The 72,089-nt window shown below is 35.1% G+C and overlaps 3 protein-coding genes, 1 long non-coding RNA gene and 1 other non-coding gene across 6 annotated transcripts; 2 read left to right on the forward strand and 3 right to left on the reverse strand.

Annotated features, from left to right (window-relative positions):
- The first annotated feature begins 2,940 nt into the window (after positions 1–2,940).
- Positions 2,941–3,047, forward strand: LOC145949440 (small nucleolar RNA R71). Its single transcript, XR_014427647.1, has one exon. It is a non-coding gene; the product is annotated as a small nucleolar RNA R71 (small nucleolar RNA).
- Positions 3,048–6,119: 3,072 nt separating this feature from the next.
- LOC109791584 (uncharacterized) lies at positions 6,120–7,805 on the reverse strand. Its single transcript, XM_020350892.2, has one exon. It carries the CDS (start codon positions 7,803–7,805, stop codon positions 6,120–6,122), a length of 1,686 nt encoding a protein of 561 aa, XP_020206481.2.
- Positions 7,806–23,253: 15,448 nt separating this feature from the next.
- On the reverse strand, positions 23,254–24,510 carry LOC145959031 (uncharacterized). The gene is made up of 3 exons (XM_083076930.1): positions 24,465–24,510; positions 23,320–23,646; positions 23,254–23,273 (listed from the first exon to the last, which is right to left on the reverse strand). Exons 1-3 carry the CDS (start codon positions 24,508–24,510, stop codon positions 23,254–23,256), a joined length of 393 nt encoding a protein of 130 aa, XP_082933056.1.
- Positions 24,511–30,673: 6,163 nt separating this feature from the next.
- Positions 30,674–37,076, reverse strand: LOC114915404 (uncharacterized). Of its 2 annotated transcripts, none has more exons than XR_014434372.1 (4): positions 36,246–37,076; positions 34,958–35,027; positions 33,049–33,155; positions 30,674–32,583 (listed from the first exon to the last, which is right to left on the reverse strand). It is a non-coding gene; the product is annotated as an uncharacterized LOC114915404 (long non-coding RNA). The 2 variants fall into 2 exon arrangements; XR_014434371.1 differs by having other exon boundaries at positions 33,049–33,158.
- An 18,408-nt stretch (positions 37,077–55,484) lies between these two features.
- LOC109797961 (early nodulin-like protein 8) lies at positions 55,485–56,306 on the forward strand. Its single transcript, XM_020358143.3, has 2 exons — positions 55,485–55,757; positions 55,833–56,306. Exons 1-2 carry the CDS (start codon positions 55,556–55,558, stop codon positions 56,195–56,197), a joined length of 567 nt encoding a protein of 188 aa, XP_020213732.1. The 5' UTR covers positions 55,485–55,555; the 3' UTR covers positions 56,198–56,306.
- The last annotated feature ends 15,783 nt before the right edge of the window (positions 56,307–72,089 follow it).

The raw sequence follows: 72,089 nt of genomic DNA on the forward strand, positions 1-72,089 counted from the left end.
TTAAAAGGTACCTCTTTCACAAGTAGATTAGATAATGGTTTAGAGATTTTTGAAAAATCTTTAATAAACCTTCGGTAGAAACCGGCATGCCCTAAGAAACTTCTAACACCTTTAACATCAATTGGAAGAGGCAATTTATCAATTACTTCTATTTTTGCTCTATCTACCTCAATTCCTCTCCCAGATATTAGGTGTCCTAAGACAATTCCTTCTTGTACCATAAAATGACATTTTTCCCAATTTAAGACTAAATTCACTTCAGAGCAACGCTGCAATACTTTAGTTAGATTTAATAGACAGTCATCAAAGGAAATACCATAAACTGAAAAGTCATCCATGAAAACTTCCATCTCTTTTTCTAATAAATCACTAAAGATTGCAGTCATACATCTTTGAAAGGTAGCAGGTGCATTACATAGGCCAAAAGGCATTCTCCTATAAGCAAAAGTACCATAGGGACATGTAAAAGTAGTTTTCTCTTGGTCTAATGGATGAATAGGGATTTGATGAAAACCGGAGTATCCGTCCAAATAACAAAAGTATGAATGCATTGCTAACCTTTCAAGCATTTGATCAATAAAAGGTAAGGGAAAGTGATCCTTTCTAGTGGCATTATTTAATTTTCTATAATCAACACACATACGCCACCCAGTCACAGTTCTTGTGGGAATTAATTCATTATTATCATTTTTAACTACTGTCATCCCACCTTTCTTAGGAACCACATGAACTGGACTTACCCAAGGACTATCAGATATAGCATAAATTACCTTAGCATCCAATAATTTCAAAATTTCTTTCTTTACCTCTTCTTTCATCTTGGGATTTAGTCTTCTTTGAGCTTCAACAGAAGGTTTGGATCCTTCCTCCAAGAAGATGCGATGCATACAAAATGAAGAACTAATTCCCTTTATATCAGCCATAGTATATCCAATAACTTTTCTAAATTTTCTCAACTCATTGAGAAGTTTTTCAGTTTCTTTTTCATTTAAAGCTGAATTTACTATGACTGGATAAGTGGAATTAGCCCCCAAAAACTCATACCTTAAAGATGAAGGAAGTGGTTTAAGTTCTAACTTTGGAGAGTTTTCTTCTTGCCAATCTGTTGAAGACTCAAGAAGACTTTCTACTAGAGGATCTTTTTCTTTACACGGGGGACTTGAATCGATCAAGCAAGCATAATTAGGTTGAATCCCCTCAAGATCTATGTGCTTTCCTCCAACTAGAAAATTCTCCAAGGGATCCCTCAAAATAGATCTCATGACTTCTTCCTCCATGTCTTTAGGCAATATATCAACCCTGCAGCAAATATTTTCAAGAGAAGGTTGTCTAACAGATTTAGCAATATTAAATTCCATTGTTTCATCATTAATGGATAAGGACAATTTTCCATGTTTGACATCTACTATCACGCCTGCTGTAGCCAAAAATGGTCTACCTAGTATGATTGGTATTTGTTTGTCCTCTTCCATTTCTAAAACAACAAAATCTCCCGGAATTAAAAATTTACCTATCTTAACTGGAACATCTTCTAAAATTCCTATGGGATATTTTATAGATCTATCTGCTAACTGGATTGACATTGCTGTAGGCTTTAATTCTCCCATATCTAATTTCTTGCAAATTGATAAAGGCATTAAACTGATACTTGCCCCAAGGTCACATAAGGCTTTTTCAAACCTTAGATTTCCAATGAGACAAGGTATAGAGAAACTACCAGGATCCTTAAGTTTTTTGGGCAAATTATGATGGATCAATGTAACAGTCTCTCTATCATCCAATTTCCTTCGGTTAGCTAAAAGATCCTTAAGAAATTTAGCATATGTAGGCATCTGTTGTAGAGCTTCTACAAATGGAATGTTTACATACACTTGTTTGATCATATTTAAAATTTTTTCAAATTGTCTATCAAGTTTAGTCCTTGCTAACCTTTGAGGAAAAGGAATTGGAGGGTGATAAACAGTTTGAGGCTTTGATGAAGATACTTTTTCTTTTTCTAATCTCTCTTTTTCAGGTTTTTCAACCATAGGAGAAGCGTCTTCATCAATCTCAATATTATCATTTTGATTAGACACAGGTCTGTCTAATTTCTTCCCACTCCTTAAAGTAACAGCATTAATATTTTCAGCTGGGTTTGCAACTGTTTTACCTGGGAACTTACCTGGAGAATTGTTTGAACTAGGCATCAACTGTGCAATTTGATTTTCCAGCATCTTGTTGTGGAGAGTAATATTCTCAACCTTGACAGCAAGGTTTTGAATAGAATTTGCCATTGAATCATTGGTCTGTTTTTGATTAGTGACAAAATTCTCCATAAGGTTTTCTAATCTTGAAACACTTTGTTGAATTGAGGGTGTCTGTACTGGATTTCCTTCCCCATTAATGAAGTGATTGGACGGACGGAAATTAGGTTGCTGATTGCTAGTTCCTTGAACTGGGTTATTCTTCCAAGAAAAGTTAGGATGATTCTTCCAACCAGGGTTGTATGTGTTGGAATATGGATTACTCTTCTCTCTTCGAGGAGTGTCATAGAAATTATGAGAAGCTGCCACCTGTTCAGTAGTATCTTCTTTTTCTCCAGTAAAAATTGAGGTACAATCTACTGCAGTGTGCCCTTGTTCCCTACAAAGGTCACATACTTGATTTGTAGCCACTGAATTAACCTTAGCTTTTTCCATCTTGTCTAATCTTTGATTAAGAGTATCAAATTTTGCTAAGAGTAACTCAATATTGTTCACTTCATATCGCCCCGGAGTTCCTTTCCTTGCTGTGACTTCTCTTTCACTGTATTGGCTGTGATTTGAGGCTACATTTTCCAAAATAATCATGCAGTCATTAATAGGTTTCCCCATGAAAGATCCTCCAGCTGCTGAGTCTAATATCATGGTGCTTTGTTGGTCCAATCCTTCAAAGAAAAATTGGATGGTAAGCCAACGGTTGAAGCCATGTTGTGGGCATGCTTGAAGATATCCTTTGAACCGCTCCCATGCTTCATAAATAGTCTCTCCAGTGCCTTGTTGGAAATTAGTGATTTTCTTCCTCAATTCTTTAGTTTTAAAAGGAGGAAAGAATTTCTCTAGAAAAGCTCTTTCACATAATTCCCAAGTTGCTATCTTTTCTCTAGGCACTGTTCTTAGCCACACCTTTGCCTTATCTCTCAAGGTGAGTGAGAATAAGCGGAGTCGCATTCCATCAGAAACTTCATCATCAAATTGCTGGGTCTCACAGATTTCCAAGAACCCCTCTAAGTGGTCATTAGGATCTTCTGATGGTAGTCCTCCAAAGGTGTTCTGTTTGAGCATATTCACCAGAGAAGCTGGTACAGTAGCTCCAGTTTGCATCTCCCCTCCAGGTATCCCACGAGCTACGGGTGCAGAGTAATCCCGAAGCGGTAAATTATCTCGTTGTGCAGTCATGTCAAATTCTCTAGAAAGGTTTCTATTCCTTCTCAGGAGAGTTCTTTCAATCTCAGGATCAAGTGGTGTTGGTTTCCCAAGACGTACAGATCTCTTTTGCATTAACCCTAAGGCACTTGCAAAAAAAAAAAAAAAAAAGAAAGTGACCCGTGAAATCTGAATTGGAGAAGTAAACACTAAAAAAAAAAATTATTTATTTATTTAATTTTTTATTTTTTATTTTTTTTTAAATTCGAATTAAAATAATTGTAATTTAAATCAAGAGACGTAGTCCCCGGCAACGGCGCCAAAAACTTGATGTATGGAAAACCGCAAGTGTACGGTTGTCGTCAAGTAATAAATATCGAATCACAGGGACTACGTGTTTGACCTAGAATTACTAGTATTTTAATTTGAATTTTAAAACAGATTGAATTTTTGTTTTGAGATGATAAGATCAGATTTGATGGTAAAAGAGATAGTAATGCAATTAATGAATAAGATAAAACTTTAAGATAAGATAAGGAGATTTCCGGGAATCTAGGGTTCGCACAAAGAGTTCCAACAATATTGAATTATTATTTTCATTAATTAATTCTATTCCATCTTGAAGGTAGTCTTAACCTAATTTAATCCTTGCACCTTCTCAGGCTACGAGGACGTGTTTAATTAAAATTAATCTCTACTCTTGTGGTAATTACGTTCAATTAAACCCATTAAGATCTTTGTTAATCTATTGCTCCTCGAAAGCTTAAATCAACTCTCGTGATTTAACACTCAAGTCTGTTCCTTTAGGTTCCGATAATTAGGTTCTCCTCTCAGTTCATCCCTAATTATCTATGATTATGAAAATTAAGATTAATTGTTTATCATAATTATAATCAAGTTCTCCTCTCAGTTCATCCTTAATTAATGTTATTATGAAAACAATAATATTAAAGTTCATATATAAAATATAAAAGAACAGATCAAGAATTGGAATAAAATTAAGAAACTGAATAATGCATTAATAAAGAGGTTCTCAGAGGCTAAGCCCTGGTCCCAGAAAAAGGGAAACTACTCACAGGAGTTCATAGTAGTTCTCCAAGAAAAGAAGAATAAAAGAAAAGCAAACCTTAGAGTCGATGGCACAGGCGCCCAACCTTCTCCAAGTGTCAAAAACTAAAAAAAACTGTCTCCGAAACAAAAATCCCCGTTCTAGGCTAACCTCATCTAATTTATAACCTAAAAGGGTAAAAAGGTAAAACTACCAAGATAAAAATTACAAAGATAAAATAAAAATAAAACATAAAACTTAAAAAGCTGGGACGCGAAGTGAATCACGGCCGTGACTGAGAATCACGACCGTGATCTTCTCTGGAGCACATCTATGAAGGGTCAGTGGCGTTCACGGGTGTGATTGGGAGTCACGGCCGTGATTTTCTCTGGTGAATCACGGGCGTGATTTAGAATCACGGCCGTGATTTTCCCTGTAGCTCAGCATTTCCTCTTTAATTCTTAAATCTTGATCCTGCTCAGAGAAAACACAACACATACCAAGAAAAGCATAAAATAGGAAAATGATATAAAAATTTATTAAAAACATGAAAGATATGCATGATTATGCTATGAATTCTTGTGAATTAAAGTGCTAAAATACGAGTAAAATACACAACATCACATAGATCCGAGGCACATCCTTGGCCGAGTGGGGTCACTCGGGAGGGAAGCCTTTTTAGCTTAGATCCGAGGCACATCCTTGGCCGAGTGAGGTCACTCGGGAGGGAAGCCTTTTGCGTGTTTTGCCGAGGCACATCCTTGGCCGAGTTGATCAACTCGGGAGGGAAGCCTTTTTGCGTGTTTTGCCAAGGCACATCCTTGGCCGAGTTGATCAACTCGGGAGGGAAGCCTTTTGTGTGAATTCAAGTAAAAAGTAGGAATGAGAGGGAGGAACTGAACTGCATTTCATTTATGGGTGCCTCATTAAAAACCTTATCGGCCAAAACCCCTTTTCACTTTCTTATAAGGGGAAAAAGACCGATCAAGGAAAAGAGTGCACCATGCATGTACATTGATGATAATTTCCTTCGGTTACAAGCATGTCTAGCTAAAATACATCTTTAAATGAGTTGAGTTCCAGGTCCGAGGAATGGTTTTTCCTGAGAGTTCTTCTAATTTGTACGCTCCGTTCTGAAGGTTGTGTCGTATTCTGAAGGGGCCATCCCAATTGGCTGCTAGCTTCCCTTCGCGGGGGTTGCGTCTCGCCAATCCTTATGCTCTCCATACCAAGTCCCTTTCCTTAAAATCACGCCGTGTGAGGTTGAAATTATACCTCCGGGTCATTCTTTGTTTGCACGCTTCGGCTACAAGGTGAGCCCGATCGCGCATCTCATCAACCATATCACCTTCGACCCGAAGCGATGTGTCATTAGAAGCCTCGTCAAAATGTGTTCGGCGGAATGACGGTTCCCCAACTTCAACTGGGATCATCGCTTTCGTGCCGTATGTTAACCTGAATGGGGTTTCTTGTGTCGTGGATTGAGGGGTGCAACGATAGGCCCATAGTACCTCCGGAAGCTCCTCTGCCCAGACCCCTTTGGCATCCCCTAAGCGTTTCTTTAACTTCGAAAGAATTACTTTGTTGGCCGCCTCGGCTTGACCATTCGCTTGGGGGTGTTCGACTGATGTGAATCAGTGTTTGATTCCCAGATCTTTGAGGAATTTATTGAACTTGTGATCGGCAAATTAGAGTCCATTATCAGTTATTATAGCATAGGGGATTCCGAAACGCGTAACAATACTCTTCCAAAGGAATTTTTGAACATTACTGGCTGTGATAGTGGCGAGTGGTTCGGCCTCGATCCACTTGGTAAAGTAATCAACTGCAACTAGCAAGAACTTGCATTGTCCTTTGGCAAGAGGAAAAGGCCCTAGTATATCCATGCCCCAAAGGGCGAATGGCCAAGGCGAACTGATGGAGTGTAGTTGCTCGGCTGATGCATGTATTAAGTTGCCATGCTTTTGGCACTGGATGCATTTTTTGACATAATCCATGCAATCAGTTTTGAGTGTTGGCCAATAGTAACCGGCCCGAAGAACTTTTGCTGCCAACATTCTGCTCCCCGAGTGAGACTCGCAGATCCCCTCATGAATTTCCCTTAATACGTAGTTGGCCTGTTCGGGGTCGAGACATTTAAGTAGCGGAGATGAAAAGCCTCTTCGATAAAGCTCTCCCCCTACGACTGAAAATCTTGCAGCTTGAGTTCTCAACTTTTTGGCTGCCGAAGGGCATGATGGTTGAATGCCTTCGGTAATAAAGCGCACGATATCGGTCATCCATGTCATAGGTGGTTCGGAAATTGCCAAACAAGCAGTAATGTCCACGCTTGGTGATGAAAGCTCAAGATGAAGGGTAGTTCGAAGTTGCCCCGGCTTGCAGTTGCTAGTTGCCAACCGAGCCAGCTGATCGGCTCTTTCATTGTTTTCACGGGGGCAGTGTTTCACAACAACCTCCTCGAAATGTTGGGACATGTTTCGGAAGGTATGATAGTATTTTAACAAATGGGCGTCCTTAACCTGAAAATTATCATTTACCTGCTCTGACACAACTTTTGAATCAGTCCAACAGATAAGTTTTCGAACTCCTACCTCCCGAGCTAGTTGTAATCCAGCCAAGAGTGCCTCATATTCGGCTTGGTTATTGGAGGCTTTAAAGGCGAAACGAAGTGACTTCTCAAGTGTTAAGCTTGTCGGTCCTTCCAGAATTATCCCCGCTCCACTGCCATGATTGTTAGACGAATCGTCTACATGAATCGTCCACTGATCATTCTCGAAACGTCCGGTTGGCTGTAACTCATTGATGAAGTCAACCAAACATTGTGATTTGATCGGACCTCTTGGTTCGAATGATATGTCAAATTCTGACAATTCGATAGACCATGCCATCATCCGTCCCGCTAACTCTGGTTTCCTCAGAACCTTAGCAATTGGACAATCAATGCGTACAACGATCTTATGCCCCTGAAAGTACTGCCGAAGCCTGCGTGCCGTATGAACGAGGCCAAGTGCTACTTTTTCAAGTAATTGATATCTTGTTTCCGAATCCTGCAGCATTCGACTGACAAAATAGATAGGCCTTTGAGTTTCACTTTCTTGTATTAACACCGCACTGATGGCTTCATGTGAAACGCATAAGTAGACAATGAGGTCTGAATGAGGGTTAGGTTTTGAAAGGATTGGAGGTGTTCCAAGACGTTGCTTCAATACTTGGAAAGCCGCTTCACACTCTTCCGCCCATGCGAACTTGTGTGCCTTTTTCAGTAAACTTAAGATTGGTTTGACTGTTTCGGTGAGACATAGGAGAAATCTCGACAATGCCGTAAACCGACCTGCCAACCGTTGTACTTCTTTCAGATTTTGAGGACTTCTCATGCTGATAATTGCTTGGCACTTATCAGGGTTGGCTTCGATACCCCTAGGCGAAAGCATGAAACCAAGGAACTTGCCACCTCCAATGCCGAACGTGCATTTTCGGGATTGAGTCTCATATCATATTGCTGAAGCTGCCAGAATATCTCTATTAAATTCGTGAAATGGATATGGAGGTCCTTTGACTTGACGACCATATCGTCCACATAGACTTCCATGTTTCTGCCGATTTGATATTTGAACACTTTGTTCATGAGTCTTTGATATGTGGCTTCTGCATTCTTCAGGCCGAATGGCATTACCCGATAACAATAGTTGGCCGAGTCGGTGATAAAAGCAGTTTTTTCTTCGTCCTGGGGATGCATCTGTATCTGATTATACCCTGAATAGGCATCAAGAAAGGTCAATATATTGTGTCCGGAGGCCCCATCAACCAAACGGTCAATGCTGGGCAACGGGTAGGCGTCCTTCGGATAATCCTTGTTCAGATTTGTGTAATCGGTGCACATCCGCCATTTCCCATTAGCCTTCTTGACCATAACTACGTTTTCTAACCATGTTGAGTATTGGACTTCCCGAATGAATTTTGCCTCGAGGAGCTTGGTGACCTCCTTCTCAACAGCCATTTTTCTTTTAGTTCCCATCTTCCTTTTCCGTTGAGCTACCGGCCTGGCCTCTCGGCAAACAGATAATTTGTGACACATCACTTTTGGGTCAATGCCTGGCATATCAGAGGGTACCCATGCAAAAAGATCTTTGTTTTGCCGAATGATCTTGCCCAATGCTTATTGATCTGATTGAGGCAATCCGGTCCCGAGATATGTGACTTGAGACGCTTCTGAACCGATTTGAAAAGCGACCTTCTCCTCGGTTGACTCCATTCTTTCGTCTTCATTCATTCTAGGATCCAAATCCCAGGTTGGGGGTGTATCTGCTGCTGAAGGGTGTACCACATGAATTCTCTTTGATTTTGCTTGCTTTTCTTCAACAGGGGTTACTCGCAAACTAGCAAAGTAACATTCTCGGGCCGCCTTCTGATCGGCATGAATTGTGAGGTTTTTCCCCTTATCAGATGGGAATTTCATTGCCAAATGTGGTGTGGAAACTATAGCTCCCAACCTATTTAACGATGGCCGACCCAGGAGAATGTTGTAAGACGTATTAGCATGCACTACTATATACTTGACCTGGATATCTTTATACTCTTGTTCGTCAAAACAAAAACGAGTGAACAGTTTAATGTACCCCCTTGTACTTACTTTTTCTCCTAAGAAGCCGACTAGTGGCTCATCATATGGGATGAGTTCATTGTCGGAGATACCCTGATCTAACAATACAAGATATCTGCTGAACTACCCTGATCTACCAATGTCTTTTTGACTATGCAATTGTGGATTTCAACACTAATTACCATTGGATCATCCTGCACGGGATCGATTCCTTGGAAATCGGTATCAGTGAAAGTTATAGCTGGTAACCTCCGAATGGGTTGTCTGTCGACCGCGCTGACCGATCAGACGGCGCGCAAATGCCTCTTCTGGGCTGAAGAAGTTGGGCCTCTGCCAGCAAATCCCCCTGCGATAGTGTTGATGACTCGCCTATGAGAAGCTATAGGCTCATCTTTCCTATCACGTGATCGGCTTCGCTCGCGACGAGGTCTATCTGAACGGTCTTGCCGAGGCTGATCATGTTTTGGCTGATATTGGCGGGACCGAGATGAGTCGACCCGATCAACAAAGTTATGAAGTCGACCTTGTTTGATTAAATCCTCAATTTTGTCTCTGAGAGTCGCGCACTCCTCGGTAGAATGTCCACGATTGCGGTGATACCGACAAGATTTGCTGGTATCATCGCGTGGAGGAGTGGAAGCCCTTTTCGGAATGGCCAGTACTTCCGATTCCAACGCGTGTTGAAGCACCGCGGATCGACTTGTGTTGAGAGGGGTATAGTGTGTATACTTCGGTCCTCGCATGGGTCGGTCCCGAAGGGTTATCTCCTTGCCTCGCCCCCTGTATGGTTGCTCTGTTTGCTTCTCTGGCTTGCTCGATGGTTCGGCTCGGGCTTGATTGCGATATTTAGCCAATTCTTCCATTTGCATATATTTATCGGCCCGCCTTTGTAAATCATTCATGTCCGAATGAGGCTTTTTACAGATGTTATTAACAAACGGCCCAGGCTTTAAAGCTGTTGTCAGGTGATGCAGTGCAACAGCCGGATTGAGATCACAAATTTCCAAAGCAGTCTTGTTGAACCGATCCATAAATGTCCGAAGGGACTCTTTTTTGTCCTGGCGAAGATTGACCAGGGATAGAGATGTCAAACTATGAGGTCGGCTCGTTGCAAACTGAATTGCGAACTGGGAAGACAAATGTGTTGAACGAATCAATGGAGTTGGAAGGGAGTCGAGTAAACCAACTCAGGGCCCTGCCTTTGAGAGACGTCGAAAAAATCCGACACAAGGCAGCATCATCTGTTGTACTCAATGTCACTTGCGTCAAAAAAACATCCAAATGTTCATCAGGATTTGTTGTACCATCATACTTATCAATAGGCAAGGATTTCCAGTTATCCATTAAAGGGAGTTGCATAATGGAAGGAGTAAAAGGGTGACGATGCGAGCCAGCAGTGGCCAAGTCTGTAGGACGACCAACAGTATGTTGAGCCGAAAGGATTATTGGAGGTGCCGCCGCCGAGGCATGTGGAGCCGAGGTATGGACTTCATGAGACTGATAGGACCCCTGGGTCGGCATGTTGGTCACTTGAGTGGGTTTCCAGGTCGAATCATTTCTTAGTGCCTCGTTTTCGGCTCTTAATGCCGAAAGCTCCTTCGCATCCTTCTCCCGCTGTTGTTTCATCGCGGCCATCTCCTATTTTAATAAACGAACGGTTTCAGAGAGATCGGTCTCGTCCACCACTTCAACACGCTCCTCCTCGGGCTGTTGTTCTACCGTATTCGTTCTCCTTGTTATCGCCATTGTCTTGCTCAACTAATCTTCACAATCGTCTCAGTTTGGCCCCACGGTGGGCGCCAAATGTACCTGTCAAAAGGGGTACACCAGTGATCTTCTCGTAGTCTGAGGGCCGAACGAGAACTCCGATCCGATATGCTGGTGAAAGGGTTGGTACCTGCAAAAGGCACTCCAACGCTCAAGTCAGGACAAGCACGAATATCTAGGATAATTAATAAACAGTGACGTTACCTTATGACATGAGCTATTTATACTAACATTTATGGGCTCGGATTACCATGGGCCCTGCAACATGATTACCATATTAGGTAATATGCCTCTAATCGGCTTATTAGTGTAATTAACTCTTAATCCCTAATTAAAGGTAATTGTTAACTCTTGCTTGGGAATAACCTTAGCTTATGGACCATCTGGTGGCCGATCGGCGGTCGGCCACCTGGTTCGGCCATTCGGATGCCGGTCACTAGGTGGCCGAATGGCCATACTAGTACAGTTACAAACTTATGAATAAAGTTTTTTTCATAATCACATGGTGATTCATCTTCCTCAAATTACTGTGATTTATATGTTTTCAAATCTTCTAATCAATATTTATTTTTAAAGAAACAATCATTAATCGTCTAATTCACTTTAGCACAAATACTACGAGTCATATATTGAGTGAAATAACAAGTTTGATTTACTACTTAAGTGTTGATGTTCTCTTGCTTTTTCCTTTAGTTGATAAAAACAAAATGAATTTCATTAATAATCTATTGAACAATGTAATAAGACCTATAGTTAAAGTCGTACAGACGAACATGAGAATCAGCTAACTTAGCCAAATTATGGCCACCGAATTCGCTTTTCTATTAGTAAAATTGACCATACTGTTTCTTAAGTTATCAAGTAACAATCTACATTTATGAATAATGGTTTCAAACTCAGAAATATCTTTGAGATGGTTGTTAATGCTAGAAGCTACCCTCTTGCAATCAACCTTAATATGTGACCAACTCCAGATTAAGGCTAATGGCCCACTTAAGAGCTTTATGCAGTGCAAGAGCCTCATGTTCGTGCGGGTCCGGAAGAAATGGGAAGAGACCATTCCTAAGCCTTCACAAAGGATCCATCATGGTTGCAAAAGCAGAAGCCAACACTGAAGGACCCCTTAACTACAAACAGTGCCACATCTATGTTGCACTTGAGCCCACCAACTTTAGGACTCTAACTGGGCAAGCTAGACATTCTATGTTCTTGTGGGCCTGGATCCATTGTGCAAGCGTATTTTTTAGCTCTCAGGATGATTTCCTGATAATTCCTATTCGTTCCATCCTGGAGTTTCCTGTTTCTACTAGTCCACATGCTCCACGTTAGCATGGCGAGACTCTCCATTTCATTATGAAGCAAAGATAATTTTTCTACCACGGAGTTGGCATTTCAACACTGCTGAGCATAGGTACAACCAATGATGAGGTTGTGCTAAGAGTTTTCTGTTATACATTATAGTGATCATCAGACAATGAATAACGTAAGATACAATATTACAGTATGTACGAGTAGAATTTAGAACGAATTGCGTACCCAGAATCAACGAGGGATCCATTCTTATCGATCTTGAACAACGTGAGAGAAGACTGCTCTCTTCCTGATAGGAGGTAGAAAAATAGAAGACAAAATGTATTTCTTCTTATGAACTGACTAATGGGATATCAGTTCTTTATCCTTACCAGTAGAGACCAGGGACCTCTCAACGGGCTACTTAATAGTCCAACCCATCACAGACTATTTATCAAAAGCCCAATAAGCATTATCCATAAATTGACAATAGTATGCAATATAATTGATATTAATATATAAATATAATTTATTAATTAATGTTAATCCATAATAATAATAATAAAAATAGAGAATAATTATATAAATAAATATAACATTCTCCCACTTGGATAACATTAATCAATAAATTAAATATACCAATTACTACACAAGCACATATATCAATTAACAATATAAGAAATATAAACATGAATCACAAAGATAGTTTCCGATAGGGATACATACCTTATGCTTATATTTCATAAATAATGGATAATGAGAAACATAATAAAATATGTGATCCCAAAAATGGTCCAAGCAATTTTATATGCTAAAAGAGATGTAATGAAAACGATGTCATTGATAAATTTACATCTCATGAAAACCATAATAATAAAATGTAAATTTCAGACTCCCACTAATCCAATACATCAAAAAACTTAACCACACCCATATGAGTTACATGATTTTGAAAAATTCCAATAGCTAAGCCTTTAGTCATTGGATCTGCTAACATATTTTCTGTAGCAATATACTCAATTCGAGTCTGAGAATCCAAAACTTTCTCTCTAACAAATAGAAATTTTATATCAAAATGCTTTGAGCGAGTAGAACTTCTATTGTTTTGAGAGAAATGCACAGCAGCAGTATTGTTGCAATATATCACAAGTGGCCTAGAAATACTTTCAACAACATGAAAGCCAGAAATCAAATTTTTAAGCCACACAGCTTGACAAGTAGCCTCATAACAAGCGACATACTTTGCTTCCATGGTAGAAGTAGCTGTAAGAGTCTGTTTAACACTCTTCCAAGAAATAGCTCCTCCTGCCATCATAAAAACAAAGCCGGAAGTAGATTTTCGATCGTCAGGGCAACCAGCAAAATCAGAATCAGAATAACCAATGACCTGAAGTTGATCAGACTTCTTATAGGTCAACATATGATCCTTAGTTCCCTGCAAATATCGAAAGACCTTTTTAACGGCTTTCCAATGACCCAAACCGGGGTCACTCAAGTATCTCCCTAAAGCATTAACAACAAAAGCAATATCGGGACGAGTACAAACTTGAGCATACATCAAACTGCCAACAGCGGAAGCATATGGAACCTTTTCCATTTCAACTCTATCATTATCATTTTGAGGACATTGAGATTTAGAGAGTTTGTCACCTTTTTGAACAGGTGCAACACATGGAGAGCAAGAATGCATGTTGAACCGTTTGAGGATTTTATCAATATACCCTCTTTGAGACAATCCAAGCATGCCACGTGACCTATCACGGAAAATTTGAATGCCTATAACAACAGAGGCATCACCAAGGTTCTTCATATCAAAGTGGCTATTTAACATAAATTTTGTCTCAGTCAAAAGTTCAACACTACTACTAGCAAGAAGAATATCATCAACATATAAGACAAGAATGATGAAATGGCTCCCACTAGTCTTCAAGTAAATGCACTGATCTGCGGCATTTTCCTTGAAGCCAAAAGAAGTGACCACCTGATCAAATTTCAAATACCATTGTCTAGAAGCTTGTCTCAGTCCATAAATAGACTTCTTCAACCTACAAACCAAATGCTCCTTACCTTTTTCAACAAAGCCATCAGGTTGAATCATATAAACTTCCTCAAATAAATCTCCATTCAGAAAAGCCGTTTTGACATCCATCTGGTGAAGCTCCAAATCAAAATGAGCTACTAAAGCCATAACAACACGAAAAGCATCCTTAGTAGAGACCGGTGAGAAAGTCTCCTTATAATCAATACCTTCTCTCTGACTATAGCCTTTTGCTACAAGTCTGGCTTTATACCTCTCAACTTTACCATCTGGACTACGCTTAGTTTTGAAGACCCATTTGCACCCAACTGGTTTACAACCAACTGGTAAATCCACAAGATCCCAAACATCATTATGGGCCATAGAAGCTAACTCATCATGCATAGCATTTAACCAATCAGAAGCAAAAGAACTAGAGATAGCCTCTCTAAAAGTGGTAGGATCATCAACATTACTAAGATCAAATTCATGCTCTTGAAGATAAACTAAATAATCATCAGGTATAGAAGACCTACGTACTCTTTGAGATCTCCTCAAAGGGATCTCTTCAACAACATCATCATGTACTTGTTCATCTACTACAGGTATTGTGACATCAAAATTATTTGGAACAACTTCATTGCCATCATGAACAACAGGAATCACATTATCTATAGGAAATGAAATAGGAGGTATAGGAACCAAAACGCGATCTTCTCTGAGAGTGACTGGTCGTGGTGTAATGCTTCCATTGTCCAAATCATCCTCAAAGAATATCGCACGATCAGATTCAATAACTCGCATAGAGTGAGAAGGACAATAAAATCTACTACCACGAGAACCCACACAATAACCAATAAAAAAAACCGCTGATAGTTTTAGGATCCAGCTTTTTAAGTTGAGGATTATAAGGTCTCACTTCTGCCTTACAACCCCACACATGAAAATGTCTCAAACTTGGCTTCTTCCCAGATATAAGCTCATAGGGAGTCTTTGGAACAGATTTACTAGGTACTTGATTAAGAATGTACACAGCAGTCCTTAAGGCATCTCCCCAAAGGAAATCTGGTAAAGAGGAATGGCTCAACATACATCTCACCATTTCTAAAAGCGTGCGATTCCTTCTTTCTGCAACTCCATTCTGTTGTGGAGTACCGGGCATAGTATACTGAGCTTCAATCCCACATTCATCAAGAAATCTAGCAAAAGGTCCAGGATTTCTACCAGTCTCATCATACCTGCCATAGTACTCTCCACCTCTGTCAAACCTCACACACTTGATCTTCTTTCCTGTTTTCAACTCGATAGCAACTTTGAAAGACTTAAAGGCATCCAAAGAACTTGACTTTTCCTGAAGAAGATCTATCCATCCAAATCTAGAATAATCATCTATGAAAGTGATAAAATACCTATATCCACCCATGGCAATGGGTGTAATAGGTCCACACATATCAGTATGGATAAGCTGCAACACATCATCACACCTATTTGCACCTTTATTTCTGACTTTTGCAGTAAGCTTGCCCTTAATGCAGTCAACACAAGTGCCAAAATCAGAAAAATCTAGATTATGAAGAATACCCTCTTTAATCAACCTCTCAATCCGAGGTCTAGAAATATGCCCCAAACGTCTATGCCACAACATAGAGGAATTTTATCAACTCTACTACGCTTATGCCCAACAACAGAATTAACAGACATGTCATTCAGATTCAACATGTAAAGCCCATCACATAAAACTCCTGAACCAACAGTAATGGAATTGAAACAAACAGCAAGTTTACCATTACCAAATTCAAAAGTGTAGCCACATTTGTCTAAAGCTGAAACTGAAATCAAATTCCTTCTCATGGAAGGTACATAAACAACATCTTTTAATAACAAAACATGTCCAGAAGGTAAACATAAAGACACTACTCCTATATCTTCAACAGATGCTCTAGCTCCATCTCCCATGATAACTTTGGACTCAACATCACTTGGTTTTCTCAGACTTGTGAACCCCTGTAAAGAATTCACAACATGAATAGTGGCACCCGAGTCTAACCACCAAGAATTTGGAGGAACATTAACCACATTAGATTCAAAACAAGCTAGAGCAAATAGGAGTATACCTTCCTTATTAGTATTCTTCTTCTTAAGAAGATAACAACCATCTATCTTGTGCCCAAATTTCCTGCAATAGGCACAATTCCCCTTGAAACGCTTCTTCTTAGGCTCCAAATGCATTGGTGCTTTCCCTGTGTTCGCCTTTTCAAAATGAGACTTTCCTTTGAAACCCTTCTTCATATGTTTAGTGCCAGAAGTAGAAGCGATAAATTGCACACTATGAGACTTGGTCTTTTTAATTGATGCTTCCTCTTGGGAAACAATGGCAATCATCTCATCAATTGTCCACTCCTCTTTTTGAGTGTTGTAAGAAGTTTTTAACACATCAAACTGAGAAGGAAGAGATTCAAAAACCTGCCAAATCAAATAACTCTCACCAAGCTCCACCTTTAGAGACCTGAGCTTGTTATAGTAGTGTATGTGACACCCTCTACCCCAACATACATATACAATAATTATAAACAAATAAAAATTTTCATCAATAAAAATCAAATTTCCAACCACGTAAAGGTAAAGAGTTCACATTTATAAACTTAATCCAAATAACATGCCAGTAAAATTACAAAGAAATAAAACTGAATTTTCCAAAATAATTTAATAAGAACATTTTAAACTAATCTTATCTATGTCCCGATGTCACATGTCCTATCAGAGCAAAACCCAACATAGAAGCCTAAGCTTCATCACCAACATCCTCAGCCTCACACTGATGATCACCTGTATAATAGTCACAGCAAAACAACACGAGAAAAGGGAGTGAGAAACATCTCACTCTGGCTCACAGTGTAGAAATATACGCCGAATAGCCAAACACAAACAAAATAAGTATAACATAGATAAATTAATAATAACATCACACTCATCCAAGACATAAACCATCACTTTATCATATAACATTAAGAATGCATATGCATGAACACGGACTACATATTATCATGCATGTGGCGCCAGTAAAACATCACATGGCATATTGCCGCTAGCAATACACGAAGAGTAGTCTAGGAGTACATGCCGGGTCACACCCTCTGCGCACTCTCACTAGAAGGATATACTACCAGAGTCTCGTCGGGATAGCTAAGCCGCGCAAGATACATCCCATGCACACAATGGGCGAGACTGGGACTTCCAAACCGAGTTATCCCCAAGGACTAATCCCCAAAGCTTTTACATTAGGGGGCCTTCTCTGGCGGTGTATTCCATATCGTACCCTTAAAACACTTATGCAAATGATGCATGTCAATCAAGACTCTATGCATTCTCATATCACATTATCATTTCCCATGGTCATATCACATCATCGCATTTCGTCATCATATTTCATTATCACATTTCATATCCCATGTCTCAATCACATTTCACTTTACATCATCATATTCACAAAGCCTCCACAGAGCACTTTAATTTATATCAAAACTCGTTTATTTACAAAATTAAATACATAATTTTACATCTCATCAAACAAGGAACATAACAGAAAAATCAGAAATCAAAACAGAAAATATTTCATATTTCGCCTATTTCTCATAGGGTTTCCCGCAGGAACCCATAGAGCACTCTAGATCATATTAAAACATATTTATTTTCAAAATTAACCACATACTCATGCATCACATCCAACAAGGAACACAACAAAGTAATCAGAAGGCAAAATAGAAAACATTCATATTTTGCCTATTTTCTCATAGGGTTTCCCATAGGAACCCATAGAGATCTCAAGTCATACAATTAATTGCATATAAGAAAAATAATAAGCAAAACAGATACAATTGGGAGAAACCCCTCATACATGAGCATACATAAAAATACACCAAACACAGGATTGGGGGCCAATCCCACTACCCAGCATACAATCCCACACTCAGAGCGAGGTTTCTCACTCCCCCCTTACCTGGATGAGCAGAAGACAAAGGTGTGATCTAAGGTCGTTCCTGAGTACTCTTCCTTAGAGCTCTTTGTTTCTCCTTTTTTTTTCCTAACCCTTCCAAACGCAAATGAGGTAGATAGGGTTAACGCTACCTGACTCCTTATAATTAATCCATTGGGCTGGGTCAACCCTATTTTCCTTCTCTTCTAACTCACTTCTCTTTTTCCTCAAAATAATTAAATAAAATAAATACATGTATATTATAAAATATTTTTCCTCTATAATAATATTATATTTCTGACCCAAAATATAATAATATAATTTCAATAACAAAATATCATATAAAATCAACCTTCTCTTAAAACATATAAATATTTATTTAAATATGCTAATAAAAAATACTTATTTAATACGTACAAAATAATTGTCCAAAACAATAATTATTTAAAACGTACAAAATAATATTCTTCTATAATTATTAAAATAATTATGACCAAATATCATATAATAATAATTATTATTATTATTATAATAATAATAACTTTATTGAAAACTGGGGTGTTACAATTCTCCCCTCCTTTTAAAAATTTCGTCCTCGAAATTACCTGAAGTAAATAAAAATGGATATGTCTCCTGCATTAGACTTTCTAATGTTCCACCTTAGGCTTTTGGAATACTACACACAAGTTCACAACTTCCTCTACTCCTCTCTTCACCTTAGACCACCACGCTTCCGCTACGCTACTCTCATACATCCTCCTAAGGTCCTAATCCATCTAATAGCTCCTAAGTGAAATACTAAGAGTACTCTTATTGCCTTTTTCTAAGAACATCTTCCTTAATTCGGGATTATTAGACACATAGATTCTATCCTGAAACCACAAAACACCATCAACTTCCACTCGAAAAGGGCTATCTATACCCTTACCAATCCTCTCCACTTGGTTCACTAAGAAAAGATCTAACTCATAGGCTCCTCTAATCTCATCCATTAATTCACTAGTCACCTTCGACATACTCAATTCAATGCTTCTAAGGGTAAGCTCACAAATCAAGCTTAAATCTCTAAACTCTTCAATCAAATTTAACCTTTAAATCATCAAAATGATAGATGAAAGATCATCCTACTCAAGACATCTGTCACCACATTGCCTTTACCTAGATAGCAACTGAGATTAAAATCCTAGTCCTTAAGAAATTCCAACTATCTCTTTTGGTCAAAATATATTTAAGACTCTAACAATCACTAAATACCTCAAGCTTAGAATCATATAGGTAGTGTCTCCAAATCTTAATGTAATATCATAACCACTAACTCATAGATAAGGTAGTTCCTCTCATGAATTTTCAATTGCCTAGAAACATAAGCTACTACCTTTCCTTCTTGCATCAACAATGCATCCAAATTCATCTTATAAGTACTACTATATACCATAAAAAGACTTACTAAAATCTAGTAGTATCAACACTAGTCAATCTTTCGTTAAGAATTGGAACTACTCTCATACTTACTATCCCACATAAAGACAATGTTCCTCCTAGTGAACGTAGTTAAGGACAATGTTATCTTAGAAATTCCTTCAATAAATCTCCAATAATAATAAGCTAACCTCATAAAACTCTTATCCTCACTAACTGGTTTAGATATCTCCCCACTTAAACACAACTTCTACCTGAGACAGATCCATGTTTACCTCAACTGGAATTTACAGGAACTAGAAAACGTATCTCATACAAATAAAAATAATAAAAAAAATAAGATAAAATAAAATAGTAATACTTAGATAACATAACATACAACCTTGGATATATTTCCACCCTCAACTACAATATGATCATATCACACCCTAAGATCAATCTCACTAACCACATGACATTCACCAATTGATCCCTAAGGTCATCTATCCACATATCAACATACATGCATATTAAATCATATTAGAATACCTACATTAAACCTTCATATATACCATCCATAAGTATGTACATGAACAACCTTTACCACATAGCATCATACAGCCTTAAACAACCTCTCAATCCATATGAAAACACCCCAAAACATCTTAACAAAATCAATTTTTTATCCTTGCATTGCCTAACGATTCAAAAATATCATGATACCATACATATCCCTTCAACAACGATCAAAGAAAATGATACCTAGAGAGTTATACTCATCCAAATGATCTCAAACCTATCTCAAAAGAAAGCTAAGAGAATAAGCTACAACTCCTACGAAGACATAAGATTCTAAAAAGATCATCTTCTTAGCTCAAAATTTCAAAAACCGCAGCCAATATATTCAGCGCTTGCGGCTAGACCTTTGATCACCAAAGTAGCTATAACTGGAGTTCTAGACCTCCGATTTACCTGATTCCAGTTCCATTGGAAAGATAACGTCTAAGGCTACAACTTTTGTGAAGACCATAAAATCTAAATTTGTCAATACGGTACTCATACTGGCACAACAAAACTGCAGCGAAAATATCCTCTACACCAAACAGCATTAGTGTATCAATATATCTAAGGCCACAAAAATACCTCAACCCTTCCAAACTCACACCTCAACTTCATATTCAAGTTTTCCACTACAATCCTAAACCAAAACAACTCACATATTCAGTATAAAAGGCTTAGAAAATAAAATTCACATACTACCTAAACCATAAAAGGTCAACATACAACCATCAAACTCTAGAAATCATCAACACTTCAATCTCTCCTTAAGAATACCAAAACTCCAATTCTCAACATACATCATCCTTGGATTCAATCGCTACAACTATAGCTTTCAAAAATTCCACCAATCGTAAACTCTTAATACACTAAAAAAAAATTAATGTCTTAACCAAAGCTAAGGCCTCAATAGTTCCTACAATATTAGCACAATATCTCGTCTACCACTACTCGCACATATGCTTGCAACACAAGCGATATCACTCAACAACTACTTCTTACGTAAGTAAGAAGTATCAAACAAATAAGCAATCATAAAAATGAAGAAGAGCGATCATAATGGTATTAGCTAACACTATCATGACTATCATTCTTCTAATTACAAAATAACTTAACAATATCAAACTCAACAATATCAACACAAGAAGAACATCATCAACATCAAAGCAAAACATCATCATAGTACACAACAAACAAGACATAGTCAGAGCACACAACAGAGTGGTGATAAGCACATAACACACACGGTCGATTGGATCGACCTGCTCTGATACCACTTAATGTGACACCCTCTACCCCAACATACATATACAATAATTATAAACAAATAAAAATTTTCATCAATAAAAATCAAATTTCCAACCACGTAAGGGTAAAGAGTTCACATTTATAAACTTAATCCAAATAACATGCCAGTAAAATTACAAAGAAATAAAACTGAATTTTCCAAAATAATTTAATAAGAACATTTTAAACTAATCCTATCTATGTCCCGATGTCACATGTCCTATCAGAGCAAAACCCAACATAGAAGCCTAAGCTTCATCACCAACATCCTCAGCCTCACACTGATGATCACCTGTATAATAGTCACAGCAAAACAACACGAGAAAAGGGAGTGAGAAACATCTCACTCTGGCTCACAGTGTAGAAATATACGCCGAATAGCCAAACACAAACAAAATAAGTATAACATAGATAAATTAATAATAACATCACACTCATCCAAGACATAAACCATCACTTTATCATATAACATTAAGAATGCATATGCATGGACACGGACGACATATTATCATGCATGTGGCGCCAGTAAAACATCACATGGCATATTGCCGCTAGCAATACACGAAGAGTAGTCTAGGAGTACATGCCGGGTCACACCCTCTGTGCACTCTCACTAGAAGGATATACTACCAGAGTCTCGTCGGGATAGCTAAGCCGCGCAAGATACATCCCATGCACACAATGGGCGAGACTGGGACTTCCAAACCGAGCTATCCCCAAGGACTAATCCCCAAAGCTTTTACACTAGGGGGCCTTCTCTGGCGATGTATTCCATATCGTACCCTTAAAACACTTATGCAAATGATGCATGTCAATCAAGACTCTATGCATTCTCATATCACATTATCATTTCCCATGGTCATATCACATCATCGCATTTCGTCATCATATTTCATTATCACATTTCATATCCCATGTCTCGATCACATTTCACTTTACATCATCATATTCACAAAGCCTCCACAGAGCACTTTAATTTATATCAAAACTCGTTTATTTACAAAATTAAATACATAATTTTACATCTCATCAAACAAGGAACATAACAGAAAAATCAGAAATCAAAACAGAAAATATTTCATATTTCGCCTATTTCTCATAGGGTTTCCCGCAGGAACCCATAGAGCACTCTAGATCATATTAAAACATATTTATTTTCAAAATTAACCACATACTCATGCATCACATCCAACAAGGAACACAACAAAGTAATCAGAAGGCAAAATAGAAAAATAATAAGCAAAACAGATATAATTGGGAGAAACCCCTCATACATGAGCATACATAAAAATACAGCAAACACAGGATTGGGGGCCAATCCCACTACCCAGCATACAATCCCACACCCAGAGCGAGGTTTCTCACTCCCCCCTTACCTGGATGAGCAGAAGACAAAGGTGTGATCTAAGGTCGTTCCTGAGTACTCTTCCTTAGAGCTCTTTGTTTCTCCTTTTTTTTTCCTAACCCTTCCAAACGCAAATGAGGTAGATAGGGTTAACGCTACCTGACTCCTTATAATTAATCCATTGGGCTGGGTCAACCCTATTTTCCTTCTCTTCTAACTCACTTCTCTTTTTCCTCAAAACAATTAAATAAAATAAATACATGTATATTATAAAATATTTTTCCTCTATAATAATATTATATTTCTGACCCAAAATATAATAATATAATTTCAATAACAAAATATCATATAAAATCAACCTTCTCTTAAAACATATAAATATTTATTTAAATATGCTAATAAAAAATACTTATTTAATACGTACAAAATAATTGTCCAAAACAATAATTATTTAAAACGTACAAAATAATATTCTTCTATAATTATTAAAATAATTATGACCAAATATCATATAATAATAATTATTATTATTATAATAATAATAATAACTTTATTGAAAACTGGGGTGTTACAGTGTACAAGCTTCATCATATGCTCACGAACACCACTGACACCATCATATTTGCTCTTCTCAAGAAGAGACAGATACTGACCCTTTTGAGCTTTGTCAAAAGTCTTAAATTTCTCTCCAACTGACCTTAGAAAATCCTTAGCCGTATCATTTTCTGGAATGCTTTGTCGAATAGACTTCTCCATAGTGTATTTCATCACCATCAGACACACTCTATTTGAGTGTTCCCATTTCTCACGAGAAGCCTTCTCGGCAATAGTGGACTCAGGAGTAAGAGTTGGAGGCTCTTCCTCTCTCAAAGAAAAGTCCATATTAGTAGTTGCCAAATATAAATCCAGAGATTCTTTCCAGTCCTCAAAATTTGTCCCATTCAAAGTTTTGACCGAAGTCAATTGCATAGGCAAAGAAGCTGGTATCAAAACAACAAAGAAACATTTAATATGCACAATCATTATGCAATAAAAAAAAATTAAATGTTTCTGAATACACAGCCAAACCTACCTATAATATAAAATTTCTCATTCATTATGATCCCGCCTAAGGGTCCCGAACCATAACAAATAAGAAATACAAAATACAACGCATAAATAAAAAAAAAAAATCTAATACCGATAGGGTATTTGACAAATAATTCACATAATAAAAAAAATTAAAAAATGCATTGTATCATAATACCAAAATACATTAACAACAAAATACCGATGGGGCATAATTATCATTAATGTAATATAAAATTAATTAGAGAAATAATTAAATTATTTCATTCACCCAAATTTTATATAACTATACCCACGATAGGTGAGCTCACAATCATATAAAATTATATTACTCATGCTTAAAAATATAATAAAATTATATTATGCATGAACAACATATGAAATAAGTACAAAATAAATAATTATTGATACAATTAAGGGTTAAAAAAAATTAATTAGAGTATAAACATGCTGTCAAAGATAGTACAATATACTAGCATGTTATTTAAAATTTCATACCCAAATTCTGAAAGTATAATATTAATTTATATAAACAAGTACCAGCTCGTAAATACTCGTGATCGATGAAATGTACGTGATTATTAATTAGCTCTTTACTTTGACTTATTTATTTTTTATTTTTAATTTATTTGACAAAAGCATTAACTAAAAGTCCCAAACTTTGAATTTGATTTTTATAATTGTATTAGGCTCCTGAATCTTTTGTAGTGAACTGAAAAAGATGTCATACTTTCGTTCACCAGCAGAGATGTCATCTTTTGCAGAGATGCAGCCATGGCCCCTGAGCCCAGCAAACCGCGTAGGCCCACTCACAATGCCTCATAATCCACAATCATTTTTCTCAAAATAATTACAATTACAATAAATAAATAAATATAACATAAAGGCAATAAAAAATGGTAACTAACACGGCTGCAATGAAAACGCTCATCATGGAAAAATTAATTCAATTGTTATGATGCGCAAACGACCGAGTCATAAACAATACATTTATAAAAATTTATTGTGTATTTAATATTAATCAAATTACCGATACAATAGTTCAAAATAAAATAAAATAAAATAAAATAAAACTCGATTAGGAGTTGAAAGGGCAAAGAGAAAAACGAGAACAGAAGCACACTCCAATTATCAATAAGATATACCTAATAAACTTGTCGCATAATATCATGACAAAGACATCGAATAAAAATCTGCTATGGAAAATGACTAATATTCTACAATGAAAATCCCTAATTTTTATTTTTATTTTTATTTTTTTTAAATTTTATGCACAATCAATAAATAATTTTATCAATATAATTATAGGATTCATTGGATACAAATTTTATAACCAAAAACAACCATAATCTGTATCTTACAAGCTCTGATACCAATTGTTATACATTATAGTGATCATCAGACAATGAATAACGTAAGATACAATATTATAGTATGTACGAGTAGAATTTAGAACGAATTGCGTACCCGGAATCAACGAGGGATCCATTCTTATCGATCTTGAACAACGTGAGAGAAGACTGCTCTCTTCCTGATAGGAGGTAGAAAAATAGAAGACAAAATGTATTTCTTCTTATGAACTGACTAATGGGATATCAGTTCTTTATCCTTACCAGTAGAGACCAGGGACCTCTCAACAGGCTACTTAATAGTCCAACCCATCACAGACTATTTATCAAAAGCCCAATAAGCATTATCCATAAATTGACAATAGTATGCAATATAATTGATATTAATATATAAATATAATTTATTAATTAATGTTAATCCATAATAATAATAATAAAAATAGAGAATAATTATATAAATAAATATAACATTTTCTAGTTGATTGTTGCACCCGACAAAAGTTTTCGAACATTGAACATCATGAGCCTATAAGTTCAATCTAGCGGGAAGACTATCCTGACAAGAACGTCAATGGAAGTCTTTAATTAACTTGGCTGGAATATTAATTTTTCACAAATCACTAATTTCTCTTATTACATATAATTTCTTCGTACTAAATATTATTCCTATAAATTTTTCTGTGAAATTTTATCTTTAGATAATACTTTTATGGATAATATGTTTTTGTAAATTTTTTCGCAAGAAATTCAAATTTTTTACGAAAAAATTACATTCGAAACATTAAAAAATTTGTTTTCACGTCTCCAACATGTGATACATAACCTTTTAAACTCTTAAATTGTAGATTATAAGTCTAATACTCAACTATACAAATCAACTTCTACAGTAAGTGTTGTTCCAACTTATATACTATTTAATTATTTTATTTCCAAGCGATATGGTACTTGAAGTTTTCTTTAAATATTAATTAAATCATATCTTTAGAAAAATGATTAATTCATTATATTGAACAACAAAATTATATTATTATAAATTATTTTAACTCTTAAAATATTCAATATTAAAAAAATTAGTTTTTTATTAAATAACTTTATTTTAAAAACTACCATTAAATTAAAACTCATCATCATTAATTTATACATTTAATTAAAATAAATATTTAATTTATTAATATTTTTAAATTAAAAATAATTTTTATGAAATGTTTATAAATAATTTAGTAAAATAATATTTTATTAAGTAAATACTTTTAATTTTAAAATTTTATAAATTATCATTAAATTAAAACTCATTACCATTAATTTACCATATTTATAAAATTTTATATATTTAATTTAATTAAAATTAAAATTAATTATAATGATATATTTATAAATAATTTAATAAAATAACATTTTTTAATTAAAAATATTTTAACTATTAAATTTATAAATTTAAATATTTTTTTTATTTTTCTTGCAGATTAAAATTGTCAGAAAAATCTACAAGAAAAGTTACCTGCGAAATTTTTCTACCATTTAGTAAACATTACTTGCAAATTTATTTTTACAAGAAAATCTACAAGAAACAAAATAAAATTCTTACAACATTTTTTGCAAATATTTACGATAGAAAAAATTTTCTATGATCATTAAAATTGTATCAAAATTTGTAAAAATTCTTGTAGATTATTTTTCATAAAAAAATTTGTAAGAAATATCTGTAAATTAATTTTTGTAAATAAATTCGTAAAAGAAATTGTGAAATTATTATCACAAGAAAATTCACAAAAAATTTCTGCGAATATTTTATTGTAAGAAAATGCGCAAGAAAATGACTTTTCTAGTAGTGAATGGCTCCATCTCCAAATTCATTGGTCACCACCTTCCACATCTATCAGCGAAATACCATAGATAGATGCAGTGACCGATCTAGAAAATTTCTTAAGTGGGGGCAATACAATATTTTATAATATTTTTTATTAAAAAATATAATTTTTAGAAAAATATATTTTTGTGATAAAAATTTTAATATACCTATTTTTTTATAAATTAAAATTTTCTCATAAATAGATTAACAATTTTTTTGTATGGTATTATATTTAAGTGTGACGTTGTAATTTTTAGTAACTTATTTAATATTAGACAAACAAAATTGTATAAATTATTAAGATAAAGATAATATAATTACTATTTGTTTTCTTTTGTTTCTCTTCTAAATTTTATGTTCATTTAAAACAAAGATAAGAAAGATTACAAAGATGGTCGCAGTGAGGATTGAACCTAAGTCCTCATCATTTTAACTATCCCAATCCCTCCCCACCCAACCACTAGGCTAACCCTAGTTTATACGAGTAAGTTTATTTTTTTATTAGATATGTTTAAGTAAAAAAAATAAAACTTTGTGTTACATTTACTCTCATTCCTCTTAATTTGGATCATCTTCTACCAACTCACAATGTACATATACAAGATCAAAATGGTTAAAAACTAAAATAAAAATTGAAAAAAAACTTATATTTGTAAACTAAATTATGACATCTTTAATGAATAAAAAAGTAATAAATCTTTCAGTCAGAAAATAAAAGTATATTATAGTAATAAAAATTAAGATGATTTTATCATAAAGTGAAAGAAATTACACAATAGAATAAAATATAAATAAAATATTAATATATTTTAACATATAAGATATAAAAAATAAATATTATAAGAAATGTTACATATAGTTACATACAAAAAGTACCGTTGTAGTCTAGATTTACACTTTTTAACAATATATTAACATATATTGTATCTATAATATTTGTAAAAATAGTTTTTAGTGACAAGAATCATATCTCTATAAAATATGTATCATTACTTAATAATTTTTGTAATAAATTAAAATATAATGTATATATATATATAGGAAAAAGTAAAATTTTAGTGGGGGCAACTGCCCCCAATCTCATACAAATAAATATGTCCCTATCACTACAAGAAATTCGTCATTTTGCGGCGGTTTTTTTTTCATATTGCGGCGGTTTTCGCCCCCCTCAAAATAAGTAATGGCGTTTTATAAAAACGCCGCAGTTACGTTCGCTACTAGCATTATACGGCAATTTTTACCAACCTCCGCTACCTTTTCTATTCTGCGGCGTTTTGTTTAACGGGGGTTTTTGACCTCCTCAATTTGAATGATGTTTTTTTTATTTTTTTATTTCACAATATATTTTATTTTTTTAATCTAAATTACATTTAACCTGTATACAAAAAAATAAGGAGGTACTCATAACATAATTCAAATTCCATTGTTTAGCGGGGTTTTTGACCTCCTCAATTTGAATGATGTTTTTTTTTTTAATTTCACAATATATTTTATTTTTTTAATCTAAATTACATTTAACCTATATACAAAAAAATAAGGAGGTACTCATAACATAATCTAAATTTCATTGGATAATATTAACTTTTTTATAAGAAAAAAAAATTAATGAAAATACAAACTATCAATAGAAACCCATAATATAGACAACAAGATGTCAAATAAAAAAGACAATAACAACATAAAAAAACAATGGTAATCAAACATTTGATATCTGTGACAACAAGACCACATTGAGTGAACAATTTAAATTCAAATTTTTGCTTCATCCATAACAGTAATGGACAATCACTACAAGAAAAATGTAAATTTCCGACGGAAAATTTCCGACGGATATGGATCCGTCAGAAATTTCCGACGGATTTATATTTCTGTCGGAAATTTCCGACGGAAAATATAAATCCGTCGGAAATTTCTGATAGAAATTTTCTGACGGACAATTTCGTCGGAAATTTCCGACGGAAAAATAAATCCGTCGGAAATTTCTGCCGGAAAATTTCTGACGGAATTATTTCGTCAGAAATTTCTGACGAAATTTTTTGTCAGAAATTTCCGACGAAATTTTCCGTCGGAAATCTTATTTTTAATTTATTTTTAATTTCTTATTTTTAATTTATTATTTTTAATTTCTTATATATATTTGTAGTATTAAAAATTTTATATATCTTTTAAAGGTATAAATATATATTATAATTATTTATTACAAGTTTTTTATATCTACGATTAGTATTAAAGATGAAAATAAATTAGGTTATACTATATTTTATTATAATTTACTTGGTTTGAACCTAACTTTCTTTAAAAATATATATTTTAAGTGTGACTTATTTATCTATCATAGATAATTTTTAAATATTTGGGTAGAACTACAATTATATAGACTTTTATTTTATAATAATTTAACACTATTAAAAATATAAAAATCTATATGTTAAATTTATAAAAATAAAGTTTAATTTATTTATGATATAAATCTGTTTTTAATATCTAATATATATTTTTAGATGATAATTTATTTTAAAATATATCTTATAATAACAATTCTAAATAGAATATAAATCTTATGATTTTTCTTATTTTGATTTTTTTAATCAATGTATACAATTTTACAATTTTGATTTTTTCAATCAACGTATACAATAAATAAAAAACACAAAAGAAAAACATGCATGCTACAAATTTTATTTTATCAAAAAATTATTTGTTTTAATATATTACATTATATATGTGAATATTAAGACATATATATATATATACATATATATATTATAATTAAACTTTTTTTAAAAATTAATTCATTATTAAGAAATTTTTTTTATCACATGAGAATTAATTTCCTTCAAAAATTTGACAGATATCAAATAAATAAACATTTTTTCTGAATCTATATATTTATTTTATTAGAATATAATTTTTATTTTTTAAAATATATTATTTTTTTAGATAAAAAATTATGTATATGTCAAATAGTAGTGAGGGCAAGTGCCTCACTATTCCAAACGTGCAGCTGTCGCTGTATATATATGTATGTGTATATATATATATATATATATATATATATATATATATATATATATAATATAAGGGGTTATAATTATATCGGTGTAACTTTTACTAAGTATTATGCCGCTCTATAACTTTATATTAAATGTGAATTTTGTAAATCCAACCGTTAAATTGAAAGTTCATATCACTTTATACGTGTATATCAAGTTTTGTTAAAATTGAACAACAACTGGAAGATAATCCAAGTGTTCATATTTTAGTGTATTTTGAAATGAATATATTACATCAATTTTGTTTTATAAAAATGAAGTATCAAATCATCTTGGATTAATATAAAGTTTTGTATATATAATCTATAAGAGATATGAACTTTCAATCTAACAGTTGGATTTACCAAATTCACATTTAATATAAAGTTATTGAGCGGTGTAATACATTGTAAAAGTCGCATTTAATATATATATATATATATATATATATATATATATATATATATATATATATATATATGAGGGGGGTTATAATTACAATGGTATAAATTTTACTAAGTGTTACACCGCTCAATAACTTTATATTAAATGTGAATTTTGTAAATTCAACTGTTAAATTGAAAATATTTTACTCTTAAATCATATATATATATAGACACACACACACACACACACACACATATATATATATATATATATATATATATATATACATGAGGGGAGCTATAATTACAATAGTATTAATTTTACTAAGTGTTACACCGCTCAATAATTTTATATTAAATGTGAATTTTGTAAATTTAACCGTTCAATTGAAAATCTTTTACTCTTAAATCATATATACAAAATGTTATTAATCGAAGATGATTTTTTATAAAATAAAATTAAATCTGTCGAAAAATTTATATTTTTGATGAGAAAATTTTTGTAAGAAAAGTTATATTATTGATAGAATATTTCAGACAAATTTATATTTGTCGAAAATGTAAGAACTGGTTTTAAATTTGATATGAAAATATTATGATATAATTAGATAAGATTTTAAGTTAGTATTTTATTAATGGTTGATAATTAAAAAATAAAACATGGATAAATACATTATTTGAATTTTATATGTTTGATTTAAGATAACTTACAAAATAACTCTTGGTAAAGTTATTCCGCTCAATAACTCATGGTGTGTTGAATTTCATCGATCCAATTAATTGTTAAATTAAAAGTTATTAAATTTTACTAATAATTAATATAAAAAATTAATTAGTTTTGGAATAAATTATTTGCTAATTAACAATATAATTGAAATGTTAATTATTTTAAATTATTTAACTAAAATCTTATTGACAATTTACTATATGATCTTAATATTTTTGTATAACTAATATCTAGTTTTAAATTTGATATGAAAATATTATATATAATTAGATAAGATTTTAAGTTAGTAATTTATTAATAGTTGATAATTAGAAAAAAAAGGATAAATACATTTTTTAAATTTTATATGTTTGATTTAAGGTAAATAAATATATTAAATTAATTAATAATTTATTTAAAATATTAAAATTTAATTTATAAGTATGTAATAAATAAATATTTATAATTTTATAAATTATATTATCATTATAAATTATAAAATTAAATAATTTAAATTATAATTTTAAATAAAAGTAAGTAGATGTTAATTATAAAAGTAAGTACATATAAATAAAGAATAATTAAATATATTATTATTATTATTATTATTATTATTATTATTGTTATTCGTAATATAAAATTATTATATATTATTATTATAGTACAAATATGAGATTGTATATTTGAGGATGACTTAAATGAATTAATTTGTACAAGTTATACTGACAACATACATAGACATTTCGGTAGCTTACTCATCAGAACTTCACAGTTAAGCGTGCTTGACCTGGAGTAGTACTGGGATGGGTGACCTTCTGGGAAGTCTCCTAGAAATTGCACAAGTAAGAATAAAACACGCTAAACAGTGAAATATTGTGAAATAGAACCCTTGAGAAGCCAAATATGAGAGTTGTTACATTAATAAATTTATTAAAATTAAAAAAAAAATTATAATTTCCGACGGATTTTTCCGTCGGAAAATTTGACAGCAATTTCCGACGGATTTTTCCGTCGGAAAATTTGACAGCAATTTCCGACGGATTTTTCCGTCGGAAATTTTGACAGCAATTTCTGACGGATTTTTCCGTCGGAAATTTCCGAAGGAATTTTCCGACGGATTTTTTTTCCGACGCCACTTTTTCCGACAGATTGAAATCCGTCGGAAATCCGTCGGAAAAAGCAAAATCCGTCGGAAATTTACCTATTTCCGTCGGAAATTTCCGTTGGAAATCAGCATTTTTCTTGTAGTGAATGGATTGATAGTAATGAAACTTACATAACTACAAAAGAGTAACAACAATCAAAGCTAACTCAGAAGTCCAAGTTGACAGCAAATACAGCACCACAATATATAACCAAAAGAAACTAAGTTTTTACAACACTATAAATTCAAAAATCATGATAACCTAAAACAGTCTACAATATAAGAAACTAGGTCTAAATATTAGATTGGCTATTCAAGTTGCTACCACCAGATGATCCACTAGCATCTAACGGCGATTCAGGTTCACTTCCAACGACAGTAGGCTGAAATAAGAAACATAAATTAGTATCAGTACAATTTAGAGATAAAGGAAGTGAACCCTATAATTTTTATTATAATTTATGACAATATCTCTTATAAAGTAAACTGAACTAGAAGCATATCCATCAACTGAAGTGAAGTAAACTGAACTAGAAGCATATCCATCAAACTGAAACATTTCTGAGTGCAACAATTAAAATTTCTAACATTTGCTAATTTAAGTTTCTAACATACTAAAAGTAGAAGAAAAACAGTAGTGTATGTGGTCTTCTAGTTTATAGATTTTTGTTTGTATGGATCAAAGAATTTTGGGTAGATTTTTGAAGCTTTAGGTTTGACTCTTAATCATATCATAACTTTGAGAGTTTCCAAATGCATATATTATTTAATAGGGCAAGGATGATGCCTGTACACATATTTGAAATGTAAATTGTGGGTGTTGAAGCTGAAATTAAATATGTTTTTACCTTCTAGACAGTGACTCCAGAGACAGCTGAAGCAATTGATCAGTTCTTGGTGAAATTGCGAGCTTGTGGAACAGGGGAATCAGCCTTCACGTTTATTCTTGATGATCCTGCTGGAAATAGTGAAATAAATAGTTAAATAAATAGTTAAATGCTAATGGCTTGTTTGAATATTTTTTTTTGCCATGCTCCATGCTATATTCTTGTTTCTTTTAAAAATTAAAAAACATGAACCCAGATCAATGAAGTGAATCAACTATGCATGGCCGCCATGGCATCTCCACATCATCACGCACAGCACCAACCCACCAAAGTCACATCGCTGTATTCTTATATCTTTGGAAGGGTTTTTGATAGAGAAAGAATGTGTGACTAAGCTAATTTTGATGGCTCAACTTTTATGCATTTGGTGGAATTCAAATTCAAAATTCATTCATAACAATGCTAACAAGATAGTAATTCAAGTCAAATGTCAAGTCAAAACAATGCTATATAAGATAGTAATTCAAATATTTATAAGATTATCCCAATAAAAATTGCCTAGTGGTGAGGAGGTTTAATAATAAGCGTAAAATCCTTAGTTTTACCTACATGAGATTTTTCAGGTGCTTTTTAAAACTAAATTTACTCTCAACTTTTATCCCAAAATTGTGCGGTAATCTTTTACTAGTGTGTTAGGTGTATAACTTCAAACATATTTAATGATAGATAAAATCGTCAAAAGTCAAATCTCTTAACATTACTACCAGCAATTTTTTTTTATCATCACAACTTTATTCACCAATGCAGATGCCAATTTGATCCACAAGTTTTCAGGGCTAATGTCAGTATTTTATTGATGATATCATTTTAAATTTATTACTCATAATGCATTCATTTAACGTGGCTAAAAGAAGATAACACCCTTCTACAAAAAAAATTTAATAATTAAAACTTGAAACAGAAAACCAAGGTCAACTTATAAGATAACACCCAGCCAGTGGGAAAATTGCAGCACTAATAGTCTATGTGGATGTTCATATATTAATATGTGATTATGAAGCTTAACTTATATCCCTTAAGAAGAAGCTAGGAGGTGTGTTTCCAACAAGGATTTGGGTACACTAGGACATTTTCTGAGCATAGAATTTGCTATATCTAAAGGACGTATATTCATAAACCAGAAAAGTATGTACTCAACTTGCTAAAGGAAACTGAGTTATTAGGGTGTAAAACAATAGAAACTCCAACTTGAAACAGACAAGGAACAAATAAATGAGTGAAAACTTACTTAGGAAATAGAGTCTCTCATCCATATCATATATATATATATATAGAAATTCTGTACAAGAGGTTTCCCATAACTAGAGAAAAAATATTACAAGATCTACCAGATATTTGGCCTAATTACCTTAATCACCACGACTGGATCCCTTTGTAGCTGTTTATAGAATTTTGATTTATAAAAAAGGCTCACCAGGAAGTGGATTACTGTATGAAGTGGATACTTACAAATAAAAGCCAACCCAGATGCAAATTGGGCCGAGAGTACCATTGCTAGGATTTATACTCATTATGGTACTGTTGTTGGACGGAACCTTGTTATAACACAAATCAAATGTATTTGGCATGTTAAAGACATTAAAATCTAGCTTCAACTTAAAAAGTTTAAAGTTGATTAATTTGTAGACATGATAAACAAGAATGGTTAGACAATTTTCTATCCCTATTTATGATATTAATAATTGCTATAAAACAGATGAGTCATGCAAGTTGATTAAATCATGTGTTGTATCCCTACTTGAAGCCCAATGAGATTTTAATTCCATGCTTTAGGGTGTGTGACAAGAGAAAAGTAGAGAATTCATTACTGAAACCACTCTTCGCAATTTTAACTTTTTATAAAACAGTAAAATATAGGACAAAATGCTACCTGAGCTGTGAATTCATGGAGCTCTCTCATCCTCTAGCTCAACAAATATTCCCACAGACAACATGTTAACCTGTTGAAATTAGCCCAACGAAACAAATACCTCGTGAAATCTAGAGTCTTATGGATTGGATTAAAAAAGAAACCAATCTTATTCGTGTAACCAGGACACAAAGTCAATACTATAGGCTATAGCAATGGATTGATTGAGTTGTGAAGTTAGTCATCAATCAAAATCAGGCAAATAACTTAGAAAACGCTATTCCGAAAAAATAAACAGAATACGAAGACAAAGGAATTAGCACATGCACAAGTCAATATTAACTTATAGGAAAAGCCGAAGTAATTCTATCCTCTTATTTACTTTTCCAATAAGAATTTATTTTATTGAGAAGTTTATCCAAATAAGACAAATAAAATCTATTAAGCTGTAAGATCCAAATTACATTTGATACAAACAAGTGACTGTTTTTTCAAAAAAATTAAGTAAAAGTAATAACCAAACAATTCCTTCAAACTAGAGCAGATAATCCTATTTGTAAATGTTGGATACTACGATCCTCCATATCCAAAAAAGTGCAGCTTTTGAATGATATTATAATTGGACGACTAACCTTGCTAACTTAAGAAAATGTAAAACAATGCAGAAATCTTATCAATAAAAACATTATAGTAAAGGAAGGAAAAGAAAACTGACCAATGTTTTCCCAGATTTAGATGAAATGATAGAGTTTGAAGATTGATTTAAATAGGCCTATTAGAAAATTCGGAAAACTTTGACTTTCATGCCTACCGAGAAGAGAAAGAAAATCATTAGTCTGCTAAGAAGCTCAAAAAATCAATGACTTCAAAATCCATTCATGGAAAAGCGAATCAGAGCAAGAGAAAACCAAGTTTCTAACAAAATGCTGGAAAGCGAGAATAGAAGCACCAAAATCTCTGAACCTTAAAATTCCAGCACAAGTTAGAGTTTACTGTTAACAAAACAGTTTCCTAAAAAGATTGTTCCATACTTTTATCAGAAGTTTCAGAACCATAAACATCGTAAAGAACAAATGATTCCTTCACTAAACACTTCAATTCATGGTTAGAAAAAAGTTAGAACCAGAGAACATGTTATTCAAGACATTGAACATCGATTGAACCAGCGACGTGATGAAATCAGATTAATTTAAGTCAATTCTTCAAGACAAAGGAAATCGGATCCAGCATTGCGGAATAAAGTGCGAAAGACGTGGAATGAGAGATCCGAAACGAAAACCTAATGGAAAAGAGAAAGAGGAAATGGTACCTGAGGAAGAAGGAAGGGGATTTTGAGGGCGAGAGAGACGAGAGGGTCGAAGCGCGAAATGGTTGATGGCTGCTAAACTCAGTGAGCGGAAGAGTGGAAGAGTGATTGAAGGAGGGATTGGGTGAAAAAAATTGGGGAAAAGTAAAAGAGGGAAAAGGTTGAAAATTTTTTCGCGAAAAAATGTATATGAATTTAGGAGGGCATAAACCTCCTCAAAAAAATATAGAAACCGCCACTATATTTAGAATTTTAAGCGTTTCTCAAAAACGCCGCAAATCATGTTAATTTGAGGAGGTTTTTAAAACCCCCTTAAAATAACCCCCACTAAATAGCATTTTTTTTGTAGTGTATATAGATGCATTATCCTCGTCATCAAATTTTAATTGTCTAATCTCCAACTTTTGTTAGTCGAATCAATGAGTTCACTCACTTTCAACTCCTAACTCAAGGTTACTGGTGTTTGAATGAAGTAGCTATAATCATTGTGTCTCAACCAAGGCTCACCCCACACCGAAATATATTTACCATTGTCCACTTTACAATAGGGTAATCTTGAAGTCAGCATTAGGGTACTGTCTAACTTTATACAACTTATTGATTAAGGAACCAAGGTTACACTCCAAGTGTCAGGCTTGCTTACTCAACATGGTTAGGTTAAAAACATGGATGTTATTAAGAAAAATGCAAGTTTCGTTTATCCTAAATCATTAAAATGGGTTATCCATCATTTATCCATGTACCAAGTCTAATAGTGTTGGATGTGTGGGAGTATAATAGAAAAAAAATAATCCAAGTTCCACATTTTCTAGAAATAAAGTAATTAAAAAATATATAACTGGAGAGCAATCCCCACCTTAAATGCCAAATTTGTAGGATTGAGTTAGACTCAAACTCATTAGTCTAAGATGGTATGGAAACTATATAGATCCACTCTAAATGGGTCACCCATCATTGATGCACAAATCAACTCCAATAATACTAGGTGTGGGGGGTGTATTGAAAAAAACTCAAGTCCCACCTATCCTAGATCATTAAAAAGGGTCACCCACCATTTATCCATGTACCAAGCCCAATAAGACTAGACATAAGGACATCGACTAAAGATAAAGCAATTAAAGAATATATATATATATAAGTGGAGAACGATCTTCACCTTACAAGTTGGTTTTGTAGGGTTGAGTTAGACTCAAATCCACGTTCTTGAAACCCATGCCCATGAAGTCCTTTTTGATAGCAATTTTCCCCCGCTACAACCAGTTAATCTGCCTTGTAAGGCTTGAGTTGGAACCCCACCAATAGATTTCATTAATCTTTCTAACTCTAAGCAAAGTATTTGGAAAAGTACGTAAATGCTCATGGCGTAGTAAGAAGGAATAACTTGCAATACCCATTTGATCATGACTTCCTTGCTCGCTCTAGATAAAGACCTATTCGCCAAAATATTGGATAGGATCTTATACATCACATTACATAAACCAATAGGTCTAAGCATCTTCATAGTGTCTGAATTATTGCATTTGGTAATTAACACAATGGTTGTTTCTTTCAAAGATTTAGGAAGCATCCCTATATCAATCCACTTCTCACACGCTAAAAAAATATTGTCTCCACATGTATCCTAAAACTGTTTGTAGAAGATACGGTTGAACCTGTCCAGGACTTGCAATTTTTCACTGTGCATTTGGAATAAAGCTTGCCTAGGCTCCTCCTTAACAAGAAGGAATGTAAGGAATACATTTTTTTCCTTGGTGATCATAAGAGGTAACGTATTAAAAACCAAAAAGGTTTCCACAAGCTTCACACTATATAGTTCAGTAAAGTAGTTTTTAAAGACTGTCCCTAACTCATCTTGAGAAGATACTTTGATTACCTTCAAAAGTTGATAAGGGTTTGTATTTTGTCATTCTTATGACGAGACATGGTAGTTGCATGGAAAAAAAATTGTGTTGGCATCCCTATCATGTAACTAGTGTTGTTTAGCTTGTTGTTTCCAGTACATGTCCTCTTGCACCAATATAGCACCCAACTTGCTTTGTAGGATGACATATTGTGTTCTTCTTAGACCACTTGTTTGGCTCCCACAAATTTCCATTTCCTTCTTAATATTTTGCATCTGACTTCTAGTTCATATAGAGTTTTTCCTACTCCACCTCTTAAGGTGAGCACTGCATGTTTCAATCCTATCCTTAACTTCCCGAGAGTCATAAGAGCACCATCCTTCTAACACCATTTTTTTAATATCTAGATCCATTAGCTAAGCATTCTCAAATTTGAATATGAAAGTATGAGCCTTAAAGATACTAGGAGTAAGCTTGAGACATAATGGGTTATGATCTAACATGGCTACAATGCAATTATGAAGTGTTTTCATGAAATAATCCTTTCTAATTCAACATGACCATAACTCTATCAAGGCGCTCTTCAATATAGTTTTTCGTGGAACATCCTCTAGCCCACATGAATTGGTGACCCTCAAGTTGAATATCCTCTAAACCACAATCCATGACAACTTGGCAAAAGCTAGAATAAGCCAATTAGGATGTGGGATTCAACCTCATCTTTCCTCTCTAGCGATAAGATTGTTAAAGTCGCCAATAATGCACCAAGGGAGACTGAAAAAAAAACTAACTAAAAAAGTTGATCTTGGGCTATTTTTCTTCGGTGATGTTCATAGTACTTTGTGATCGTCCATTTAGTTCCTTCGTTTTGCATAATCTAAATGTTAATAACGTTAGTGGAGAGTAATGTAATGGAAACACTAGTTGCACCCAAAGATCTTCAATGTGATTCTTCTTTGCTAAAGTACAAAGGAAAATGATATCAGGTTTGTAGACACATATTAGGTCACGAATGATATGAACCGCCCAGTTATGACCAATGCCCCAATAGTTCCAACTTAACACACTCATGATCCCTCGTATCCATGAGTGCCAAGGACTGTTGTTAAAACATAGATCACCATTTGTTCATTGTCATCACCAGAAATAGCTTAGTAGCTTATCTCATTGGCCCCCACTTCCTCATGCATAGGTTTTCTTCGTAGTTTTTTATGTCCTTGAAAAATGTATTTCGTAACTTCTACAATTTTATCGCAGCTAACTTGTGTGTTACCCATGGATTTATCTTTTCCATTAATGTTGTTTAATTCTAAATCTTTCACTTAGGGGTTTGTTCCACTTTTTTCTCGAAGCCACTTGTTGCCCCCAAGATCTCCACTACAGCACATGTCAACCCTTAGGTCTTTTTCCCATGATCAAACTCCGTCTGTTGAAAAGTCAAATATAGTGGCTGCCAATGAAATCAATTTTGGCAGGCCACCGAAATCAAAATTGGAGGCACAGTAATCAAATTGAATTTGGAAACCGAATTCCAAATTGGAGGCCACCGAATTCACAATTTGATGGAGCGTTCACACTGCAATCGTTCCTTATAAATAGCAAGCCACTCCGTTCATTTTATGCAATCCAACGAAAGCATAAACACATAAGAAAATTGAGAGAGAGAGAAGCTCTTAATTTTTCTGGGTGTAGTTGGGTCGTGGGTTGTGAGTGGTTGTGAGTATTTTGAGAGATTGTGAGTGTTTTGTAAACACTATTTATATTTCCCTTTTCAGTAAAATATCTGCAGCAGCCCGGAGACGTAGGCAGAGTTGGCCGAACTCCGTTATCAATTTTGTGTGTGCTATTAGTCCACAATTATTTTTGCTCCATTCTCAAATCTGAAGTTACGGGAAAGATCAGCATAATTTTTCCTAACAACTGGTATCAGAGCTGGTTGTTTCTGTTAAACTTTGGCAAGAGTACTATTCATGTGAATAGTATTTTTCGTGAATAGTACTATTCACGTGAATAGTGAATAGCTCATCGAAATTGCTGGAGAGAATACTGTTCATGTGAATAGTATTTTGTGAATAGTACTATTCACGTTAATAGTGAATAGTGTAAATTGGTCAGCGTTACCAATTTGTCGGCAGAAGCGATCCGAGAAGTCAGATTTGAGTGGGAGCAATGGCGGTAGATGAAGGAAAGGTGAAAATTGAAAAGTTCGATGGTTCGGACTTTAGCTTTTGGAAGATGCAGATCGAAGATTATCTGTACCAGAAAAAGCTACATCAACCTCTCGAAGGAAAGAAACCAGAGGGCATGAAGGATGATGAATGGTTCCTTCTTGATAGACAAGCCCTTGGAGTTATCCGCTTGACATTATCTCGTAATGTTGCTTTCAACATTGCAAAGGAAAAAACCACAGTGGGTCTTATGAAGGCTCTTTCCAGTATGTATGAAAAGCCGTCAGCCTCAAACAAAGTTCACTTGATGAGGCGGTTGTTTAACTTGCGGATGGCGGAAGGCGCATCAGTAGCGCAACACTTAAATGAACTCAGTACAGTCACAACCCAGTTGAGTTCAGTTGGAATTGAATTTGACGATGAAGTACGAGCATTGATACTTTTGTCTTCTCTACCAGAAAGCTGGAATGCTACTGTCACAGCTGTGAGTAGCTCATCGGGAAGCAATAAGTTGAAATCAGATGATGTTCGTGATCTGGTTCTCAGTGAAGAGATCCGACGGAGAGAGTCGGGTGAATCCTCAACCTCTTCAGTATTACATACAGAGTCAAGAGGAAGGGCTCCAACCAGAGGAAATGGATGTGGAAAATCAAGAGATAATAGGTCCAAATCCAGAAATCATCGTAGTTCTAACAACTCAAAAACTATCAAGTGTTGGAATTGTGGGCAGACGGGGCACTACAAAAATCAGTGCAAGAATGCACCGAAGAATCAGGAGGCGAAAGCAGAGGCAAATATTGCTTCTACCTCAGGAAGAGATGATGCATTAATATGCTCTTTGGAGAGCAAGGAGGAGTCTTGGGTGTTAGACTCTGGAGCATCTTTCCACGCTACTTCGCAGAGAGAATTCTTCGAGAATTATGTTCCCGGAAACCTTGGTAAAGTCTACCTTGGTAATGAACAATCTTGTGAGATTGTTGGTAAAGGTGTAGTGAAGATTAAGCTAAAAGGGTCTGTATGGGAATTGAAGAATGTCAGACATATTCCCGACCTGACGAAGAACTTAATCTCAGTAGGCCAGTTGGCCAGTGAAGGCTACACAACGACCTTCCATGGTGATGATTGGAAGATTTCCAAGGGTGCAATGACGATTGCTCGTGGTAAAAAGAGTGGTACTCTTTACAAAACAGCAGGAGCGTGTCATTTAATTGCAGTTGCAGCAAATGACAATCCCAATTTATGGCACCAAAGACTTGGCCATATGAGTGAGAAAGGGATGAAGATCATGCACTCTAAAGGAAAATTATCAGGTCTTCAGTCAGTGGAAATTGACATGTGTGAAGACTGTATACTTGGAAAGCAGAAAAGAGTCAGCTTTCAGACAAGTGGAAGAACCCCAAAGAAGGAGAAACTCGAGCTTGTTCACTCCGATGTGTGGGGTCCAACGACTGTCTCATCTATTAGTGGGAAGCAATACTTCGTGACTTTTATTGATGATCACTCTCGGAAAGTATGGGTATACTTTCTAAAACATAAGTCAGATGTATTTGAGGCTTTCAAGATATGGAAAGCCATGGTTGAAAATGAGACAGGATTGAAGATTAAAAAGCTCAGAACCGACAATGGTGGTGAATATGAAGACACCAGATTCAAGAAGTTCTGCTATGAGCACGGAATCAGAATGGAAAGAACCGTGCCTGGTACACCGCAACACAATGGTGTAGCTGAGCGGATGAACCGAACGTTGACTGAGAGAGCCAGAAGCTTGCGTATGCAGTCAGGCTTACCAAAACAGTTTTGGGCAGAAGCAGTCAACACAGCAGCATACTTGATCAACCGAGGTCCATCGGTACCATTGGAGTATAGAATACCAGAAGAGGTATGGAGCGGAAAGGAGGTAAAACTCACACATCTTAGAGTTTTCGGTTGCGTAGCATATGTGCATATCAGTGATCAAGGCAGAAATAAGCTTGATCCAAAATCGAAGAAGTGCACTCTCATCGGTTATGGTGAAGATGAGTTTGGCTATCGCCTATGGGATGATGAAAACAAAAAGATGATCCGCAGCAGAGATGTAATCTTCAATGAGAGAGTGATGTACAAGGACAGACATAGTACTGATGCCAGTAACTCAGAAAAGAGTAGGCCAGTGTATGCAGAGGTGGATGATGTCCCAGAAAGTCCTATAGTTGAAACTCCTCAGCCAGAGGAATCAACAGAGCAAAGTTGTGAACAACAATCTGACACACCAGAGTCTTCAACTTCAGCTCCTGTGAGGAGATCATCCCGGCCTCATGTACCTAACAGGAGATACATGAACTATATGTTGCTGACTGATGGAGGTGAGCCTGAAGATTATGATGAAGCATGTCAGGCCACAGATGCCAGCAAGTGGGAGCATGCCATGAAGGACGAAATGAAGTCTTTGATCTCAAATCAGACGTGGGAACTAGTTGAGTTACCCAGAGATAAGAAAGCACTTCACAACAAATGGGTGTATCGAGTAAAAGAGGAGCATGATGGCTCCAAAAGATACAAAGCTCGATTAGTAGTCAAAGGATTCCAGCAAAAGGAAGGAGTTGACTATACAGAGATTTATTCTCCAGTTGTGAAGCTCAATACAATCAGAACAGTGTTGAGCATTGTTGCTAGTGAAGAGCTCTACCTAGAGCAGTTAGATGTGAAGACTGCATTTCTTCATGGAGATCTAGATGAGGAGATATACATGCACCAACCAGAAGGCTTCTCAGAGAAAGGAAAAGAGAATATGGTGTGCAGGTTGAAGAAGAGCTTGTATGGTCTGAAACAAGCTCCAAGACAGTGGTACAAGAAGTTTGATGGCTTCATGCACAAAGAAGGCTTCCATAAGTGCAATGCTGACCACTGTTGCTACTTCAAGAGATATAAGTCCAGTTATATCATTCTGCTACTTTATGTTGATGATATGTTAGTAGCTGGTTTAGATATGGATGAGATAAGAAGCTTGAAGCAGCGATTGTCAAGAGAATTTGACATGAAGGACTTAGGTCCTGCAAAGAAGATTCTTGGAATGCAAATCACGAGAGATAAGCAAAGAGGGATTTTGCAGTTATCTCAAACAGAGTACATCAACCGTGTTTTGCAAAGATTTAACATGGGCGACGCCAAGCCAGTTAGTACACCTTTGGCTAGTCATTTTCGCCTATCCAAGGATCAGTCTCCTCAGACGGAGGAAGAAAGATATTTTATGGCTAAAGTTCCATATGCTTCAGCCATTGGAAGTTTGATGTACGCAATGGTCTGTACAAGGCCAGATATTGGCCATGCAGTGGGAGTTGTTAGCAGGTTTATGTCGAATCCAGGAAAAGCTCATTGGGAAGCAGTTAAATGGATTCTGAGGTATCTACGAGGCACCACAGAAAGGTGTTTGCACTTTGGTAAAGGTAAAATAAAGGTGCAAGGATATGTAGATGCAGACTATGGAGGTGAAGTCGATCACCGAAGAAGTACCACCGGTTACATTTTTACTGTTGGTACTACAGCTGTTAGTTGGATGTCGCAGGTACAGAAAATTGTCGCTTTATCCACTACAGAAGCTGAGTACGTAGCAGTGACAGAAGCCAGTAAAGAATTGATATGGCTTCAGGGTTTGTTAACAGAGCTGGGATTCATCCAAGAGAAGAGTGTTTTGCATAGTGATAGTCAGAGTGCAATACATCTGGCAAAGAATTCAGCATTTCATTCTAGGACAAAACACATCGATATCCGTTATCACTTTATCAGATCTCTGCTAGAGGATGAGGTGTTAACATTGAAGAAGATCTTAGGAAGCAGGAACCCAGCAGACATGTTGACAAAGGTGGTGACCATTGACAAACTGAAGTTGTGCTCAACTTCAGTTGGCCTGCTAGAGTAACAGACCAGGGAAGGCTGCTGCATTGATTAAAGTGTGAAGACAGATTGAAATCAGTCTTCAAGTGGGAGATTGTTGAAAAGTCAAATATAGTGGCTGCCAATGAAATCAATTTTGGCAGGCCACCGAAATCAAAATTGGAGGCACAGTAATCAAATTGAATTTGGAAACCGAATTCCAAATTGGAGGCCACCGAATTCACAATTTGATGGAGCGTTCACACTGCAATCGTTCCTTATAAATAGCAAGCCACTCCGTTCATTTTATGCAATCCAACGAAAGCATAAACACATAAGAAAATTGAGAGAGAGAGAAGCTCTTAATTTTTCTGGGTGTAGTTGGGTCGTGGGTTGTGAGTGGTTGTGAGTATTTTGAGAGATTGTGAGTGTTTTGTAAACACTATTTATATTTCCCTTTTCAGTAAAATATCTGCAGCAGCCCGGAGACGTAGGCAGAGTTGGCCGAACTCCGTTATCAATTTTGTGTGTGCTATTAGTCCACAATTATTTTTGCTCCATTCTCAAATTTGAAGTTACGGGAAAGATCAGCGTAATTTTTCCTAACACCGTCATCAGTGAGCATGTCAAAGAGCTTTCCATAGAATTATTAGTTGTGACCTAGACAACTACATAAGTAGCAAAAATGCCTAGTCTTTCATACTTGAACAAGAATGTCTTATGTTCACCTATATTTTTCTTAATTTTCCTATTTCTCTTTAACGTTATTCTAATGTCAAGTGTGACCTAAATTCGCATATAATTTCTCAAAAGTGATAGAATTTAGAAGTATCAAAAGGAAATTAGTTTTATTTGTTGGAAGGATGATATATAACAATGCGAGTAATCTTCAAATTAAAAATAGAATATGATAGTTGAATAGTAGTTGGTAGTAAATAATAGGAATTTATTTGATTTTACAAAGAAGTAGTGCTTGCAATGAAGTCCCAATGTGCTTATTTATAGGCATTGTACACCACCTTTGAATGATGGTGGAAATTTATAACATTTTCTAGACTCTTTAAGTCCCTAATTAGTCTACACCCTTTTTAGTTTTGTCTGGACACTTATAGTTCTATCTTACGGTTTCTAGAATTTTCTTTTTCTTTTCTAGAATTTATAATATATATATATATATATATAATTAAAATACTTATATATTTATTATGAATTTAATTATATAAATAAATTCACCCCTATATATATTAAATAAGGTCGATGATGTTGTGTGTATATTTAATATATATATATATATATATATAAATTTTTAATATGATTTATATATTTAAAATATAGTATTTATTTGTTTGTATAATTTATTATAAATATTAGTTATATAATAAAAATTTAGTTTATGTGATGTTGCATAATCGATTTAGAATTATCTGAATGAGTTTAGTTAATACAACACGATTTTAAAAATTGAATATTTGATTAGACAATTTCAATGTTAAAAGAATATATGTAACTTTTTAACTAAATGCAGATCCTCAAATTACTTTCAAAATGAACTTGATCGGTAGGTGAAATAAAAAAAAATATAAAGGGCTTAAAATGGTAAGGGAACATGAAATTTAAACATAAAAGCTATTAATTAGAAAAGATTTAAAAAATAATATGGAAGGAGAAATTGGCTAGAAAGAATAATAAGTTTGATTGAATTTTATTGATTCCCTTCGGATTTTGATACACATTTATATTGCAAAATTTAAAACTAGCAACCTAAACCTTATTTTTGTATCTCACTAATTAGTGTGATCCTCAAACGTTTAGACAATAGGATTTTATTTCGGCCAGGTCTTATCCCAATGCGCATCTCGGGTCTTATTTATTTAGTATATCTCCTTATCCACAATATAAAAAGAAAAAAGTAAATAATTAACAAGCTTTCAGGTATCTTATCTTTTAGCTAAACTAATTATCAACTAGCAATTTTCCAATGATAGCGCAATCTAATCCACAAATTAAAATACTAGTAATTATCTTATTCACTTTTAAATTCTTGTTAGCAAATAAAATTTTAAATCAGGTGATACTATCCCAACTTGATAGTGATTATGTACTGTACTGTATTTACATGAATCAGGTCGTCTTCCTAATTCGGATAAGTCGTCCTCGTTACTGGATTTAACCGAGGTCGCGTAAGATCGATCAACAGGTTGAATGCCTTCTCTCCGGTCTCCTTGTTTGGGCGTCTCGGATGTACCTGCAAAAAGGACTCCGACAATCAAGTTAGTTTTCATCCATCGTGTATTCTCATTCTTATCGTTTACCTGGGTTGTGCGGTTTTCCGATGTAACCGCCCTAGCAGTTGTCCGAGGTGAGTTAATTATGGTTAGGTTGATCATTATCGGCACGTGTTATATATTTGATGTTGTTTATATATTGAGATATCGGTTTCGTTGATCTCGGGGTTTAAGTCAACTTACACTGGCCGATATGTCATGTTAGGATCTCGATATGACCTCGGTGGACCTAGGTGGTGGTACATGTACTATCCGTACCGCTATGCCGAACTTGAGCTGGCATCACAGCGCGGAGTGACCTCGGACACGCGCTAGGCGACATCGGCTCGCTATCCAATTAGGTCATAAACTGATCTCGGGCCCAAGGCCTAACAAAACCCTAATACACATAAAGGTACGTGCATTACTTATACGAGATTCATACACCCACAAACACTAACTTTAGCATCGGAGTCTCTTTTGCAGGTACCACCCCCATCTTGGAGCATCAAGCGTATCAGCGAAGGAGGCTCACCAATTTTACTCGGAGGATCATCTCTACAGCAGATTTCCAGTAAGAACAGATTATAATTGAAATATGATGGAAATAAATAAGAAGAAAAAAAGGTAGTTTGTCATTTTGTTGACCAGAAACTGTCAAATATCAACAACTTGATGACTTGTTGCAGAAGGAATATGAAAAACCGTGTACGCGCTTCACTCTAGTCTCTGCCTCTATGGGCGGGCTCTTAAAAACATTGTGCTATTTATTTCCCTCTCACAGGGACACTATAAAACACACAAATCAAAACAAGTAAATTAAATAGCATCCTTTCATTCTCTCTAATCTTCCTACTACCTCTGCTCTGCCATCATGTGTAGGTCAACCCATTGCGGATCGCACTCAAAGTTAGAGTTGGACATGAGAGAAAGGATCGTTGTGAAGAAGAACAAGATGAAGAAACATAAGTTGGAGGATATTCCAGAGGAAACACAGCTTCGTGTTGAAACTCATGTTAATGCCATTCATGAGTTTGAAGAAGCGCGCGTTCACTTGGAAGCGGACTTGGAAGTACTGAGGCGGGCCATGGATGTTGGAATTTGGGCCCTCTCTCTGGGCCTCGGCTATATGATTTCTAGAGCTTCTATCCGTCGCTTTAAACCACCGCCACGATTCTTTGGCTTCTATTAGCGTCTTTCTTGATACATAATCAATTTTTCTATGGATCCAATTTGTGTACAAATATGTTTTTGCTTGTATTTAGAGTGGTAGGTCTCGGTACTATTGGGTCTTTGCCGATCAGGAAGAGGTTACACATTTGTACACGCACGCACTTCACGCATACTTTATTCTTATGAGGCAAATAAAAAAAAGTTTTTTAAAGTATATTTATCAACGTGTGTTTACAAAGGAGATTCTTGATCATAATTACTTGTAAAACATGTCTTGGCCGATAGATTCATATACATTACACTACTCGGTCACTTGATATTGAACATCTATAGATGTTGACAAGCACGTATATTGCTTCTCAATAGGTTAAATACTTTTTACATGTTTTCCACTTCTTAATAGGCTGAATATCTTTAGCATCTATCCGACATTCCAGCTGGACGAATATCTTTTAGACGTATTTGGCCTTTCAATAGACCAAATACCCTTCACTTGTATTCAGCCTCCCAGTATGTTGAATTTCCTTCACGTATTCGGCTTCCCGACAAGTTGAATATCCTTATCACGTGTCTGATCACCGTATTCATAGAATATCCTAAACACATACTAGCTTTCCAATAGGCTAAATACCCCCAAACAAATCTACAACATGCACTTTGGCGCCAAGTTTTCTCAGTTGGCTGAATAGTCAAAGATATTATAACATTTTTTTTTTCAAAAATTGATAATAATAAATTGTTTATTTAAATAATTATATTATAGTAATAAGACACACTACGAGCATTAGAGATTTTCATTCCAGGTAAGACAAGGATTGAGATTGTCTCTTATGTATGCATACATGAAAAACTATGGGTAGTGAGATGATCTCTAAGTCTCTTTAAAAAAAATTTATATATATTTGATGATATTATGTGTTTCATGGATTAAGTGTGGTTATATGATCATGCTCTATTGTAATTTTCATGGATATTTGTGTTGGTTTGAGTATTGTCATGTGTTTGCCTCTTTGGGAGTTAGGGTTCATGTGTTCAAGTTGGGGTTTTTGGATAAATGAAGTGTTTGATTGTATATTAAAGGTCTACAAGTGTATTAGAAGTGATTTGAGACTATTTCGTCGATTTACTTTGGATTGAAATTGTTATGAAATGGTTTAGGGAAAAGTTAGAAATCCAAAAATCACAAAATATCATGACCATGACTATCATCGGTCGCTTAAGCTAGGGGTGTAAGTAGGTTAGATTGGATCAACTTTGGATGAATTTGTTATCCATCCTGATCAAAATTCAATGGATTTGGTTGAGTTGAATTTGTAACTCTTTTTTTTTTTTTTTTTTAAATTCAACCCAACATAACCTGAACGGGTTAGGTTAATCGAATTAACATAATTAAATTTATTTATTTATTTTAAATAATTAAATATTTCATAACAGATGTAAATCATTTGTTATCTTGTTGCAAATATGATGTTATTAACCCATAAAACCAATAATGATACAAACTAAATTCTAAAATAATTTTTTTATTTGTTATATTGTTATTAGCTCAAACAACAAACAATAAAAAAAATTAAAATAAATATTTTGTATTACAACAATGTTATTAATCCAAAAACACAAAATTCATTACTGAGAGTGATAGAGAGTATTGACCTAAGTAAGTGATCATCCAAACACTAATTTATTATTATTATTATTATTATTATTATTATTATCACTATTTTATTATTATATATGACCAAGTTAGATTTGGTCATGGTTTAAAAAATAGAAATCCATTACTCAACACATACAATTTCAAGTTTTGATCGATCGAGTTGGGTTAGGGCTAACCTAAATATAAAAAAAAAAACTGATCTAAACTCACTGGTTGGTTTGAGTTAATTCGAGTTTACAAGTTATCCATACCTACTTACACATCTAGTTTAAGCAACTTTTGATTTGTTCAAGTGAGCTCGTGATAAAGAGTCTCGAGTAGGAGTTCATTTAAACAAATTTAATGTTCTTAAGCAAATTTAGTGTAGAGAATGGATTGCTTGAGCGAGTAAATGGTCAAATCAATTTCTATGGTATTCATAAAAGTTGTAACCCTAGATGTTATCTTTCAAATTCTATTAGAATTACTCAAAAAAGAGATATATAACTCAAGTTATGATCATTTTAGTGAGTAAAGGTTGAGTTTTCAACTTTTAGGCAAAAATGTCACAATTTTTGTACTTTTAAGCATAATAGTTGATACAACCAAAATTGGAGATCAACATAAGAATTATAGTTAATTTTATTAGCTTTCCAAAAATATAAAAATCAACTTGATAGAATTTTTATAACTCTAGATATCGTGTTTAGACCACATAAGATCATAAAAGCTTAAAATAAGAAAAAAAAATGTTATGAATTGTAAGGTTGAGTTGTTTGTCCTTTAAGTGATTAATCTAAGAGTGGTTTGAGATGATTATATCAAAAATTAAGAAAAATAAGGTGTGAGAGAGAGCCATTGTGAATGAGTCATGAGTGGATTAAGATGAATGTATGAAATTATGCTTGTGTGATCTTATGTTGAGTTATATGTGTGATGTGAGTAAGTATAAGTGATGGCGTAGCAAGGTAAAACCTAAGATTATACTTGATCATTTGTGAAGTCTAGATAGTGGTCTAGCTAGGTGAAGGTTTAAGCTTGCCTAGCAGTGCAATACATGTGATAAGCATGACATATGTATGATATGCATTAATATGTTATTATTGTGATGGTCCATGCATTCATGGATATTTTGTTTTGAGGTAAGTGTAATTCTATGTGAGAGGGTATCTTTGCTAAATTTACAACTTCCTCATTGGGAGCAACATTGAGAGTTGACAACACTTTACTGGTGAAAGGATCAAAGGGTAGTCGTATATTTAGGTGTTTGAAAAATTTTATACACGAAGAAAAAACAAGCCTCATCATTGTTGGCTTCTCGACACACTCGATCTTCGACCAACGACCTTTGGACTTCTAAGAAATCTTCCATGCCATATTTCACAATATTGGTTCAATGAAGAAAATGGACCAACAATGATTCATCTATAAATTTAGAAGGGTACTTAAACACCTTATCTAAAACCCACTCTGAATATTCATTTGTCTGCAAGACAAACCCAACCCTGGAGTTGGAAACCAACATAAGATTTGGATTATAGGTTGGGGAAGCTGCCTTATTGGGATTGGATTCTCAATCCTTAACTCTGTTATTTTCAACCTTAATGGGTACCTCACCAGTTGGAGGAGGTCCTAGCCTAACAAAAAATATTAAAGCACTAAAGGTCTCTTAATAGAGGAAGAATTATAAATTGAGTTTTAGGAGGAAGATGTTGAAAACAAAAAGGAGGATGGACTAGAAATAATGTTGACCTCCATGCCACCAAATAAGGGAGACTCCATACTATTGCTAGAACTCATAAAGAATGAGTGGAAGAAGGCATACCTGGTATTGGTACTCAATTTTCAAACACTAAAGGAAGGGAAGGTTGGTACTTGGTATATTCGAAAGTCGAAGGTCGTAGGTAAATCTTTGAAAGGACAAAAAGACCTTATTTATAAATGAGATAAGTCCTAAGAAATGAAATGTCGTATCTCCCAGGACTATTGGATCATTTTAAGATCAATAGTGAAGAGAGACATAACCCTTTGCATTTTGAAGTGTGTTTCACGCTTACTCTTAATTAACCTCTAAAACCTGTTAAGTCAGACGAAGTAATTCCCAGCAAGGTTTTGAATGAGACAAATATAATATATGTTGTTATTTCTAACAAATATGTTAGTGTTTCAGAAAAACATAAGTACAAACAAGTTGAAGAATAGAGAATGTGCACGTGCCAAGAGAAAAGAAGAAAAACTTCAAGCCAGACGAAAAGACAACAAATACAAGACAAAGCGTACTACTAGTCAAAGTCTTGAAGTATCAAATGGAAGGCCAAAACAAATATCGAACAAGACTAAATCAAGAACATAGACAAAAGCTTCAAATATCATATGGAAAACTCAACGAAGCCAAACCAAGCACAAGAAGGAAAATGATCCCAAGTCAGACGAAAAGTCAACACAAGTATCAGACGATGAATAATCTAAGACAAAGCATCCAAGATGGAATTTGCACAGCTGACCAGACGAAGGTTGGTCAAAGATCAGAAGAAAGTCAATGAAAAGTCAGACGAAGGTCAAAACTTGAGACGCATAAGACTATCAGACGCAGATGAAGACTGCCATGCAAGCCTATGAAGAATCAAGTCTCAAAGGACAAATTAAGGCATCATCTACGATCATATAAAAGCTCTCAACGTAATCGCGTGATTAAAAGAAAAGACAAAGAAGAAGAAAAACACGCAAAAGTAAAAGCATGCATGTGTCAAAAAAAGTGCATCACTTTTTCAGAAAAGGACAACGCTTTGAAGCTACGATGACCGAAAAAGGACAAAAAGTTCCTAGGTCTCTGCTAAACTCAGACACAACTGTTAATAAAGGAAAGAAGACTTCACACAATATCTATAAATAGGAAGCAACATTTAATGCGAGATCTTCTACATTAAATGAAAGATCAAACTAATTATGAATGACTACATCCACTTCAACGGACACTTGCAATGGAAAAATTTTACAAGACTATATATATATCACGACTTCAAACCTTAAACGGTTGGCATTAGCGTAGAGTGATATCCATCCCATGAAGAAAAGAAACCAGAGATAGAGCGTGTAGAGTCAAATGTACCATAGTGTATTTATCTCTGTAGACTAAGGAGTTCTAAGTATAACTTAGGAACATGAACCTTAGTGAGTGTAGAAACTATTGTATCCTCTCTGTGAAAGTAAACCAAACACTCAAACCAGACCATATATTCATCATTTGTAAAGCCTGAAGAGGCCAGGGAAAGAATACTTGTAAAGCCTGGAGAGGCTTGTCAAAGAATACTCACTACGAGCCAAAAGTGGTTGATTAAAGAATATTAGCGCTAATGGTGAAGTTAGCGAGCTAGGAGGTAGTCGACAATACTCACTGAAAGCCTGAAGAGGCTAAACAAATAATACTAGAGCCAATGAGTGAAGTTGGCCAACCATGAGTGGTTGAGAATACTTGGGACCAGGAGTGGTCGTGACCTGGGTGGTCTAGAATACTCACTGCTAGCCTGAAGAGGCTGATTAAAGAATACTAGCGTCGATGAGTGAAGTTGACGAACCAGGAGTGGTTGAGAATACTTGGGACTAGGAGTGGTCGTGACCTGGGTGGTCTATAATACTCACTGCGAGCCTGAAGAGGCTGAACAAAGAATACTTGTACTTTATTGAATATCTAGTGGAACCCTTCATTTGAAGGAGACTGGACGTAGCTCAGTTTGAGTGAACCAGTATAAAAATACTTGCACTATTTTTCAATGTTTCAGATGCACTTTTATTCAGTTGATTTAATATACTGAAAACTTCGTCCAATGCTTATCGTCCATTACAACAAACTTCAGACAAAAACCACACTTGTTTAATTTACTATGTTAAAGAACGGTTATCGTTTAAGAATCATTTTCACTGTGCAGACGATAAACTCTTAAACGCAAAAATATGTTGGTTGAACCAATCCTGAACAGTTACTGCTAAGCATTCAAAATAACATTTTTACTGGACGAAGAAGAAGTTTTTTGCGAAACATTTTTAAAATTCCTTTGTTCACATATACACATATTCAACCCCCCCCCCCTTCTATGTGTTTTTCCGCATACTTCAAAACCTTCCTACGGTTTGTGACATATATCATCATTACATTTGATGTGACTATTAAAACGTTGGGATACTCGAAAGGCGACAATGGTGAAAGTAATCAAATTTTAGGCGAAAAATTTGAAAGTCAGTCACTAAATTCTTCTCCTACACGTCGAAGACTTAGGCGACTTGTGTATCGGAGAAGTCTCGGGGTCGATAACTTGTTGGCCCCCAATTGCGAAAGTTCTTGGAAGATCCAATATATATATATGTGTGTGTGTGTATTCGGCTATCAACATCATAACAACTGAAATGCATAGTTGAGGATAACTTGACCAAGGTTGTACCCTCATTGCAATCGTTACAAAGAGTAACACCTGGTCATTACAAGACAATAAAAGTTCTTGAATACACTTAATGACCAGATCCTCAACAGTAACAATTATTTACCTATAAATATACATGCATCCAACCTCCATAAAGTACGTAACATATATAATACACTCAATCACTCTGGATACTTGCTAACTTAGGCATTAGAGTCCCTTTTGTAGGTACAAATCACCTGACACCTTAAAGTCGAGGATCGAGAAGTTCAAGACTAAAGACTTTCAATTGAAGATTTTTTACACTCATTTTTAGCAAGAATAGTTATGGATCAATATATAGTGTTACTTGGATTCTTAGTTCCAAAAATCTACTCGTTATTTTGCATTCGTCCTAATATTCTATTTCGTAAATTGTCCTTACTAGAATAAGTTTAAATGATAAGATTATTCAATAAAATCCTTGTAAATTGATATCGGATGAAATAGTCTTTATTCCTCATTCCAAATGAAGGAGATAGTTACAAAATGAATTCTAACTATTAAATTAGTTTAATTTGTTTGATATTCTCGTTTAATATGTTATATATACCTTTTTCTTGTTAATCATAATTGTTCATTTTTTTTATCTAATAACCGTCATAATCGACGTACTAATAAATTATTTTCATCTTAATCGTAAATATGAATACCAAATTGATATGTCAACTTGATTATATTTATTTTATAACTAACTATTAATATAAGTCGACATATTAACTTGATTAACTTGATGATATCTTTAGTCGAGTTCGTATTCTCGACCAGATTGGTACATAAACCATGTGAGATGCCTGGACGGCTTGCTTCGTGCCATTCCTGTGCAGTGTGCAGCACATGATTATGTTACACTGTGATACCGATACACAATGAGACTACAAAACCTTACAAACAAATACCAGCTGGCACATGTGCGAATTACGAGCCTTATAATAATTTATCTATTTTCCGGTCTTAACCCTCTAAAGTCAGCAAACATTCAATTTTACTCATGCCATTTGTTTTTTAATAACGGTATGCCATATTTAATTTATATTTAAAGTTTAACTCAATTTTTACTGGTGGTAGCATTTATAATGAAATTTAATATTTTTTTTTTGTGTTTTATATTCTTTCATGGAGACTTACATTAAAGATGAAATAAATGATTTGTAATTTTATTATTATTAAATTTTTTTTATTACATGTAATTTTTTTATATAAATTTTATATAAAAATTCGTAGAAGATGTGATTCTTACAAATTCTTTTACAAAATTTTATTTTTAAGTAATATCTTTATAGATAATATATTTTTACGAATTTTAAAATTTATATTTGAAAATATTTAAAAAAAAATTAGTAGCTAGCTCTAATATTATATGAGAAAAATTATTAGATGATCTTGAATCACATAAATACCTATTATATAATGATTGAGACCATAAAGATCATAGTATTCACTATATGATATGATTCTTAATTAGTCTCGTAGATTGAAAAACTTAAATATATATTATATATTAAGATTATAAATATTTGATAATTTTAGATCTGATGACATCGTATGATATATCTAAACTTTTAACTTAAGAAAATATTCCATTTCTATTTACCATGTCCTCATTCTCGCTGTCTTGTTAGTTTTACCCAAATCATCAATTTTGTTCATATACTTGAATAGTTTTTTTTTAGTTAATGTCTTGAAGAAAAATTAAATAATTGGCAGTCCAATTAGATAGATCATATACTAATATTACTATTAGAACTTTGAATGTTTTGATTAGGAGGAAGAGGGCACCGAGGTAAATTAACCTTCGTGATGTCACTATCAAAAGCTTGCTGTCGGCACACTCTGGCCAAATTACATGTCGCCCTCTATCTCTCTCCTCTCCCTCAATTCTTAAATCTAAGAAAATCCAAGTTTGCGTGAGGGAGAACCGAACCAAAATGCCGAATCTTACGAGTCCTAGATTTAACCTCAATTTTTTGGTGCCTCTCTTGGTCACTCTGGTCCAAATCAACGCCAAGGTTCAATGTTACCAATACAAAGTTGGAGATCTAGATTCCTGGGGAATCCCCACTTCAACAAATAATCAAGTCTACGACAAATGGTCCAAATATCACAACCTCACCATTGGTGACTCTCTCCGTAAGTCTAAGTTCTTGAATCTAAGATAACATATTCTTAATATATATAGCTCATTAATATTTTTTACATGTGCAGTATTTTTATACCCACCAAGTCAAGATTCAGTGATTCAAGTAACAGCGGAATCCTACAAGAGCTGCAACCTTAAAGATCCGATTTTGTACATGAACAACGGCAACTCTTTGTTTAACATTACATCAGAGGGGGACATGTATTTTACGAGTGGAGAGGCTGGACATTGCCAAAAGAACCAAAAGCTTCATATAACTGTGGGAGTTGGGGGAAACAACGCAATTGCTTCAAATTCATTGCCTGAATACGCACCCTCGTACCCAACTGTTTTTGGCAACATTCCAATGTCTCCTTCTTCCTCATCTTGCATAACTTCAAAATTTTACCTCGTGATTATTGGATTCTTCCTATGTGCACTTTCTCTCTAGCCTAATGTGACATGCCAGGAAGTAAAGATATATAACTTAGAAATATACACGATTTTTTAGTTCTTTTTCTTTGTCCGCCCAATGCAATATTATGCAAGTATTTATTGAATTTTCTATCTTTTAATTTATCACTTTTTTTTATTATTATTTTGGCACGCAGTGTTCACTTTAAAGTATCTTACATTTTCATGAATAAAATGTTATATTTATGATTGAAAAATCCCATACATATGATGGTAATCACGTTTTTTTTTTTAAAAAAAATTTATGGAGCGTAACTTTTTTTCACTGACTCCTTAAAAATAAGATGATACTTTTAGTTAAAACAGTTTAAAGTTTAAGGTTTCGTTGTTAATTAAAGAACACAAGCACTTGAGCTAACTATTTTTTAGTGCATGTAATTACGTCTTTCTATTCAAGGAGAACTGGAGAAGGAGAGAATATAATGCGCATGAACTGTGCTTTAAAGAAAATAAAGAAATCCAATCCTGCCCACCCAGTCACCCTTATGTTCACGAGATGCACATTTAAGAAGTAACACGATATTTATTTACAAGTTCAAAGGAAATCTAACGATAGGTACCAAATCATGGCTTTTGTGACAATCGATCAGGTGGGGACACCTTAAAAGGAAAGGGGAAAAAAAAGTACAAATAAAAAATAATATAGAAAAGAAATTAGAGACAGGTTTGCCAGCTAGAAATGTGCGTCGGGTGGGGCGTTGCCCGTTACACACACTTACGCAAATCCAATGGACTTGGATCCTCGCATTAAATTATTTGGCTGATTTCTAGTTTTAAAATGTTTCAAGTTGAGCATTCACTTTTCCATTGCAAAAGATTCATTAGGCATGAGTATTTGGCTGATTTCTAGTTTTAAAATGTTTCAAGTTGAGCGATTCACTTTTCTTGCAAAAGATTCACTAGGCATAAGTAACGAGAAGAAACCACTTGTTTTGAAATTAAAAAAAAAAAGGATTGTTACGAGCATTTTAGACTCATGTAAAAGAAAATGTTTGGTATTCATTCCAACTTGCACAAATCATATCTCAATCTAAAGGCAATAATGGCCTAAGTAACAATGGCGATTTCAGTTATTTTTTTTTATCATTTATAACAAGGACAATTTAATTAGAAAAAATATTATAGGATTAATAAAATTTAATATAAATAATTAATTTCTTTAATATGTGTAAAATCAATTTTTTTCTTGCTTATAATAGAGAACAAAGAAAATATTAATTTAACTGCATACATGAACTCATTATATATGTGTGTGTAAAGCTAATATACTTGATACCAAACATTTTCTTGTCACATGGTGTCACATGTGGCATAATTGAACTTAACAATTTTTTCCATTAAATGATCTCTATATAAATGGTTTCAAGAGGCATCACACCAATACAACTTGAAGACTATGATTATATGTAAACTCTACCAACGATAAAACCGCTTCCCTACTACCAAGTTGATCTCACATGCAAGCTTTCAACAAACATTTCGCAGATTAGATTGTCCTCTCAGATTGTCCATCGATAAGCAAAATTCAATCTCAACTTTGTTCCTAAGGCTTGGTGCAAACTTTGTCAAAACCTGTAAATGAACCTGTCATCCTAATTTGATATAATATTATAAGGTACTGTATGTAAATGTACTATCTCCTTGATATACAACTTGTTAGTTTCTATAAAGACCACTTGATGTTAATAAGAACAAAGTAACATATTTTGACGACCTATCAACTAACTATCACCCATATAACATCATTATTCCTAGCAAGCCTAGGCAAACTAACAATGAAACCCATAGTAATGTTCTCCCATTTTCACTAAGGAATCTCCATTAACTTTTGCAACCCACCTGGTTTTTATGTTCCACCTTTTCTTTTTAACAATTCAAACAAGTTGTTACTTGCTCCACTACCTCACTCTTCACAGTAAACCACCAAAATATCTTTTGAGGTCATGGTACATCTTAGTCATGCTAGGATGTAAACTAAGTTGACATTTATGCCCTTCTTCCAAAACTATATTCTTCAACTTAGAATCTTGAGGTAGGAAAATCTTTCTCTTGAACCTCAAAACCCCATCTTCATCAACATCAAACCCTACAACCTTCTATGAACCTAACAACCTTCTAATTGGTCTCCAACAAACTCAGATCTTACATTTGCTTCTCATTCATTTTTTGTTCAATAACTCATTAGTAATGGTAGTCAACCCATAATTAATGTGATTTGGAGCAACCACAATAGACATATTTGAATCTCTAAACTTTTCTACTAACTCCAATGCCTTAATTATCATGGATGATATGTAAATGGATTTCCTACTCACAACATGTGTTACTACATTAACCTTACCAGGACAATACATCAATTGAAAGTCATAATCTTTAAGGAATTCTATCAACATCCTTTGCCTTATATTCAACTCCTTATGATAAACAACTACCCCAAACTCTTATGACCATTGAACACATTAAAATTTTCTCGATAAAGATGATGTCTCAAAATCTTCAAGGAAAACACCACGATTGCCAACTCTAGATCATGAGTATGATAATTACTCACATGGATCTTCAACTGCCTTGAAGCATACACCACCACTTTTCTTTTCTACATCAATTCATATCTTAACTCTTGGTGAGAAACATCACAAAAACATCAAAAGGTTCACTAAAGTCAAGTAACATCAACACTAGAGAGATAGTCAACTTTTTTAGCTCTTGAAAACTTTATTCACGATCATCTATCCATACAAAATGTTGATCCTTTTTAGTAAGTTTGGTTAGAAATATTACTATTTTTGAGAAACCTTCAATAAATCTTCAATTGTATCCTGCCAACCTAATGAAAATCCTAATATCAATAATTGTCTTAAGACACCACCACTGCAACATAGTCTCAACTTTAGTTGGATCCGCAAAGTCTATTTAGCATAAATCATGAGACACTTTACTTCACTTAGCCAGAAATCGCACTTGGATAACTAAGCATATAACTTCTTTTCCTATAACACCTCCAACACCAACTTCAAATGCTCCTTGTGTGCTTCCAAGGATCCTCAATAGATAAGAATATCATCAATGAATACAACAACAAATTTATCCAAAAAAGGATTGAAGATCCTATTCGTATTCTCCATGAAAATAATAGGGGCATTTGTTACACCAAATGACATCACAACATATTCATAATGATCATACCTAGTTTTGAAAGCAGTCTTAGATATGTAATCATCCTTCACTTTTATCTAGCGATAACCTGATCTGAAATCAATCTTGGAGAATAATGAAGCTCTTTTAAATTGATTCATCAAGTCATCTATCCTTGGTAGTGAATATTATTCTTGATAATCAACTTGTTCAACTGCTTGTAATCAACACATAGTCAAGCACTACCATTATTCTTCTTCACCAAAAACACGGGTGCACCACACAAAGAAACCCTAAGTTTAATCATTTATTTCACCAAGAGATCCTCAACTTGTTTCTTCAACTTGAATAACTGATAATGTTAATTTTTACATACATTCTAGTACCAAATTTGTTAACACATTCAACTCTTTCCTAACTTTTGACTTGTGTAATCCTCAATTTAACTTCTCTTTTGTAAGTAAAGACACTTTGGTTACACACACAGGGTTATACATAATTAATCCTCATTTTTTGTGATTTTTTGGATAGGTAATCATGTTGGAAGAGGCCATGTCAAAGAGAAGAGGCTGGATTGAACTCCAATGAAGCTAGCTGCCATTTTCAGTAGACTCGCGCTGAGCCCATAGCTCAACTCGCTCAGCGCACTAGATCAGGGAGTTGATGGAGAATTGGCATCGCGCTGGGCGTGCCCAATCATGCGCCCAACGCGCCTTCCGTCATGCGCTGGGCACGTATCGTAGCGCGCTGGGCGCGTCACTTAAAGAGTAGCGTGGCTTGATATAATTTCTGGCTGAGCGTGAAGGGAGATTAGTCTGGAAGAAGGGGACCAAAGGAGGAGCGAAGTGCAGACCAAAGGGAGAAGCTAGGGCTCACCTATTGATCATTTGTTTCTCATTGGTTTTCTTCCATTCTTCCTCTTTTGATGTATCTTGCTATTCTCATGGACATGGATTGCTAAAACCCCTTTGTTGGGGTTAGATGTAGCCAACTTGACTCTCATGTAACTTGTTTGAATATATATATCTATCTTCTTCATTCAAATGTTAGTATCATGTTCTTGTGCTTAATGCTTGTATGGAATGATCAACTATTACATGATTTGTGATTACTTTTGGTGTGGGAATATCATTGGTAATCTTGTTTGAGAATGTGGTACCTTGTAAACTTGTGTCTAGGAATGGAACATGAGTTACTTGTTGTGTGAAGCCCTTATACTTAATGCAAGTGGATTTATTGAAATATTCAAGGGATTGATATTTGATAATGAGACTTAGGCTCTTTTAACCAAGGAATTGGAATTTGAGAAAATTAGTGGGCTAGCATTAATGTTTGAATGAGAATGAATGTTTTGTATGCATGAGATTAAAGTTGGTGAAGTCTAACCCTAACATTTCACTCATATAAGTTAATTCCCAAATTTGCACTTCAAGTGTTTGATGAAAGTTCTCTTTGAATCATTTTGCTCTTTTTAGTTTAAAAATTACAATCCATCAAATATGAAATCATTCTTTAGTCTATATTAGCTTAAATTCCACATATTGTCATTGTATTACTCAAGTCCCTTAGGAAGAACGACTATTACTTCTACTTACTACTTGTACGATTGGTTCGCTTGCCATATTGAAAGAAATCGTCTAACAATAACTCAACTAGATCAATCTGGTAAAGTGTTATTAACACTATCCTACACCTATAACCAAATCAATACGGAACTCCACTTCTCTATTAAGAAGTAACCCAAAAACTTCATCTAAAAATACCTAAGAGAAATCCCTAACTGTTTCAATTGCACCTATCAATGGTTGAATCTTAACACCAAGAGAAGAGAAAACAACACAACACTAGGCTCCCTTTTCTTTAAGAGGTCATCCATTTACTTAATAGAAACCACTCTATCCTTTTCAGCTTCAAGAAAACGCAACCCATTCCTTGCATAATCTATAAGCACTACTACAAAAATACTATTTAACATCGCCATATTTACATCGGTTATAGTAGAACCGATGTAAATCATAAATGCGGTGGAAAACTTGTAAATAAATTAAAAATAAAAACATATTTACATCGGTTGAGAAGAGAAACGATGTAAAATTGAAATCCGGGAGATGTTCTACATTGGTTTTGTTTACGACCGATGTAGAAATCAAACCCTAATGTTCTCGCGTCCAAAGACTCATCATCAACATTCCTAGCCGCCAATAATCACCCAAACTCTTCCCACGTTGTCAGCCTCCAACCACACCCAAACCCTCGCTGCTCACTGTCTCTCCCGCTTCGAAGAAGCCGTCCCCGTCCTCGAACGCGCCATCCAAGTCCCCGACGTCTCTCGTGGCGCAGTTGATCACGCCCTCGCTGCCTTCTCCGGCTTCATGCAACTCGGCGACACCTTCTCCATGCTCGGCCATGTCGACAGATCCATCTCTTCCTACGACCAGGGCCTCCAGATTCAGATCCAAGCCCTCAACAACACTTATTATTATCCATGTTTGCGTTTAACTCATGGGCGGAAGGTACTATTTCAAGGCCCAAAAATTTTACTCATTTTTTAAGAGAAAATAACTCTTAAAGTACTTTTTATTAATCTATGTTCACTAATTTTCAGGTTTTACAGGTCCGGCCAGTGATTGATTGGGATAAGGGAAAAGCTGTCACATTTCTACTTGAGTCACTTGGTGAGTTCGTTGTTTTTATTTAATGGTCACTTTCTTTGAAGATCTTAATTTTGTTATACAGTATATGACACAAGACATCTTTATTTATTTAGGACTCAACACAATTGTGATGACGTGCTAGCAATATATGTTGGAGATAATGTCATGCCTCAAATTGTCCTCTTTGTAGATTTCCTTAATACTGATATCAAACGGACTGTTACAGGCTTTGAGAGAAGTTAATAAAGGTTGTGGCATCTTAGTGTCCCCCGTCCCAAAAGAAACCAACGCAGTTTACTCTCTTCGTGATCTCTCAGAGGTAATCTCTTGATTTAATTTAGTTTGTAATTTGTATGTTTTCTTGTTTTTTGAACTGAATCTGAATCTAATTAGATGAACTAGTCCATTTAAAAAAAAATCTAGTCCGAGACCTAAACTAAAATACTAAAACCCATAGGCCATAGCCCAACCTAGCAGCTCAATTACTGTTACTGTACTAACCAGTCTAACCTGCTACTATACTAAGCACAAGGGACATGTCCCGCAAAGCAAACAAATTAAGGAGGTTTCCACACTTCGCATTGACAAATATGGAACATGCAGAACGATCACAATAACCCTTGTAAGTAAAGGCAACACGTACTATTATTTTAATATTACAATTTATTTACAAGTATTTGTTTGCATAATTCTATTATTATTATTATTTGAAGAAATTCTATTATTATTTAATACTTATAAAAGAATTAACTTTAACAAAGTTGACTTTTTAAAATGAAATTCTAAAATAGGTAATGATATACTCCAACTCTAAGCAGAAGTTTTCCATTTCTAAAAAACAAACTTAAATATATTTGAATGCAGAGAAATCAGTTAAAAGTCCAACATGAATCTTCTTAGAAATGAGACATTATTCTATTCTCATCGTGCATAAGTACATTAACATGTCTGTTGATAAAATTTCAAAAAATTATCACACTACCTACCCACTTGGGCAACCCAGGACCAATGCAGAAACAAGTACCAATCATAGAAAATATTGCCTTTATATATTTGTTTGGAGGCGAGTGTCTTCCACTAAAAGATATTTTATGATGATAGCTGAATTATGGAAACTTACCCAAACCTACAAAGTTTATATTTATTTGATTTGTTTGATTGTTTATATTGATATTGCTTTTTGATGTCATAATTTAACCAATGTTGTATTGTATCTGCAGGTGATGGAATTTCTGACATCACTTGCGGGATGGAAATCAAACATTCAAGGTCGTTGAAAAGCTTTACATGGTGTATATATTGGAAATTCCTTATTTATTGTATTTAGACTTGTGTATATTTGGTTTATTTGATTGTTTATACTTGTGTGGTAGCTGTAAATTCCTCGCTGAGAATTATATATATTGGAAAGATTAAGGAAAATCTGCTCAGAGGGTTTTTTTGGTTCCCCCGTTAGTTCATATTATTGTATTTATTTCATATTCTTTCTTCAGTTTGGTTACTGCTCCTAACCAGTTCCTTGGGGATTAAATATGAAATATGAAATTTCTAAAGTTATATATATGTTCATTATAGGTAATCAGAAATAATCCAAAAATAAGCATAATTTTTTTTTTTTAAAAATGCAATCTACATCGGTTCTCAAGAAAACCGATGTAGATTTAAGCATAAATCTACATCGGTTCTCTGGAGAATCGATGTAGATTTATGCTTAAATCTACATCGGTTGTCCAGAGAACCGATGTAGATTTATGCATAAATCTACATCAATTTTTCAGAACCGATGTAAAAATGTATACATTTTCTACGTCGCTCTATTCTACATCGGTTTTAGAACCGATGTAGATGACTTTAGAGAACCGATGCAGAATATGCATCTTGTAGTAGTGAAGGATACGATTGCCAATAACCAATCCATTCCTAAGATTACATCCAACTCAAGTAAAGGAAAACACATCAAATTCACCTTATAACAATACCCCCAACACTTCAACTGGACATCTCAAACACAACCCAAAAGTCATCACAAAAGTATATGTAGGAGTAAATACTAGTAGATCAACACACAAAGAATTAACAGATAACTTCAACTTTTTTACAAAAGCAAAAAATATAAAAGAGTGTGTAGCACCTGAGTCAAATAGGATAGAAACATCTTTACCAATAGACTTTCCCTTTCCCTTCACAATGTCTGTAGAAGTGGAAGCTTGAAACTCTGATCAAAGCAAACACCAACCTGCAATAGTATATCACTCCACCCACAGTGCACCTCTAGTTTGACTAGCCTACATTGGACAATTCTTCACCATGTGCCCAAATTGCTATACTGAAAACACTTGAACTCCTTCAAGGAACAATCTTTAATCAAATGTGCTTCTCCACACTTAAAACATCTAACATTGGGAACTCTTTCCTAAGGTATCATAGGAGGCCTCCTTGCAACAAACCCCCTAATGATGAGGAGGTTTGTCATAAGGTTTCATTTGCTTACCCCCTTTCTTGGATCCAGCTAGCCCTTCATGTGCCTTTGCCACCTGATTACCACTTTCCAATCTCTCAACTATTTTTGCCTTCTCTACCAAGGCATGAAAATCAGTGATGGCCATAAGAATCACCACCCTCATGAACTCATATCTCAAACCTTATTTGAAATTTCTACATCTTAGGATAAAAATGAGCCAAGTTCTCAAACTTCATAACATAATCATGGATTTTATATAATCTCAAGAACTCAACTTCCTTTGCAAATCTTACATTATTTGAAAGTACTTCTCAAGAAACACTATATTGAAGCCTTTCCAATTCACAACTATACCCTCAACCTCTATCATTTGTTTGTACCTTTCCACTAGTACTCAACTTCACCCATCAACATATACATTACATAAGTTAACATTTTGTCTTCTAGACATTCCATCACCCTGAAAATATTCTCCATCTCATTGATCCATTATCAACTACCTCTAGCTAGATCGACATCAACTTTAAACTAAGGAGGATTCCCCTTTTTGAGCTCAGTAAAATCCTTGTACTCCTAAGAAATTACTGGTCTAATTTCCTTAGCTACAACCCTGTTGGCTTTCATCTGAGCCAGAGCATCATTATGTTGATGCATAGTTGTAGTCATCATCTCCATGACCCTAAACATTTGGTTCCCGTAAAAAGGTGTGGAAGATGATATCTAGAAGATCTACCTATCATCCTATATTGAGATCAATAAGAACTATATAATGTTGTACAACAACTAAAATAGCACAACAACAACATATATCAACCACACAATAAAAACATAGTGAAATTCACCCCTAATGAGTGCTCAAAAGACTCGACTAGCTCTGATTCCATTGAGGGGATTTTGTGTTGTGAGTGTACAATATTATAACTACTAAAAATTATATCATTACATGCATGTTCTCCATGGAATTTTATTAAAATTTCACAAGAAACACGCTTTCTACGATTTTTCATGTGATTTTTTGTTCATATAGGTAATGCTTTCATAGGTAATTTTTTTTTTAGATTTAAATTTTGTAGGATATTTCATGTAAATTTTCTTGCAATTTTTTTATTTTGCAAGAATGTTTCTTGTGATTTTTTTGGCAAGAAATTTTTTAATTAACAAGATAAAAATTCGTAGAAAATTTGTAAATAAATTTTCTACAAATTTAAAATCCGCAAGAAAGTCTACAAGTAAAATTTTCCTGCATTTTAAAATTTGTAAATAAGTTTCATTTGAATTTTAAGATTCACATGTAAGTTTCTTTTTTAGATTTGAAATATAATATTATTTTTAAATTTATCAAAGCATTCATTTAAATTTGTAATTTATTGACTCTGAAGATTTTAAATACTAATAAATTTAATAAATATTTTATTTACTTATAAAATATATATTACATTTTTTATTATATATATCGTACACGTGGAATCAAATACAATCAAAATATTGCAAATTATATGGAGTAATAGAAACTAAACCTAGGACAAAGACTTCACTGAAATTAATTCTTTATGGTGATGTGCTCCGGCCGAGTTAGGCTCAAACTCAAGATCCACCTTAGAGTCATTAAGTTTGTGACCTTGAAATCTTTGTAAAATTTTGCATCGACTCCTCAATTATTAACACCAATGAAAGTATATGCAACAAAGACAACTATATCTAGAAAATTTGCCTACATAACTGACGGGAGTAGTATGTAGTTTAGCACATAAGCATATCCAGAAAACATGGGTAAGTATAATAAAATGGTCTAGCTGAATAAAATTATAAACTTTCACACAAGAAAATAAACGAGTGTTTTTGGACTTGAATTGGACCTTAAGCCCAAATTCATACCAAAAAACATAGATTCTAAACAAAACATCTTGGATTGCAACAAGATTCCTAAATAATTAGTGTACTATCCGTACCGCTATGCCGAGTTCGAGCTCGGCATCACAGCGTGGAGTGACCTCGGACACGTGCTAGGTGACATCGGCTCGCTATCCAATTAGGTCATAAACTGATCTCCGGCCCAAGGTCCAACAAAACCCTAATACACACAAAGGTACGTGCATTACTTATACGAGACTCATACACCCACAAACACTAACTTTAGCATCGGAGTCTCTTTTGCAGGTACCACCCCCATCTTGGAGCAGCAAGCGTACTAGCGGAGGAAGCTCACCGATCTTACCCAACAGATCGTCCCCTACGACCGATCTCCGGTAAGAACATTTGGCGCCCACCGTGGGGCCGATCAAGACAACTCTTATCGGCCACACTTATGGTATTCACTCGAAGCCATAGTAGACGCGCAACAGACGACGCAGATCGCACGACAAGCATGGACAACGAAGCAGCATTGAGAAGGCTGATCGAACAAGTCGAGCAGATGAGGCAACAACACACCGCCGACCTGCAAAACATTCGTGCCAAGCATGAAACTAACCTAGCGGCGCTGCGTACCGCGAATGAGGCTGACCTAACAGCGCTGCGCGCCAAGAACGAGCGTATCCGCGCCCAGCTTCCTCGGCGCCTTTCTGATCAGCCCCCTCAACCGAGTAGTCAACACGAAGAGGAGGGGCACTCGGTCTCTCAACCCCCAACCGCGCCTAGGGCACCGACTCCCCGACTTGCCACACATCGGTCTCACGCGCCAACGAACAGCTCGGCCCATGAAGTCAGCAACGCTCTGGCTCAAGCTCCTAGAAATCGGACGAGCATTCGCCGCCATCCCTTTGTCGACGGCATCATGGAGACACCTCTGCCTTTCGGCAGGAAGCCCCTCCACATCGACCGCTATGACGGCACGACGGATCCAGATGAACACATTGACTTATACGTCACACAGGTAAACCTATACACTAATGAAAATGTTATTCTATGTAGGGTTTTTCTAACCTCGCTCAAGGGATCGGCACTCGCCTGGTATACCCAATTGCCAATGAGATCAGTCGATAGCTTCGACACTCTGGTGAGGCGATTCACGGCGCAATACGCAACGAGCCGACCTCATCACATCACATCCTCCGCCTTAGCCAGCCTTAGACAGGGCGACGACGAACCATTAAGGACATTCATGGAGCGCTTCGCTGGCGTCTCTGTCAAAATCTGAAACTTAAACCCCGAGGTCGCACTGCACTCCATGCTCATGGCGTTGAAGCCAGGACTTTTCATCGATAGCCTTTGCTGACGACCTCCTCCCGACATGGACGAGCTCCGAGCTCGCACTGCTGGGTACATCCAGATGGAGGAGCATGCCGAGTTCCGCAAGGCAATTCGCGACAAACCACAAGGAAAGCAAGACCAAGGTCAGGCCACGAACATTTAAAGTTGGCGACCTTGTTTAGCGATTATGGGGAGAAGCAAGAACAGACCCCTCTAAAGGAAAATTTGGAACTTGGAATTCCACCCACCTCAAATTTTATTTCTCTTAACTTGTAAATTCAGGTGATGTACTCTTTTTCCTCCTCAACCTTTTTTCTCACTAAAGAAAAGGTTTTTTGGCCAAGGAAGGTTTTAACGAGGCACACCTCAGAAATAAATCAACAAAGCAACTCCATTCCCATACATTTTCAGTATTGGCACGTTATCCATGACGACTTGCCAAGGTCGAGTTCGAACCTTGATGTTAAAGTCGGGTTCGAACCTTCAAATACAAATTACGTTGCCAAGGTCAAATCCGAACCTTGATGTTAAGGTCGAGTTCGAACCTTGAGATCACATTTTCTTAACCAAGGTCGAGTTCGAACCTTGATATGCCAAGGTCGAGTCCGAACCTTGAGATCACATTTTCTTAACCAAGGTCGAGTTCGAACCTTGATATGCCAAGGTCGAGTCCGAACCTTGAGATCACATCTACTTAACAAGGTCGAATTTGAACCTTCAAACAACAAATTTGGGAACTCCTGAGAAGCCCCTTTGCTCTTACATCACTCAGTGCTTGGGGGGCAAGTGTACTGGCCAGCCGAGTTGCCGACTTGTCCCTCACCAATTTGCTGACTCGGTCAAAGGTTTACCAGCTTAACCAAGCAATAAGCTCATTATTGCCGAGTTCCTCAGCCCGACCATGAAACATGGACATCGGAACACCACATCGACCCAAAGAGACCACGTCATCAAACAAATAAAAATACAATCTTGCTACCGCGCCGCCCACGCGTTATGGGAACGAGGTGACGATTATGACACATGGCGTCATGACAAATAGGCGTACGCGAAAAGTCACGACCCCTTGTCGAGCTCGGTCTTAACTCCTCGACCTACGATCTTTGGAGCTCGGGGGGCTAGTGTACTATCCGTACCGCTATGCCGAGCTCGAGCTCGGCATCACAGCGCGGAATGACCTCGGACATGCGCTAGGCGACATCGGCTCGCTATCCAATTAGGTCATAAACTGATCTCGGGCCCAAGGCCCAACAAAACCCTAATACACACAAAGGTACTTGCATTACTTATACAAGACTCATACCAGCGAAGGAGGCTCACCGATCTTACCTAACAGATCGTCCCCTACGACCGATCTCCGGTAAGAACAATTAGGTATAAATATGACCTGCTAATAAGGATGTCGTCCAAGAGCAATATGTGAAACTGTAGCAGTAAAATTCTCAATTTTATCATGACAACATTTTGCCCATATGTCATAACAAAAGAATATACATGTTGATGAGTCAGAATAATATCTTCCTAAGCTAAGCACATTCACCTTTCTAGTTATTTGCCTCTGCTTATTAATATCTTCAGGAACAAGATAACAATTTGTACCAAATGCCTCACAAATTTTCAGAATCTTTGTTCTTGTTTGATCCCTAGAGAAAAACACAACAACACTGTTTAAAAAGGAGGCTTCCATTACCAATGCTTCACCTTCCAAAACCATCACATTTGTCACTAGATCTTTCTGAACAGCAGTTAGACTAACCCTACCACTACCTCTACCAATGGTGTACACCCATCTGGGAGTGCTACATTAATTATGTGTTTTAAGAAGCTGAGTCTTGGCAATACAGGATCACCCATCAAACATATATGTAAATCTCCAATAATGTGCTATTAAATGAAGACTATAATATTTAGTAATTTACTCGTGTAGCATACACACAATAAATCGAACTGAATGCAAAATAAGCTTAACAACATAAAGTATGACCAGTAGCATTGGAGCGAGAGGGAAAAGGAAAAAACACTAATTCCATACCGGAATTTTGATCACTAATATCATTGCAATTTTGCAAATGACACCGTGTCTTAATCCCTACTAATTCACATGAATTTTTTGAATTGTTTATGGCTTTCAATATTTCCTTACAACTCTGCTATGGTTAGAATTTGTGATATGGGACTCAATTATCATAGCTATTACATGATCAATTAAACTTCATTTATATGATTCGAAAAATATATTCTCCACTACTTTACCATCATAAATATTTTTTTTCATACACTTTCATTTTATTGACAAGATCTATAACATACAAAAAATATTGTTCCATTGAAAATTTAACATTGTAAATCTTTCATATTCCTTTCATAGAGATTGTCACTTGGATTTTTAGCCTTTTCAACTCCTTTATATGATGGCTTCAAAATATTTCACACTTCTTTACCGGTTTTAACATTTATAATTTTGCAGAATATAATAGTGTACACCTTGATAAATTTGTGACAACACAACTAATTTGTCCCCCTAACAGTATCATCAACTTTTTCTACTAATTTTGATTTAACAAAATTTCAAATATTGTGAGCTCTCAATTAATGTGTGACCATCAAAATTTTCCAATAGCTAAAATTTAATTTTTCATCTAGTTTAAGATGAGACCAAATAATATTATAATTTATAATATAACAACTCTCCATTATTATTTTTATAAAATTAGAAGCCTCTCATTCCTCATACAATATTTTTTTTTTCACTCACACTACCATTAGACTTTCATGCTCTAGACTCTCAAGCTCTAGTACGAATTGTTATATTAATGGGATAACGATAGATAAAACTCACCTACTCAGCGGAAGACTTAACGAGAGAGATGGAGGAAGAGTTTTTTGATATACAATTTTATTAATTCACCTTTTTTACATTCACTGCCTCGCTACCTTTTATAGGCAATCACAATTGTTGGAAATCCTGCGTGTCTGATTCTTATTCATTGGTAAAATATATACATCAAAATATGAGTGAAAATAGGCTACAATTAAGGTAACATTTATAATAAAAGATTCTGCAGATATTATGCGTATATTCTTTCCGTGATCTAACACACCCCCGCAGTCGAAGCGGGAGGTTGTCGTACGCTGAGGCTGTCTCAAAAATCATCAAAGAGGATGCGCGGAAGTCCTTTAGTAAAGATGTCGGCAATTTGATAACGGGACGAAACATGAAGAACACGAACCTGTCCACGAGCAACTTTCTCACGTACGAAGTGGATGTCCATTTCAATATGTTTAGTGCGTTGATGTTGAATAGGATTGCCTGAGAGATATATGGCACTAACATTATCACAGTAAACTAATGTAGCTTTGTCAATCGGACAATGTAGTTCCAAGAGGAGGTTCCAGATCCAACAGGACTCAGAGACAACGTTAGCGACCCCTCTGTACTTGGCTTCTGCACTAGACCAAGACAAGGTAGGTTGACATTTAGAGGACCAAGATATCAAGTTGTCTCCAAGAAAAACACAGTATCCAGAGGTGGAGCGTCTTGTATCAAGGCATCCACCCCAATCAGTATCAGTGTAAGAGATGAGACTAGAGATTGCAGACTTGTAAAGATGTAAACCATAGTCAAGAGTGCCTTGAATGTATCGCAAAATGCGTTTAAGTGCATTCATATGTTCATCCTTCGGGTCATGCATATGTAAACAAACCTGTTGCACAGCATAGGATATATCTGGTCTCGTGAATGTAAGATATTGCAATGCTCCCGCTAAACTGCGATAATGTGTAGCATCTTCGTAGGGAGATCCTGAAGAAATACTCAATTTAGCCTTAGTGTCCACCGGTGTGGTTGCAGGTTTACAAGAGGTCATGCCAGCTCGTTCAATAATCTCTTATGCATATTTTCGTTGACTAAGAAATAAACCACCGACATGTTGTTGAACTGCAATGCCCAAGAAATAGCTTAAAGGGCCCAAATCCTTCATAGCAAATTCAGAAGCAAGGTGTTACATGATAGAGCGACGAAGAGCATTAGTTGATGTAGTGAGAATGATGTCATCAACATAAAGAAGAATGTATGCCATGTCATTTCCTTGTCGATAAATAAATAGAGAATGATCAGATTTGCTATGTGAGAAGCCAATAGTGGAGACAAAATCAGCAAACCGTTGATACCAAGCACGGGGGGCCTGTTTGAGGCCATAGAGAGATTTCTTCAATAGGCACACATACTCTGGATGGACAGAATCTCGAAAACCCATCGGTTGGTACATGTAGACAGTTTCATTAAGTTGACCATGTAGGAATGCATTTTTAACATCGAGTTGGTGAATGGGCCAAGATTTGGACAGAGATATACTGAGAACAGTCCGAATAGTAGCTGGTTTCACCACGGGACTAAATGTTTCATTACAATCCACGCCAACTTGTTGAGA

Source organism: Cajanus cajan, chromosome 6 (assembly GCF_000230855.2).
Source record: "Cajanus cajan strain Asha chromosome 6, NIPB_CcT2T_4, whole genome shotgun sequence".
In the NCBI taxonomy this organism is placed as follows: domain Eukaryota; kingdom Viridiplantae; phylum Streptophyta; class Magnoliopsida; order Fabales; family Fabaceae; genus Cajanus; species Cajanus cajan.

Bases quoted from the DNA above. Each gene is read 5' to 3' on its own strand.
- LOC145959031 (XM_083076930.1), bottom strand. From the start codon at position 24,510: ATGGCTGCATCTCTGCAAAAGATGACATCTCTGCTGGTGAACGAAA. The intron at 23,647-24,464 runs GTATGACATCTT...TTTTGATACCAG, and splicing joins ATCTCTGCTGGTGAACGAAA to CTTCTTTGCCTATGCAATTG. The intron at 23,274-23,319 runs GTCAGTATCTGT...TGATGGTGTCAG, and splicing joins TTTTGACAAAGCTCAAAAGG to TGGTGTTCGTGAGCATATGA.
- LOC109797961 (XM_020358143.3), top strand. From the start codon at position 55,556: ATGCCGAATCTTACGAGTCCTAGATTTAACCTCAATTTTTTGGTGCCT. The intron at 55,758-55,832 runs GTAAGTCTAAGT...TTACATGTGCAG, and splicing joins CACCATTGGTGACTCTCTCC to TATTTTTATACCCACCAAGT.
- LOC109791584 (XM_020350892.2), bottom strand. From the start codon at position 7,805: ATGAGAAGTCCTCAAAATCTGAAAGAAGTACAACGGTTGGCAGGTCGG.